The sequence below is a fragment of the Pelodiscus sinensis genome, chromosome 1 (genome assembly GCF_049634645.1).
Source record: "Pelodiscus sinensis isolate JC-2024 chromosome 1, ASM4963464v1, whole genome shotgun sequence".
In the NCBI taxonomy this organism is placed as follows: domain Eukaryota; kingdom Metazoa; phylum Chordata; order Testudines; family Trionychidae; genus Pelodiscus; species Pelodiscus sinensis.
In genome coordinates, this window is record NC_134711.1 from 82,849,858 (window position 1) to 82,921,946 (window position 72,089).

General features: G+C 43.9%; 1 long non-coding RNA gene across 1 annotated transcript; it reads left to right on the forward strand.

Moving 5' to 3' along the window:
- Positions 1-20,575: 20,575 nt before the first annotated feature.
- Positions 20,576-36,412, forward strand: LOC142826586 (uncharacterized). The gene is made up of 4 exons (XR_012900803.1): positions 20,576-20,721; positions 29,682-29,853; positions 31,319-31,393; positions 35,908-36,412. It is a non-coding gene; the product is annotated as an uncharacterized LOC142826586 (long non-coding RNA).
- Positions 36,413-72,089: the final 35,677 nt, after the last annotated feature.

Below are 72,089 nucleotides of genomic sequence, written 5' to 3' on the forward strand. Positions count from 1 at the left end.
AAGGACAACTGCCCCAAGCAGGGGCACTGGAACAATTTGTAGTGGGGGTGCCAAGAGCCATTGAACCAAACTGTACACCCTGCATATGATGGCAACCACTTTGAACCAGAGGATGTGGCAGCTCTAGTTCCAGCATCTATGTCCCCAAGACCTTAATGTGGCGTGATGAGAGGAAGTTTAACTAAAACACTGACAAGCGATTAGATTTTAAAACTCATAATGATTTTATTGAGATTTGGAAATGCTGCTGTAACTTAACAGTTTCTTTCATTAATCACTGGATGGCTAAGCCATGCATTCCTGGAGAGGAGACAAGGGCTAAGCACTAAGATACAAATAATTTAATTAGATTTAAGTTTCTTAATATTAATTAGCTGGCCAGTTTTAAGACCATTCTTTAAATTGAATCTTCTAATTAACTGATTTAAATATTTTTTCTCTGATTTCAGTGGACTTATTTCTGATAGCTTCCCTTGCTCAACTATAAACAGTCTGGTTATTAATAATAACAAGACAGGGCTCACCTGTGTGACAGGCTGCTGGCTAGGAAGCCTGAGCTAGAGCTCTGCTGTGCCAGCTCTAGCAGGAAATAGTAATTGGAGCTGGCTGAGTAAGCCCAAACCTGAAGAGCAAATGAGGACCAGCTGCTAGTCTCATTAGCCACAGGGCTATATAAGGCGGGCAGGAAGGGCGTAAGGCGGGGGGAAGTGAGAGGCGACGCGACGCGACGCTCCCTTCCCTTCCCTTCCCTTCCCTTCCCTTCCCTTCCCTTCCCTTCCCTTCCCTTCCCTTCCCTTCCCCAGCTAGCTGCAGAAGCTAGCAGGCTTGAGAAGACAAGTCTCAAGCTCTGTACATAGACGATGGTGGGAACTGAAAATAAAGAGCATGGGTAATTGCACGAAAGAGAGCTTTCAGGCTGGTTTGTGGGAGCAAAGAGGCCAAAGGTTATAGGGCCTGTGTATGACTCCTGTTACACCTGTCTTTAAACAATTTTTGGCCTATTTATAAACAGTTTTCATTTTCTTTGGCTACGCTGAGACTGCACTCTCAGGCAATTGACAAGAGGTTGTCTCAACTTACTCTGTAAAATGCGCTCCCACCAAAGCCAGGGCTCCTCTTAATGAGGTCATGTCTTCTAAAAGCTCTATGCTGAGAGGCAGGCATCAGAGCTAGCACTGGCGTTAACCAGTTAATCATTTCTGTTCTCTCAATTGTTCTGTTTTGTGCAACATTTTTCCTTTTCATTTCTCTAATTAATAGAATGGCCACAGTTACTGTTTATGGTGCATTGTCTGCTAAGAGAGGTAAAAAAAAAAACAGCGATTAAATAGTGGGAGTAAGAAAGAGAGACAAGTCCATTTGAACTGAACTGCCATTTCTTGGTTCTCTAGACTAAATAAACATTTTTAGTAATTTGGTGGATACAATAACCTGTCCAACAATTTAAAATGGCCTCCTACTGTGCCATACTTGAGTACATAAACAACACTGTATGTAAATACAGATGATTCCCATTTCTACTGATTACTCCAGCAGGTGTAGGAGATGCCTGTTCACATACAAATAGAATTCAGTCAGAAATGCGGGTATCATCATGTTTGCCTGTTGTATTCATCACTATAATTTGTTAAACACCCTTCACTCGCTCTTTAACAGATAGTGGAGTAAGTAAGCTGAGAGCTTTCACAAACACTTATTGTCATCTCTGTAGCTCATGTGAGTACCACTTGCTTTAGGCATGTGAACTGAATGAGAGATCCTCTGTTTACATATTTAGCTAGGGCAACATTATGTGTGCAGATGGATGCTAACATGGCCTGAGGCAAGCAGAATTAAATGCTAGTCTTTTGTGCTATTGAATATAATTGTTTCTTTTAGTTATGGTGATGAGTCACCTTATGGATCAAATCTACAATTCTTGTTATAATGATTTTTTTACTTGAGTGACTTTGGATGACTGAGTTTATGAAGCACTGAAGTGGTGCTCTATTGATGGTAAATTAAAATGTGATTGATGTGTTGAACAGAAAGAAATGCTGCATGCCAATTTTCTTAAATACACAAACATTCATGACAAATGCAATAATGTTGCCGTCAGCCTAAATGAGTACCTATAAAATCTTACGCCATATCACATGGTCATTTAGTCTCATTGTATATAGTATGCGAAACTGTGGCGCATCTCTTGCTCTGATAAAATAAGAAACCCTCCAAATGTTCATCCAACACTGGAAATGAATCAAATCACTCAGAGGGTTTGAAAAAGTTTAGTAATGTGTATTGTCATTATTTGTATACCATGTTGTAGCTGTGTCAGTCATAGGTTATTAGACAGACAAGGTGGGTGAGGTGCTATCTTTTATTGGACTAACTTCAATTAGTGAGAGAGACAAGCTTTCAAGCCACAGAGAGCTGCTTTTAAGTCCAGGAAAGTATCTTTTCCAGAAGAAGAGCTTTCTGTAGCTTGAAAGCTTGTCTCTCTCACCAACAGAAATTAGTCTAATAAAAGATATGACCTCACCCGCTTTGTCATTATTTGTCAGTTTCAAATAGTTCTGTGCTACTTTGGGAACAGGCGACAGAAATACCTGGAATTACACAAATAGGCATGTTTTCACAAGATTTCAGGCCCAAATCAGTAGGTACAGGAGTCATGGATAATTATCTTAAGCATGAACCAGAGAGCCCTCCTAACCATTAGAGGCTGATTCATCACTCTCTATAGTAAAACTAATGGATGTGATCAATGTTCCCTCTAACTTTTTCCATCCATGTGCAGAATACATTTTATTATGTGCACCAAGGCATGTGCAGATGTGCATTACCAAGAGAAACACATGCAACCTGATGTGGGCAGCTGTGAGCACTGTCAATCAGCTAGGCTGAATCTCTTCTGGGCAGCTGCACAAGTGCTCATATTACTGGAAACACTGGATGGGTAAGTCTACACAGCAGCGTTATTTCGGAATAACCGATGTTATTCTGAAATATCATAATGCACATCTACACTACAAGCCTTTATTTCGAAATAATGTCGAGCTTGAAGACTTCTTACTCCGACAACTTTAACCCTCATTTTATGAGGACTAAGGAAATTTGACAGAAAAGTGTTCTTCCTTCGACTTCCTGCTGTGTAGACAGCACCAAAAGCCAAAGTAAGCTAAATGAACTTAAGCTACGCAATTGACTTAATTCGACTTTAGCCGTGTTGTGTAGACATACCCAATGTGATTATATCCTTGACTACAATTAAAAACAGCAACATTTGAACTCGGTGATGCATTTTATACAGTGCCAAGCACAATGGGAAGCCAATACTGCATTTTTAAACCCCTGCTAGGCCTTTTTTCCCCTCTTTTTTTTCAATTGGCTTGGAACCCCCCAATAATAGTTCTATGTGTTTTTCCTAACTTCAGCTTTTAACTCGCTGTTTGTTTATCTGGCTCATCTGGGGAAGCCCTACACGTACCAGGACCAGTTTGTCACATCAGTTACTGCAACAGCTAATGTAATGGACTTCCTATTATAATCTACAAATGCTTCATTACAAATAAATCTCCAAATTCTGTACAAACTTTCCTCCATGAAATAGTCATTCAAAGAACAAATCTTTCTAAAAAGAAAAAAAAAAGGAAATTTCCAGAGGAGAGAAATATTCTATCACACGAGAGAATAAAGAATAAACAGTGTGGTGAACCTCTCACGCCAGATTTAAACTGGCATGGCTCCATTAACTTTAATGGAATTATTTCTGGTCTACACATCTATCAGTGAAAGGAGAATCAGGTTCAATGCTATACTCAGGTGGTTGGACATGACCTCTTAAGATCCCTTCCAGAGCTACATTTCTATGATTCTATATTGGGCCATTCATAGTTGTTACAGTGTCTGCAGATATTGCATATTCTAAGAACAGGAGGAAAGGTTTGTATGTATGAACATAAGAACTTATGAACGACCATCCTGGGGCATGCCAAAGGTCCATCTAGCTCAGTATCCTTTCTGCGGATAGTGGCCAATACCAGATGCCCCAGAGCAGGGGCGGATATAGGGCAGAGCGAACGGGGCGGCTGCCCCGGGCCCCGCGCTTAAAAAAGCCCCGCGCATGCGCTGTAGCGCCACTGTGCATGTGCATGGCGTCACGGCGCATGCGCATGGCGTCACGGCGCATGCGCCAAGGCAAAGGGGGGGCCCCGTAGAGTTATGCTGCCCAGGGCCCCGCAAAACAGTCATCTGCCCCTGCCCCAGAGGGAGGGAACACAACACGCATCACGTGATCCCTCTCCTGTTATCCTCTCATAGCATGATTTGAACTAACTCAATTTGTGAGACCAGAGAGAATATAGAGATTCTTTCTGGGTCAAACACAATCCAGCCAGGATAATCTGTAACTAAAAACAATGCATCACTATTTCTGTCTAGCCAGACTGTGGTGCATTGTTTTGATTTGTTTGCTTTGTGTGATTATATCCTTGATTACAGTTAAAAACAGCAACATCTGAATTCAGTGATTTTCCTGGTTAGCTGTTTGCTGAAATGTAGTGTTAGTATTCTCCTTCAAGTCCAGTTTCAGAGACTGTCTCTGTGCCTCTGTTCTGCAGTGAACAGCACAAATGTGCACTAACTGCATGCAAAAGGAGCCATTTGGATCATATAAAATCTGGAATACAACAACTATTATTAATAATTATGTGTGTTACAGTAGCAGAGCCAACTAAGATTAGGGCCCCACTGTATTTGGCACTATGTTCAATACATAGCATAGGAGGTCAATGAGGAATAAAGTATAGATCTCTTGGGTCCCAGTCCAGTTCCCTGTCCAGTAGACCATGCTGCATCTCCCTTTGGGGTATGCTCTTCCTAGTGTGTACTGGAAAAATCTCCAGTATAACAATAATATGCATTTTAAGATATTCCTTTTTGTGGCAGTCAAGTGCCCTATGTGATATGCTCCAAAAGAGAGGGCTTATGCATATTTATGATTATTATTTCCATATTAACTCCCTTTCTTGGTAGGGGAAGAAGTGCTTAAATATAGTAGGGGCGCAAATGGCAGCATGATAACTAGCTATCTATTCTTTGAGGGGCTGGGTAGAAAGAATTTAGATCTGTCATTAAAACCAGATGGCACATTGAGGTCACATTTCCCATAGATCCTCCAACTTTACAGGGAGTAAAGCAGGGAGAGCTTTTTCCCTACACAAGTTCCAAGTTCTAAACACAATTTTTCATCTTCTATGCATTTTTGCGCAGAACACGACTTGGTCCTTGAAAATGTCTCGATGACTGTTGAGTTTCAGGTTTTTTGGTTATTTATTTTTATTTCTGTAGCATTTTGCATGAAATCTAATTGCCAACTAAACTGCCTCATTATTCCTGGATGTAATTCATTTGAAGGAACCAATGGGTTTTTGATGTGTGGTTCTTTTTAAAAGAGGGGACAGTACAGTAATCTTTTGGCAAAAATTCATCTCATTTGTTTGCATTTCACTCTCTTTTCATCTCATTTGGGTTTTTAAATTAACCAGACGTATACATCTCTTGTTCATCTTCAACAACAAAACTGAAATTTTCAAAAAATAGGAAAGACCTGAAATATTTCACTTTTTTAAATGGCATATTTAGGTGTTCTCTGTCTGAATTGTAATGTAGAGCCACATTATGTTTCGTAATGAAAACGCATTGTCTCCTATATAGCTCATTTATGATTTCATCTGTGAGACAACCTGCTTATGTGTTTTTACCTCCCTTTCCTGTGGATTTTAAATGCTTTTGTTTAGCTTTTAGTTCTTGTCTTGTGCTAATGAAGATGGGATCGGTAGTTAGGGAGACTATGTAACATTTCACTTTCATGTGTTAGCTCAACACTTTGAAATAGATCTTAGACGTTAGTGCTTCATATCCATCTCCATTCGGCTTTTGAACATGAATGGAAAAGTGGCATAGTAATTTAAGTTGTTCTGGCAGTAAGCTCGGTATAGCTCTCATCTCTTTGAAATGTATTTGAAAGTGTGTTGTTTATTGTTTGAAAGTCTGAAATGTCATTTTAGCCATGTGGGTTTTTTTAGTGCATGTTTTGAATTGTTATTTTTCCCCTAGTACACATTTGTGTATTTTTTGTGTGTTTTCTTTTTGAAACTGCCAGCTCTCATTGACCTGAATTGTATTTATTAGGTAATAAATTTCATGTTGTATGGTATGTGTATTTATATGGCCCTGCAGCAGCCTAAGTGTTTCAAATCTGTCCCCAAGAACACCTCCCTTGCCTCCATGGCTGTCACCTCCCTATTTGCCAACATCCCTCAGCATGACAACATCACTGCCTGCCTCAAATACCTAGGAGATAAAGTATAACTCTTGGAAAACCATCCTAAACAAATTGCCAAGATCATCCATTTCATCCTCACCCATAACAACTTCACATTTGACAGCAAACACTTTGTTCAAACTATGGGAACAGCATGAATATTAGGATGGCTCCCCAGTTAGCCAACCTCTGAATAGACTCGTAAAATTGTAGAACTCAAAGGGACCTAAGTTGGTCTTCTTATTCCCTCACCACGCTGAGGCCTGCCTAAGTATTATTTAGCCCAGTGGTGGACAATCTGTGGCCTATGGGCCTGTTGTACCAAATAAAAGCAAGCAGGATCTTATGAGGGGGATAAGGCAAAAAGCCACATTTATTGTAAAGATAATAATAAAAACAAAGAAAAGATAGAAGCAAATAACGTTGTTTAACTACTTATTCCTAACACTACTTAACCCTTATACACTTGTATGTATATTATATATATATATAACCATTCATTCATACATCCATTCATTCAAGTTCTGTGTATAGTTACCAGCCTGGAAGTTGCTTGTGACAGGATACTGGCCAGGTATTCTGTACACAAGTGATGGTAGTGGGGAGCGAAGTCCTGATCAGATGCGCATCTGAAGCTCCTGGTAGGCTGGCAGCAGAACCTTGGACTCTGATTCCATAGTTTTTTAGTCCAGTTCTTATAGGAATTTCTTCCTATGCCAGTCTATGGAAATTGCTGTATCATGCTGATGTCTCCAGGGTGGCTGCCAGGTGCTCATCAGTGATCTCATCGGGTGGACCTCCAGTTTCTCCACTTGACACCTTTTGGTTGCACTGGCACCTGACGCCTTCTTCAGCCCTTTGTTGCTGTATTCTCAGGCTGGCACCTCTCAGAGCCATTCATTCATCATCCAAGCACTCTCTCATACATTCATACAGTATTTTGTATAATAATAAAAGTTGTAGTTACAGAAAGTTTCTGGGTGGTATTGCTTAAAACATTCTCTGAGTGCTGAATAAAGTTACAATGTTTTAAAGAGAACAGGCCTCAATTAAGTAACAATGCCCTTAAGTCAATTACAGGGCTTGGCTCCCATAGCAGAGTTAGTGGCTTGACAATGCATTGTTACAATGTATCTCTGCAATGTCAATTTCAAGCAGCCCCTTGCACAAGCTTGAGTATGCCCTGGAGCGCAGAGAAGGGGGAGGGGGCTGTTTCTGGCTACATAGGATTATATTCTTAACAGTTAGGATTATATTTTTAACAGTTCTAAGTTACATGACCTAATATATTATATTCTAAAGGGACAATAATAATAATAAATCTAAACATTTAACAATCTTAACAAATAATAATAATAATAAGAAGAAGAATTAATAATAAATCTAAACACTAAGTTGTGGGGAACAAATTATGGGGAGTCACTTCCATTTGGAGGAATCATTTTCAATACATTAATATGTTATCCCTACATACTCACCTCCCTGTGCTTTAAGAAAATTGACTTATGAATATGCATAATTCAAAGATGCTTTAGATAAAATACCTCAGGTAACATATCAATTTTAATGTTATAAATATGCTGAATGTATATATCCTATTTTTGTGCATCTATCATTCTTGTGTGTGAAGTTAGAAATATAAAGTGCAGATCTGTTTATAGTTCTAAATGTGCTAATGAGGACTATTAGTGATACTTCAGTCAGTTAATGACTCAGTACTTAAACCAACAATCTGTGAATGGTCGTGTTTGTCCTAGAAGCCCAAACTGTGGTTGGTCCTAGAAAGACATGTGACCTTGTCAAATGGTACTGGAATCCGTCTTGAACCTAGTATTATTTCATAAGGATAGCGGACACCAAACAAAAGGTTCCTGCCCTGGAGGAAAGTCTATATAAACAATGGGAAACCATCAACCATTTCTCTTCAGCTGGCCTTTGAAACTGCCTGGCCCACCCTAAGAGGATACCTGACAACAAAGAACTCTGAAAAAAGCTGTAGACCCAAGCCAGAGTAAAGATCATCTCTGACTTGATAAGATCAACTGTTCAGGGCAGTGTTTCCCAAAGGGTGTTCCGCGAAGTGAAACTAAGAGTTCCGCAAGAAAACTGTACTCCCTCTGCCCGCTGCAGAGCCTGTAGGCAGCTCCCATTGGAGCTGTGCCAGCGGGGGTGGGCTTCTGGCAGTGCACGGCTCTGGCCGCTCCACCACCCACTGTGGCTGCCCCACCACCATGCACGGTGTGGCCTCCTCCTCACCTCGCAGGACTGCCCATGTCCCACAGGGTCTCCAGTGCGGCTGTGTGGCCTCCTCCTTCATGTGTGCAGGCGGCAGCTTGTTACAGTAACCACTGCTGCTGGGAAGTAGCTGCTCCCAGACCTTGGCATTTTTAAACTTCCACCTCGGGCTCTGCCACCCCCCTCAGGGCGTGCTCGGGCTCTGTCCCCTCCTTTGGGACGCGCTTGGGCTCGCTGACCCCCATGCACTGCTGCTCTCTCTCCCCCGTGTCCTTCCCCAGCCTGCTGGGAAAGCAGCCGAGCCTGGGCTGTTTCTAAACACACACATCCTGCCCTGCCAGCAGGAAGCCTGACCTGGTGCTACAGCTGCGCTGGGATCCCTGCTGCATGAGGGAATTCCCTCTCCCAGTCCCCTGCTGGGGGAACAAGAGTGCTATTTTGAAACTGAAACTGCAGTCTAGATCCTGTAAACCTCAAAAAATGAGAGAACCTCAAAAAATAGAAGCCTTTTTCGAAAGATCCTATAAACCTAATTTTTTGAAAGATCCTGTAAACCTCAAAAAATGAGGTTTATAGGATCTTTTGAAAAAGGCTTCTATTTTTGAAAGAACTACGTCTAGACTGCAGTTTCAATTTCAAAATATTGCTTTTTCGAAAGAGCGCCTTGACGCAATTATGCAAATGAAGCACGGGAAATTCAAATTCCAGCTTCATTTGTAATTTTGAAGTGCCTAATTTACATCCCTCTGTCGAAAGAGGGATGTAGTCTAGACAATCCCAAAGTGATCACCTCATATCTGACCTCTCAGGGTATGTCTACACTACAACGTTAATTCGAACTAACTTAGTTCGAATTAGTTAATTTGAACTAAGCTAATTCGAACTAACGGATCCAGACTAAAAAACTAGTTCGAATTAGAGTTTTACTAATTCGAACTAGCATGTCCACATTGAGTGGACCCTGAACCGGGCTTAAGGATGGCTGGAAGCAGTGCCGGCAGGGCATCAGAGGAGGACTTAGAGTGTGGAGATGCTGTCTCAGGCTAGCCGAGGGCTGCGCTCCACCCTGGAGAGACAGTTCTCAGGGGTGCCCCGCTTGCAAAGCAGTCCTGGCTTGGATTGCCCGGACTACCCACACTGGGCACATCACATCACTCCGCCATCAGCCCGGCTGCACTTGCCGCAGGCTGCCATCTGGGGAGAGGGGGCAATTGGGGGGCTGCAGGAGAGCTTCCACCCCCAGAAGCCCACAGAGCCAGCCCAGTCCTCCCCATCGGGGGCTCGTGCCCCATTCCTCCCTCACCTCCTTCCAATTACCCTTCCCTAGCCCTTCTTCTTGATGTACAAAATAAAGATAATGTGTCTTCCAAAATGGAATCTGTCTTTATTGAACAAAACTGGGGGAGACTGGGAAAAGGATGTGGAAGAGGGGAAGAGAGAGGCTGGGAGAGGGGAGGGCAACTAAAATGATCAGGGGTTGGGAACAGGTCCCATATGAAGAGAGGCTAAAGAGACTGGAACTTTTTAGCTTAGAAAAGAGGAGACGGAGGGGGGACAGGATAGAGGTCTCTAACAGCAGGAGTTGGTGCATACAGAAAAGTTCTTCATTAATTCCCATAAAGAAGGACTAGAGGACACCAAAGGAAAGGAATGGGTAGCAGGCTTCGAACTAGTAACAGAAAGTTGTTCTTCACAAAGCAAAGAGTCAACCTATGGAACTCCTTGCTGCAGGAGGCTGTGAAGGCTAGAATTAGAACAGAGTTTAAAGGGAAGTGAGATCAAGTCATGGAGGTTGAGTCCATGGAGTGGTATTAGCCAGGGGGTAGAAGTGGTGTCCCTGCCCAAGGTTTGTGGAAGGCTGGAGAGGGATGGCACGAGACAAATGGCTTGGTCACTGTCTTCGGTCCATCCCCTCCAGGGTCCCTAGGGTTGGCCGCTGTTGGCAGACAGGCTACTGGGCTAGATGGACCTTTGGTCTGACCAAGGACGGCCATTGTAAGCTCAGGGCTCAGGGGTCTCAGTGGACCCCCTTGATTGTCTTGCATACCTGCTCCTGGGTGGCCAGGCTGGCAGCTCTCCTGCCCTAGACGGCCACTTTCCTGTGCCTAGTGTGGAGATCGTGGACGAGGTCAACGATGTCTGCACTAGCCCAGGCGGGTGCCCGCCTCTTGCGGTCCCAGGCAAGCTCCCGGGAGCCGCCAGCCTGGTCCCGGGAAGAGGGGGAGGGCTGGGGGGCATCGGGTGGCTGGCTCGAGCCGTGCCAGGTGCAGGGTCTGCTGGCTGGGTGCTGGCAGGCTTGCACCTGGCACGGGCACCGTAGACAGCCCGTGCCCCTTTAAGGGGTCCGGGGCCGGGAGGGGGGCAGACGAGTTTCCCTGGTGTTGGCCAGAGTGGCCACCAGGGAAACCTGGGGAGGGCTAGCCTCCCACTAGTTCGAATTAAGGGGCTACACAGCCCTTAATTCGGACTAGCTAGTTCGAACTAGGCTTAATCCTTGTAAAATGAGGTTTACCTAGTTCGAACTAAGCGCTCCGCTAGTTCGATTTAAATTCGAACTAGCGGAGCGCTAGTGTAGCACCTATTAAAGTTAATTCGAACTAACGTTTGTTAGTTCGAATTAACTTTGTAGTGTAGACATACCCTCTGATTCCTATGTTAGGAAGGATACTATCTATTGACTTTGATTCTTATCTGCTTCATTTTAACTACCCAGTCTTCAGATACTTACTGACTCCCAGCTCTACCTTCCTGTTTTTCCCTTTGATTTTCCATACCCTCTGCTCCCTGTCTCCTTCCACCCCCCACCCCCCGCTTTCTCCCCCTCCCCTTCTCTCCTATTTATTTTGGGTCTGCACATCCTAAACTCAAAACTCTGGTCATGTGAAGAAGTGGGCTGTGCCCACAAAAGCTCATGATACCATCTACATGTTTTGTTAGTCTATAAAGTGCTACCAAACTTTTGTTGTTTTTTCATTATAGTGATTTTTTTAATGTTTCTCTTGATGTGATTTCAACCTACTCTATGATAGCAGTGAAGGGTGAGCTGTTTGTGACATTGGGGTCTGAATGTTGGAGATTTTTACAAGTTGAAATAATGTCTGTGATCCTACAAATGTGTGAATAATGTTATTTTTACACAACTTGTCTAAAATAATAGCACTCTTTCAAGGTACATCATTGTTAAACATAATTCTGGTTCTGCTATTTCAGAATAACCATCTTGATATGCTTCAATTGTACTGTATGACTGAGATTTTTAAAAGTGACTAGTCATATTGGGTACCTCAGTTTTGGGGGACCCGACTTAAGACACCTTAAAGCAGCTTGGTTTTTCAGACTATAATGCTCAACATTGTCTGAAAATGAAGCCCGCTTATAATATATCAAACTGAATATAGAAAAACTGAGGCTGACAAGAACATGAGCCACTTTTTAAAAGCTTGGCCATATATGAATCTATTTATATGGGTACTGTACATCTCTAAGTTTCCATCTCTGTTTCAACCTTCTGGCTCTGTCATAATTCACCTTCACCCCACCACCAGTGCAAGAAGCTCATGCAAAGTAGACTCTGTGCCATGAAGGGATTGACTATCTCCTGAATGCCTCCTACTCCCTCCATTATCTTCCCTGCCACAGCGGACTTTCACTGGTTCCACTGCCAAGAGGCCCTGGATAGCTATGAATTGGAGGTAGATTTATCTCTTAATAAAAGGCAAATTATGATTTTGTGGGGCCCTGGGCCAAAGCAAATTGAGTCCACTATCCACCCCTTCTGCCTGCAGTTCCCCCAGTTCTTCTCCTAGCACATATGCCAGGGAGCAGGGTTAGAGTACAGGGGCTCCCATTTTTCCGGGCTCTCCCAATTGGCTGAGGCCTATGGGCACAGGCCCAGTTGGCCCAGTAGCTAATCTGCCCCGGATCCTAGTGTATAATAAGCAAATGGCCTGGTCTGCCAAATGATTGCTCTGAGAACGTTGGGGTATGATCACAACTTTCAAAGAGTTAGGTTAGAGGGGATAACCTACCAGATATAACCTTTGGTTTTGCACTGGCACAACTGAGTGACATGATCATATTAATTGTTCTCTTTACTGTGATGTCAGATTGAAAGGGAGGAAAAAAATGAAACCATGGTTGTCTGTACAGGGTCTGTCTGCATTCCACTCTGTGTTACAATAGTATATTATACGACCAATTAGCACAAGCATTTACCTTGACTGCATGTACAAATCAGGCCTGACACGGGATGCCTTACTCTGTGTCTCTTCCCCCACCAGGGATCCCCACCAGCCTAGTCACCATTTGGCAGGCCCAGGGGCCTAGGCCCGGTCCCACAGTCCCTGCGGCCTGATCACTGTCCCGCAGGCCCAGAGGCCTATTCACGGTTCCGCAGCCCCAGAGGTCTAGTTACTTTTCATCAGCTCCGAATCCGGGTGCTAGCAGGAAGGAGGATGAGGAGGGGTCCCAGGCCCTCCCTCTCCTCCGGGCCCCAGCCCAGGGCCCTCTCAGCATTGGGCGGTTCCCAGCATTGGCTCAGCGGGGAGTTCTCCTCAAAATGCGCCGAGCCTGCTGGGACATCTCTGGTTCCGCACCCTGGGCTGCTTCCTACCCCATCCCCCTGGATGACGTAGGCCCCACCTGCGTGTGCAGATCCAGCAGCAGTAGCTGGGTTGGTTGGCATGGCAGCAGCAGTGAGTCCGGTGTTGGGTGTGGCAGGGGCATAGGGCGTGGTGTTTGGCAGCTGGCATGGGAGTGGTAGATGTGGCGTTGGTGGCTAGGTTGGCTGCGAGTTGTGGCTGGCGGGGCGGCAGAGATCGACCTGGGGGCTGTATCGGCAGTGTCGGCTGGTCTGGTGGCTCTGGCTCTCGGCAGCAGCGGCGGCGGCAGCGGCGGCGGCGGCTCCGGTGCTTGGGCACGAGATCCTTCCCCTCCGTAAGTCCACCCAACTGAGCTGTTCTGTGGGCTTTTATACTTGGGCTGCACTGGGAGCATGCCCAGGAGGGTTGTAGGGGAGGGGTATATTCCGCCCAATAGGCGCGCTCTACTCCTCCTTGTTCAGTGCGGGGTTGGCATGCCCCATTACAAGGCCTTTCTGTGTATATTTAGCAAGATTTCATAAATAAGTCTGGTATTTATGTGTAAACTTTGCCCTTTATGTGTCAAACTTTCCATTTCCGTACATAAATACCTAAGGGTATGTCTACACTACAGAGTTAATTCGAAATAACAGACGTTATTTTGAATTAACTGTAATAGCTGTCTATACATGCAAACTGCTTATTTCGAGCCCTTATTTCGAATGAGGTAAACCTCATTCTAAGAGGAATAACACCTAATAGTTAATAATAGTTGATTCAAAATAGTTAATTCAAAATAAATGCTGTGTAGACACTTATTTCGAATTAGGGGGCCTCCAGCCCTTCCCAGTTCCCCCTGGTGGCCACTCTGGACCAAACCAGGAAAACATGTCTGCTCCCCCCTAGCTCCGGAGCCCTTAAAGGGGCAGACTCTGACCACAGCGCCTGTGCCAGTTGCCAGCCTGCCAGCACACAACCAGCAGACTGTGCACCTGGCACACCATGAGCCAGCCACCCGCTGCCACCCAGCCCTCCACCACTCCCCAGGACCAGGCTGGCAGATCCCAGGAGCCTGTCAGGGGCTGTAAAAGGTGGATGCCTTCCTGGTCAAGTGCGGAGATCGTGGGCCTCATTGAGATTTGGGGGGAGGCCTCCAATGCCCATAATCTTTGCACTAGGCACAGGAATGTGGCCATCTACAGCCGCATGGCTGCCAGCCTGGCCACCAGAGGCCACATGCGCAGCCAGGAGCAGGTGTGGACAAAAAATAAAGAACTGTGGCAGGCCTATATGCCAGGGCCTCCCAATCAGGGGCTGACCCGGAGGCCTGTCCCTACTATGAGGCCCTGGACCACATCCTGGGCGATCAGATGGTCCGTGCCCCCCTGGTCATCATTGACCTTGGGGCAGAGGGCCCTGCCCCTGACACAGGGGAAGAGGAGGAGGAGGACGACGGCACCCAGCAGCCTGCAGGGAGCCTGCCCTGCACCCAGGAACCCCAAGCCGACATGGAGAGCACATCAGCAGCCTCATCCGAGGCCGGGGAGGCCTCCACATGTGAGTGACATCACGGTCCCCTTATGCAGGGCAGGGAAGAAGGGGGAGCCCAGGGACCTTACCCCGGGGAGAGACACTGCACACTGCCCTCCCTCCAGATGCAGGGCACATCTCCCCTCTCCCTAACCCCACCACACTTTAGGCAGCAAAGGTGCTGGGGTGCTGTCCTGGGCCAGCTCACACTCCTGTCGATAGCAGGACATGGTGGTGCAGAGACCTGCCGTCCTCACCTTGAAGAGGGGGGCTAGGCTTCACCCACTGTGTCCCCAGGGAGAACTGACCACTTCTCCTGTTTCACCACAGCCACAGCACCTGCGAGTGCAGGGCGCACCACCCCGCCTGGACCCTCCACTCGAACCCGGGCCAGCAGGCGCCCCCGCAACCTGGAGGAGTTCCAGAGGCAGCAGCGTAGTTACAGGGATGGCAGGTCCACAGCCAGGAGCAGTGGGTGCAAGAGGACCTGCAGCTGCGGTGGGAGAGCTTGAGGGAGCTCCGGGAGCAAGGCCGTGCCCTCCGCAAGCACCTGCAGGCCCTGGCAGACCAATTGCTGCCTCCTGCTGCTCCAGCCCCCGTGGCCACCCCAGCTACCGCTCCTCCTCCCACCCCTGCTCCCCCTCCCATTTCTTCCGCACCCCCCATCCCTCCTGCCCCACCCTGCACACCCACTCCCTCCGACACCCCGCACCCGCAGTGCTGTGAGATGAGAGAGCCAGCAAGACCCCCAACTCTGAGCTTCCGCTCCCCCTCCTCCCGTTGCCTCTCCCTTCCAGTTCCCTCCTCCCAGGTTTCCCCCCTCCCCTCTCCCGCCCTCATTTCCCTCTGCCTCCCACCCCAGTTATGTGAAATAAAGACTTTTTTGTGGCAACACAGTTGTTTTTATTGTACATCGGGGAGGGAAAAGAGGGAAGAGGTGGGGAAGGAATGTAAGGCCCCTCCTATGGAGAGCACTTACACCACCTCCCCCCGTTTTCCCTGGGGCAGCCCACATCCTCCTTGCAACCCTCTGTCCTGGCCAAGTGGCCGGTGAGTGCCGTACCTGCATGAGTGCCACTCCGACGGTGGATCTCCCCACACCGAACTGGTTCCCCATGGATCAGTAGCTGTCCGGCATGGAGAGCTTCTAGAGGGCGATGGCCACCCGCTTGTGGAGGGAAATTTCGGACCCCATGTGTGTGTCCCGTCACCGCAGAGCAGGGGCGAGCCACTCGCAGAGGTCAAGGAAGGTGTCCTCCTTCATCCTGAAGTTCTTGGTCCATTGTTGGTCTCCCCAGCGCTCCAGGATGATGTGGTCCCACCAGTCTCTGCTAGTGTCCAGACGCCAGATGCACGGGGCACGCTGGCGTGTGGGCGCCACTCCTCCATGGCCCCCAGGGGGGGGCAGGTGGAAGGCCATGGGGCTGGTTTGCAGCAGAAGGTGCCAGGAAGCCTCCAGCAATTGCTGCCAAGCTTGCAGCAAGACGTTTACCATGAGCACCAGAGTGGCCAGGGGTGAATCTGGCTTCATGGTGTCGAGTGCTGCGGTGTCCCAAACAAGAGCAACCAAAGCAAACGGAGAGGAAAATGCTTTGCTGTCCTTCGGCAAGGTAGGCAAGCAAGCGTGAAAGCTGAGAATCGGCTGTCCAGGGGGGTCCCTTTAAGCATGAGCATCAGATAGCCTCAGACAGCAGCCACACAAAGCAACTACTGACCTGATGCCCTGCTGGAACCGGATTCAGCTGCCCTTAAATGTGACCCAGCGTACAATCAGTGTGGACGCGCTATTTTGAAATAGCAAAACACTATTTCTAATTAGTTTTTGGGTCTAGATGCGTTATTTCAAATTAGCTTATTTCAAATTAACAAATTCGAAATACGTTAATTCGAAATAGGGCTGTAGTGTAGACAATCCCTAATTGTGTGTAACAGCCACTCACAGGTCTCCATTTTTGAAAAATAAATTGATATTATGGGGATTGAGAGTCAACACCCTTTTGGGAGGTATCAGGGCAGGGTTATTTTAGAGCTATTGTTCCTGACTGTCCTATGCACATGGAGAGCTCTAAACAGGTAGGTCTGAGGAAGATTTCCATGATAGCCTTAGTGGTTGCAAATGTTTACATTGCATTTTGCTAAAACTGACAAAACTCTCAGCAGTGATGGTTCTTTGCATGGTTGAGAGCCAGCTCATCTTGCCTTTTTTCTTTACTGCTGTATATTAGGATTTACACAATAAGCTGCGAGGAGTTGGTACTTTTTAACTTGTTGCCCTCAGAGACCTGTAGCAGAGACTTTGATCCCTATGGTTTTATATATTTTTATATATATATATATATGTTTTAGATGATGAAAGGCCACAATTTTACTTTTATGTTTCAGAAATAAATGAGGGTCCCTCTGAACTTTTTAAAATAGCAATTTTTATTAATTGCAGATGAAGGATTAAAGGGAGTTTAAATAAGGGAAGCTAAACTGATTATTTTAGTGGTGGTTCTAACGGCATATTCCTTTTTTTCTTTCTTTTTCTTTTTTCCATTTTCCATTTCTTGTCTCATGACACTTCTCTCTTTGATAGTATCATTTCTGACCTCTTCCCAGGGGTTGTCCTACCAACGCTTGACTATAGTATCCTGGATGTATCCATCCGGGAAATCATGCAGAAAATGAATCTGCAGATTGTTCTCTGGTACCTCGAGAAGATAATACAAGTTAGGGCATTTCTCTTCTAATTCTTTTCAGCCTGAAGTATGTAAACTGAATTATTTTGTTTAAAAGTAATATAAAAGAACTTAAAGCCATCCTAATAAATTAATATTTGAATTGCATGTGTAGTTTTTCTTACAGTGATAGAAAGGGTATTTTGTACCATTTAAACAACATGATGAATGCTTCTAGTGTAAGATCTTTACAAATGAAAATAATTTCCCCCTGGAGGAAAAGAAAACTCCCTGTTTAGGTTTTCTTTATTTAGGGAAACTGTGATCTTTTAGAAGAACTGCTTCCACTTTTTATAATTTATTGCATTTCATAACTTTTTGATTCATACCATAACTCAGAATAATTTTTACAAACCCCTCTTTTTGGGGAGGAAATTCAAATCTTGTCCTTTTAGGGAGAAAAAGGTTAGAATATGCACAGCTACCACTTTTATGGGGAAATGAGCAATCCCTCTGGGTTAAATATTTCATCATTATATATAAATGCATTTTTTTACAAGAGCTACAAAATGATAATGGTACAGCAGGGGGATTTATGTTGGTAGGAAGCCCTCTGGGGGGCAAAACCTTTGCTTTGAAGATGCTTGCTGGTATTCCTGAACAGCTGGAAGCAAAAGGTCTAATGGATGAACATAGAGTGGAGTATGTTTTCACCAGGCCAAAAGCTATCGCTATGGGACAGCTGCATGGCAGATTTGATCCAATTTCACATGAATAGAGTGATGGTGGGTGTTTCAAAAAAAGCAGCACGGAGCTCTTGTATTGAACACTCTAACCATTTTAATTATATTTTTGTGTGTAGACTATTTTGTAGTGCAATTTTCCAGATGGGCTTGCCATCTGATTTCTAAGACTTGGGAGATTTGTTTGGGAGTTGTTTTGTTTAAGTAATAGCTGGTGGAATTTTCACTGTAAAATTAACTCAACTTGTTTAGACCCACTTTTGAATTTGGTACCTGTATGGTAAAAGGACAAATGTAGCAAAGACTTTTTTAATGGGGTTAAGTGGACTATAAATAGTGACTGGTACAGAGAAGACCTCTAGCTACTCCTTTGGGTTAGGAGAGTAGTTATGAAAGTAGCTTTGCAGTGCAGGGAGAAAAATAATAAAAGTAAGAGAGACAATTATGGACAATCCTGTTCTGATTTACAGACCTGTTAGCCTCATGGCTACACTGAAAATTGGGGCAGAATTTGGCCACTGGATTATGATTGAAATTTAAGCCCAGCTTTTTTACAGTTTTTAAATATTGATAGGGAGAAAACTTATGAACTCAGTCCATCTAAAGAATGTACATGCTGCTTTCCTGTAATATGTCCTCTTTGTAACACTGCAATGAGTTAGGTACCATACGAAGATTTTTCTGCGCTCTAGTTTAATCGGTTTCTAAACGGAATAGTCACAAGGGAGCAAGAGGAGGAAGCAGTCCAGAGAGGATGGCAAATGAATGTCAGGAAGCAAAGACTAACAAACAAGAATTTCCAAAATGAAAACTAGCATGTGGCCTGAATCAGTAGTGCCCAGTCATGAGAGTGCTCATTTTCATAATGTCCTACAAGCAAGTATGCCATTTGAGAGTAGGGCTGTTAAAATTCATTTAATACGGTAACCATGTATAGTGGTTTCATGTTTACACAAGCTACAGGCTCTGCAGTTTAAAGCTTATCTTGTGGAGCCCTAAGCAAAGCCTCCATGGGAGCAGGGCCATAAGCCCCTGCCGGTCTGTCATCTGGTTGGAGGCTTCGCTGTGAAACCGCCTTCCTGGGAGCCAGCTGAGTGTAACTGATACCATTAACCAATAAGCCTCAGCTTATCGGTTAAACAGTTATTTGGCTACACTCTAACATCCCTGTATGAGAGAGAAGCATAGTACATGACTCAATTACAGAGGCAAGACAAAAAGCTCCCTTCATACAAACTGGACCCAACCGTGCAAGGCAGCATTCAGGAATTATGCTACAACATTATAACACAGGGTGATGGCACAGGAAGAGAGGCAAATTAAGAAGCAAGGGACAGGGTGAGTGACTGTATTGCTAGCAGTGATTTGCAATGATGTGGTAAGTCCGTCAGACAGAGCGATTCAGGAAGGCTGTTGCAGGTGATTAGAGTTTGGTAGGGGAGCGTCTTCTAATAAGAATAGCAGGATTTTACAAAGGAACAGAGAGGAGGAGACAGGACTAGGTTAGTGGAAGGAGGAGAGCAGAGATAATAACTGAAAACTTTTGCAGTCATGCCGGCAGAAAGGCAAAGCTTGGAAGAGTGAGGTTTAAGGAGCTTGTGACTATATATAATAACATTACTAACTAATCTGAGAACTATCTGGGAATAACCCATTCAGTTCAGGCCATCTCTCCGTCCCTAATCTGCTCACTTGGCGGAGGCTGACTGTCAGCCTGACCTGCCTGGGGGCTAGCCCATGCTGGAACCCCATTGCCCTTCTCTAGGATGAGGGTTAAGGGACTAGGGCAAGTATCAAAGTGCCATATGTGAGGAGCCCGCATCATGTGCCATAGTTTTTTTTGTCCACACCCAGCTGCAGTTTCTCAGGGAATTAAACCCTTGTGGGACAAGTATCTGCACTGGACACCTACCAAATTGTGACAACTTGAATTGTAGCTCCTGGCCCACCCACTGCTTCCTTAGGCTGTATGAGGAATGCAAGAAAACCCAACTTATCTGTCAGTGAGGAAAAAATTCCTTCCACAGCAGACAAAAATCGCAGCCAAAATCCCAGGGGTGGGAACAGCTGGCACACAATGGCATCTCACTGCAGGCAGAAGGTTTATATGACCTCTACTTGGGCGCACAGGAGCCAAAGGGCTTCTGATGAGTCTTCCTCCAACCAGCCAATCTGCTCAGCCAATGCTAGCCCCACTCCCTGCTGCTCCTCCTTCAGCCCACAAGGGAGCTGATTTTTAGAAGCCAGGGGGAGGAGGAAGAGATCCCTTAAATGAGCCATAACCTTCCCCTTCTTGTTGTTACTCCATACAAACTCCCCACCCTTGAGGCTGTATAGATGCATTTGTACTCCCTTTGGACAGTTGGTTCAACTCTTTGCCCTTCCACACAGACTACATCCATGTTCAAAATAATGCTCTGATACATTGGCAGGTCAATATGATCATTAATGTAACAGATGTGGCTATCAATAGAGATGTATTCCCTGTTCTGAGCACTTCTCACCAAGCATAATGCAAACTACAGTGATACAGACTGGGCTACAAGTAAAGTGAGTGGGGAAAGTAACAAATCAGAAAAAAGAAGAGATAAAGATAAAAAAAAGGAGACTGATCATTTTTTGGACTGTTTAGCTTTAATGGGACTACTTGGATTGCATAAAGTTAAGTAAGTATTTAAGTCTTATTGGGGCATTTTTGTTTATGCAGGAGCACATCTTGCCATCCATACTTTTTAATGTATTTAATGAATTTGACACAGATGGATTTCACAGGAGAAGGCAGAACCTAGGGTTTGTTGCCAGTTGAGTCAGGTTTTAGCTTTCCTCAGTATTTTAGGAGAGAATAAATGTAAAGACTATCCTTTTTAAAATATTTTACATATTTAAAAAAAACCAAGAACATACCAGGATGCAAAAATCTACAGAGACACTCACGGAGAGATGAACTGTTATTGTGCTAACTTGACTTTTTCCTATGTGTGAAAATGTTTTAGATCAGATATCAGTTTTTGCTTTAGGAAAGTGGTAAAATTAAATTACACATACTATGTTGATGGTAAAAGTTAATAGAAATTTTAATGAAAGTGCAAACTACATAGGGTTTGAACTCAATATGCTTGAAATATAAGGACTTTATCCCCCAGGCTATACAGTTTTTAGTAACAGCCCAAAACATGAAATGTGTTTTCAAGGGATCAGGAAGAGCAGAGTTAATACTCCGTATAAGATGTTCCTTCTTATTAAAAATAACATTAATTAAATGCAATTTAAATTAAGAGTTGAAAATGTAGTGATCCATTTATTATTGTTTTTTATAGTGTGGGCTACATTTTAATAGAATAATCACCTTCTCTCTGAATCTCTCAGTTTTGATTGCACAACATCCTTAAAGCAATGGCAATAAATGTGTACATAGAAAAGTAATTTCAGGAAAGTATTTACATATTTTAATACACTAAGATTTTTATGTTTTCTGTCACTGTCACACTTTTAAGCTTTATAAAGTAATAAATGGTGCAACTATAATAACAGATCAAATGGTGTCTGCAGTATGTTCTGTATTCAGTATATTTGCAACCACCATGTATTGAAGGTTTCGCTTCCATGAGCGACTGACAGCAAAGAGTAGGGGAACTGGGCCAGTGTGTAGGCACAAATCTTGTCCCTTCCCCAGCAGAATCATCATGGGGTAAATCTGTGGAGCAGAACCTCACCTGGTGAAATTGTGTAACTCCAATTATGTAGCTGATGGCTCTTTCCCTGAATCCAAATCTGTGTTTCCCACATGCTAGATAGAAATAATCCCTGCTGCAGGCAATTTGGACCTATAGGCCTGCATAACCTGAAATACAGCTTGGACATATGGCTCAGATGCCTGCAGCTAAATATCAAAATAGAATTGTATTATGTCTTGTTTAGATGACAGGGATCCTGTTAACATGTTGCAAGAATAATAATAGCTTAGTACTGTGTTCTGAAGCGACAGGAGACATTTCTTCTCATGTTCAATTCATAGCCTTTTTATTTAAATTTAAAAGTACCACATTTCAAATTCAGTTCTTCCAATCTGTGCAGGATGGCTACCTTTCAAGGACTAATTACTTGTTTAGATTTATTAAAGCCCTGATTCATAAAATAGTTAAGCATAGATGTAAGTCCTATAGGCTCCAATGGTATGTAAGCATATGCTTAACATTGAGCACACTGAAATGCTTTGATGAATAGGGATGCATTTATGTAAGTGCTTAATGTGAAGCATGCACCTAAATGTTTTTCAGTCCCAAATGCTCTATCTAATATTCTAGATACAAATATGGTTTCTTAAAGCTCATGAAAAGCTTTCAATTGGAGCAGTATCCACAAAAAAATCCCTCTTCTCCCCACCAAGAATTGTGCATAGACGTTGCATAAAGAAGATGCAGATGATGATTAAAAATTGGAAACTAAATGTCATCCATTCCCAACCTGTTTTTTGAATAGCCTACCTTGGAAGTTCAATTCTTACACACAAATTTGTCAATGAGCATTGCAACAAATTCTTTAGTGTGGTTTTAAAAGCATTGGTTTTTTGTGGGGAGAAGGGAAATAATTGTTTCAATGCAGCAATGTAATTCAGCAGGATGCAGAGGGCCAACACAAGAGAGTTCGTAGAGTTTAAAATCTACAGTAGGAGGATAGACTGTGGAGCAGCAATGGAGGGGAAGTCTCTGCATCCCTGTACATTGTGAAAGTAATCTCCTACCTATCCTTGTACAAGTCAGTGTGGTCACTGACACTGGGGATAGGCTCGAGGTTGGCCATGAGATCCAGAATTGTGAATTTGTGCAGAGGGGCTGAAACCAATATTCCACCCAGATTGGTCCCAGAGTTACTTCTAGTGCCCCACCTGTTTGTATGCACCCTTCACATGTCTCAAGACTGATTGTGCAAGCTCTGCACAAGTGAAAGGAACGTCCTCGTAGCTGCACAGTTGCCAATTTCTTTCACAGGAAACAGAGACGGATTAAACTAATTCATAAGAGTCCCAGTCCCTCTGAATGTGATGAGAGAGCAGGGTGCTCTCACCACCTACAGGATGATTTTGAGAGATGTTGAGTACCAACAACTCCCAGCAAAATCACTGGGGATTGTGGATGCCCATTACCTTTCAGGATTTGGACTTCCCATCTGCAGGCGAAAGCTATAATGTGTTGCTCTTTGCACTGCCTGTTCACATTAACTGTAAGTGAGGTAATTGTAAAGGCTTTCCCTCATGCCCAAACCCCCTTGTTCTGTCCTGTTATCACTGTGACTTTCCAGAATTGCCAGCAGCAATTTCAGTTTATCACACACTGTGAGTAAACCAACATTGCATGTTGGGCATCAGTTGAAATAAACAACATGAAAATCTTTCATTGACACTGCTATTCAACAACGGTTCTCATTTTTTAAAAAATCAGTTGAGAGATAGCTGGAGTAGGAATAGTGGAGTGTCTCTCCCGACATCTGTCCCACCATCCCCCGAAAGCACTGAAAGTAAAGTCAAAATTAGAGCTGTGCAAAGAACAGATTTTTTTGGTTCACTGGAAATTCTGAAAAATGGGGGGCGGGAATTTTAACTCAATAATTTTTCAAAGAAAGTTAAAGGCAATAGCAAAATGTAAAGTTGTTTTGATTAGAAAAACTGAGATTTCATTCTGAAAATGTTAAGGATTTTTTTTAATCTTATCTTTGACTGAAACAATTTAATGAAATCAACACAAGTTCACAAACATTTCAGTTGAAACAAATCTTTGTTTTTCTCTGAAAGGATCAGGGGACTTGTGGCCATGGCTGTCCCTAAGGAGACATGGGCCCTGGGACAATCCCTCTCCAGTGGCCCAGGCTCAAGGCCCAAGGCAACAGCCCCCTGCCACAGGTTCTATCCCTACCCTGCTCCTTCGTGCCCAGGCTCCACTCCTTTCTGCCCCCTTGTCCAAAGCTCCCTCTCCCAAGCAGAGTATTACCAGGAGGGGAGGCAGTAGCAGAGGTATCCCAGACTTAACACGGTGGCAGGAGCTGGAGACACCTGGCAGCCTGCTCCACTCTCTCCAGCTGCCCATCTCCCAGTCCACTGTGTTTGCTGTGATTAAAGCATGAGGGATGGCTCTGCTTGTAGCTAGACACTGAATGACATAAAGGCCTGATGCAGGGATGCTTTCTCAGTTTGCTCTGGGTACTATTGCCTCAGAATGGAGAGGTGTGTAACCTCAGAATTTGACCAAGTTTAATTGCAACCATATTCTGTGCACTAAGTCACAGAGAATTAATAAAATATGTTGCCACATAGCTAAGGGTTAATTTGAACAAGCAGGGCTTCTGGTGGCAAAGTCAAATGCAGAAACTGCACGCCTGCAGTTTCTGCTAATTAGAAAGGAAGGAGGAGAGCAAAGAGTCAAAAAAATAAGACTGAAAGAAAGTAAGTGGAAGGATACCTTGAGTTTGGGCTCCTTTGATCTTGAAACTTACTATGACTAAGACTATTAGGAATGTTTTGTTGCTAAGAAGTTTATTGAAGTTAGGAAAGGGGATGACCCAGTAGGGATCACTATGAGCAGTGTGTTTTATAAAAATTAGTTATAAATAGACTATATAAGAGAGTGTACTTTGGAGCAATTCTCTGAAGCTATTCTGAGAGACTTTTCCCTGACACCAGACTTCCAGGTAGAGAAGCAACCAGACATTGCTGAACTGCTTATTATTACTCAATACAATCTCAGATTCTCGGTCATTATCTGGGATGTGCTAAACCTATTGCTTATGTCTGATTGTGCTGAAATCTAATAACTAGCTGTTTTAGGTAAGAATGCACTTACTTGCATTAATCTTTCATCAGCCAGAAATGCTGTATGCCCTTTAATTTATTCCTGACACTGCACAGAGTGAAACAATTAAGTTACCACTGTCTAGGGTTCTGAAAACCGTGGGTAAAAATGTGCTGATCCAGTTGCTTAGCATAGAGAAGAGGATGACTGATACAAATAGTTTATTTGCAGTAGGGGAGGGGACAGTGGAACAGGGTATCAACCTGAAACTTTTCGTGTTGTAGACCAGTGAGGGGCAACCTAGGCTAGTGAGTGGGTTGCAGTGGCACCCTCCTCCCCGCCCCCCCCCCCCCCCGCACCTGTAGTTTGCATGTCTATGGATATCAGACATTAAAATTTTAATAGTACGTGCATAAAAGCTATTTGGGTAGCTTCCCAAGAGTTCTAAAATGTGCGAGGTAAAATGTTTCCCACTCTTCACGGTCTATACAGTGGCATTTGTGCTGCTAAAATCATGACCTGGTTTTGTAGCCAAAGGGATAAGAAGAATGGTACCTTTAAAATAAAATGAACCACAATACTTCTAAACTAGATTTTCTGCAAAATTGTGATAGATACAGAATCAATTATTCAGGAATATGTGGCTATTCAGAAACTTGAACTGGCTGCCTGGATTGGAGACTAGAACTGGCTGGCTGGTCAAGGAGACTGGGACTTGGAATGGGAGGGCAGGGAATACAGGAGTAGGGACTGGGAACCAGTCTTGAGGATTCAGATGTGTGTGAGACTGAAACTTATTCAACAAGGAAGTTGGTGGCAGGGAGGGACTGAAAAGAGGAATCTAGGAAAGTGGGGCAAGGGACAGGTACTTAGAGGGTGAGGGCTGGGACTGGAATGAGAAGCCAGAGGAATGGAAGGGACAGGACTGAGAGAGAATATGCTCAAGGGAAAGATAGGTAGCCTAAAGCAGAAAATAACCACAAAGGGGTAAAATTGCTTGATTAGAAGAAAAAGGGGAGGACTTAGAGAAAAAAATGTTTAAAATTGTAAAAAAAAAACCAAACAAACAAAAAAAAACCCTTTCTCTGTGAAAATGCAAACACCAAAAAGCATTTGAGAACAGAAGAAAGCCAGCGGCAAGTAAAAAGAAAGAGTGGAATAAATAAAGGGGGGTTGGAAAAAAAACAAAGTGTACATAGTTTATTCAATAGATGATTTACTGTCAAAATGTTGTGATGAAACATACACATAATTAAGCAATAAGGCATGAGAGGGTGTACATTAAAATCTCATACAACTTGGTGTTTGTTAGATACGAAGACAAAGTCTGCAACAGTTTTTATTTGGTTTACAGATTTCTGCAGTTGCTCTGCTCTTTTTCCAGCATTATTCTCTTCCCCGTTTCTGCACCCTCTATGCAGCTCTCTGCATGTACACCTGCTTCCCTATTAAATCATATGTGTGCAGTGACTTTAGCTTCAGCCCATTGCACTGCAGCCATTATCCCTTGTATATGACACACTCATATAGGTCTTTGTCACCATATAGATATTGCACAGATAAAAACTATCTTAAGAGAAAATTATTAAAGTTGCGAAGTTGAGCACTCTAAAGTTAGGAAATGTCCAATGTTTCAGAATAGGGGTGTGTCTAAACTACATGCCTCCGTCGACGGAGGCATGTAGATTAGACAGATCGGCAAAGGGAAATGAAGCCGCGATTTAAATAATCGCGGCTTCATTTAAATTTACATGGCTGCCGCGCTGAGCCGACAAACAGCTGATCAGCTGATCAGCTGTTTGTCGGCTCAGCGCGGCAGCCATGTAAATTTAAATGAAGCCGCGATTATTTAAATCGCGGCTTCATTTCCCTTTTTCGAATAAACTAATCTACATGCATCCGTCGACGGAGGCATGTAGTTTAAACGTACCCTAGGTGACTTTCTGTTTGGGAATCACTAATGGTACATCTACCCAGCAGTGTTATTTCAGAATAACTGATGTCATTCCGAAAAGACATCATCCCCATCTACACTGCAAGTAGTTATTTCAACATAATATTGAAATAACGTTGAGCTGGAAGACTTCTTACTCCAACTCCTGTAACCCTCATTTTACGAGGAGTAAGGAAAGTCAGAGGAAGAGTGCTCTTCCTCGGACTTCCTGCTATGTAGATAGTTTGTTTTGGCTTTTGGTGCTATTTCAACTTAAGCTACGCAATTGATGTAGATGAAGTTGCATGGCTTATTTTGGCTTTAGCCCTGCTGTGTAGACATGCTTTAACTGGACATGGTGAAAATGATGGAAGAAAAAAATCAAGATGTGTGAAGATGGAAGAATAGAATATTTGAAAATAAGGCTTAATTAGTAACTTATTCTGACTCTGTAGCTGAATCTGTTTGCACAAGTTCAGCTGTCATCCAGTGGAAAAACAGACAAGTTTGGGATAAAAAAGAGAATTAGTAATGTGAAAAATGCTGGAGCACCCTAAACAAGGAACAGCTATTTATTTATTCTCAATTGGAGCTATCAGTTTCAAGAGTAAATTGAACCTTTATTGTCTGAACCCAATGGCTTCCCTCAAAAAATCCTCACTTTGGAGGCACGGTACAGGGTAAACCTCTCTGGTCTGGGCCTCTCTGGTCCAAAACATCTGTGGTTTGGCAAGACCGTGGATGTTGCTGAAGAGTCCTGGGGCTCCAGGGCAGCCTCAGAGCAGCAGAGCCGCAGCGGCCTGAAACAGCAGAGCTCCCTCAGCCCAGAGCAGCGGAGTCCTGGAGACCCAGCACACCTTGGGGCAATGGAGACCCAGCAGCCCTGGGGCTGGCTGAGGAGCTGGGAGTCTGATGGCTCATGGACAGGAGAGGCTGGCAATTTCCTGACAGATCCTGGGAGAGCCTGGAGTCTTTCAGCAGAGGGGCCAGCCTCCCTTGGTCTGGCAAATTCCCTCATTCGGGACCAGTCAGGTCCCAAAGGTGCCATACCAGGGAGGTCCAACCTGTACTAGTATTATAACAATGGCGGGGACATAGAAGTATCAAACATAGATTGAACAATAGATTTGATTCCTTCAAAATTGAGACACTCAGTTTAGAATCTATGAACTTGGGAAATACGATTCTGAAGTGCATACTGACGGTTTTCTGACCTTAAATTTTCCATATATTGACATTTTAGCCTTATTATAAATTGAATGTACTGAAAGGAAAAGATAGACCGGAGCTGGAAAGAGGAAGGTATATGTTAAAGGGGGAAGTGGGACCATTACCCCTTGATGGAAGGTGCTTTACCAGCCACACTCCACAGCAGTGTTTCTTAAACTGTGTTCCACAGCCGCGAGGCAGTTGGAGGTGTGCCGGGGAGAACAACAGAATTCAAAATAGCCACCCCTAAAGGGGCAGGCGACCTTTTTTTTTTCTTTTTTGCTCAATAACTTTTCCCAGCCCTTTTTTTCCCCTCAATAACTTTCCCCCGACCCTCCCCCCCCCCACCTTTTTTTTTTCTCAACAAAAAATTCTTGGTGTTCCTCAAAAAAATATATATTGTTTGGCGTTCCTCAGTCTTAAAAAGTTTAATAAACACTGCTCCACAGTGAGTTAGCTACCCTACTTACACCAGATGCATTACATGCAACGTACTTGCCAGTTTTGGGATACTGTAAGGGAGTGTCTGCAGGGAGACTTAGGATACATCTACACTGCAATCAGATGCCTGTGGCTGACCCATGTCTGTTGACTTGGGCTCATGGATCTCAGGGTCTTGGGGTTATTTAATTGCAGCATACACGTTCAAGCGTGTCTTTGAAACGCACCCGTTATTTCGAAATATTTTTCAAAATAACAGACACACTTTTCCAGCATCCCTGTAACCCTCATTCCATCAGGGTTAAGGGATGTCTTGAAATAGCATGCTATTTCGAAATACAATCGAAATAAGATACAACATTTGCATACCAATTTGCCCCTCAGAGGGTGCGATGGGTCTGTCTGAGTCTGATGGTACTAGAAGATATTCCTAGAAGACTCCTTTTCTACTCACAAGTGAGGGGTGGTCTCTGCACTCATTTTACTTCACAGTGGGTAGTTCTGATAACAGATCCCTCAGTATTTTACTAAATGAGTGACAAGGAGAACACACTAGTTTAAATGGAAGGAGGAAAGAACCCGGTCTGTGTACATCACCTTTCCCTGGGGTATGCTCAAAGTTACCTGAAAAATCCAACAAGTTCAACCTCAATTATTTTCCTATGGTGCCTCTCTCCCTGCCCAGTTATTGGTGCCACATGGCAGAGTGCCAAAAAATCCATCAGTTTGGCAGCTATGGGCTTTTTTACACTGATCCAGTAAATATTTGCTGGGCCATTTGCACCATCTGCCACACAAATGTCAGTCAAGGGGAAATTAGCCAACAGAAGGGAATATTCATGTTGAAGCACCATTTAAAATGGAAATACAAGTTCTGATAACAAGAGGTTGTAAGAACAAAGATGCTGAGTCAAGAAGTGGGGAGGAGTTGAAATCAGAACTGATATAATTCCTGACTCCTGGAGGATCTTCTGAATTCATTTTTCCATCATTCTTGCCCTCCTTCCTGTTTTATAACTCCTCTGAAGATGAACAAGAGGGTGTAAAATAGCTCCAAACTTACACAGACATCCAAGAATACAGACAATCAAGAACAAAGGATCATGGCTCTGCACTGAGGATGGACAAAGTAGTTTGGATAATGAGGGGGAAAGAATCTTTGTCCAAAACTACCAACAAAAAGACATTCTTCTGTGGTTTGAGAAGGTTCTTTGGTTATCACTTTTATTATCTTTTTGTTTTCTCTTTCAAATATGTTCAGATTCAGCTACATTTCCTGTCACAACCAGGAGGAGCTGATAAACTACACAATGAGCTATTACTGTGATGTGAGTGGTACGGCCAAAAATAAGAATCTGTAAAGGGGATGTCAGAGAGACTCCTATTTTGCTTTTCAGACCAAAGAGAGTCTGATAAATTGAAACATGCTGAAGGTAAATCTCTGCGATCTGATGTTCCTCTGATTTATGCTGATTTTTAACCCCTGTGCATCTCCTTGGATTTTATTCATGCTTGTATAAAATGCAGACAGATCAAATCTCAGAACTTTAGAATGCTTACCTTCCTAATGAAACCAGCCTATTTTGGAATTTGTTAAATACATAGCAGATTAATTTTAACAAGAGTTTACAGATTATATATGCCCTAGGGAATAGTGGTGAACGGAAATCCCATAGAGGTTGGAGGAATACAATGTGGTAGGGTGCAAGGAAACAAGAAGCTATTATATCTTTAAAGGAGCCTTTATCTCAGAGTGGTGGGTGCAGTATAAAAACCTAGTCAGAGTAATTTTGTGATGGATTATGTTTTCTGTTTCTGTAAAACACAAGGCAAACCAGTGAAGTGAAGGATAAACTTAAAAAACAACAAATGGTCTGGTAGCACTTTATAGACTAACAAAACATGTAGATGGTATCATGAGCTTTCGTGGGCACAGCCCACTGCAGTATCTTAGGCACTGTTATTGCTACTTCTATGCCATCCCGTGCTATGCATGTATGTGCATGCTGCTTGGCTTAGAATTGTTGAAGTGATTGAGAAATTGCTGAATTTCACTTTGCCCCACTGAAGCATTCTTATGAAATTTGCTACATTAGCAAAACATGTTACAAAAAATAAGGCATTTATGTCAAGACAGTGGAACAAAGACCTATAGATGCTGGCAGCAACTCAAAATCAAATATTCACTATTGGGAGCAGTGTTTGTTAGTGGAAGACTGGCTCTTCCCATAGAAAAACTCTGAGAAAAGTTGGCTTTCCCTTGATGAAATGATAAAGTAAGCTGCTACCAATAACTATCTTGAACAAGAAGTATTAAATCAAGAAGTATCATTCTTCATATTAAGAAAATCCTTTTTATATATTTCATATTAATATTTAGTAAAGGAATTTAATGATTATAGATTACAGCTCAAACCTTTATATAATAAAAAGTTAAAAACAATAAAAGGCTTTAAGGTGAACTCAATTGATAGGTGCTACTTTGCTGACAAAGAGAAACATCTCAGCTATATTTTTTGCTAGCATGATGGGGAAGTTAAAAAAAACGTACTATTGGAGGAAAATTATAAATAAGTCAGGCATTTGGTAAGAGATAATTGAATATAATTCAGGAAACCTACTTTACTTGTTCATGTTTTTCAGGGATGGTGGTGGTAGGTAACACAATTAACATTTATTCTGCTTACTGTTCCAGATAGATCTTTTTCATTTTGTTAGGGAAGAGAAGTAAGAGAAGTGTTGTTTTTTTCTTTCCTGTTTGTAGTGGAATAATGAATTAATTCACTTCCCTAAGACATGTAAAAGCCCAAAAAATAAGCTAACTACAATTGAACGAATGTTGAGAGGCAAATCAATGGCCCACTTTTTTCCTTCCATGCTTCCTTTGCTGCTGTTTAGGCTATCATGTGTGTGAAAAGCAATTGCTGTACCAGAGGTGAAGTCATGCTCATGGATTAGGAAGAGGATATGAAGGTGAGTGAATCTGAGACTGTCATCTTTCTATTGTTGACAAGACAAAAGGTAATTTTTAACTCAAGCCCGTCTGTCATTCATATGTATTCTGCATCCTCTGCAGCCCAGACCATCTGTCACCCTCAGTCAACCTGAGAATTCTGATGCCCATCTCTAGAAAATGGAAAGCATATATTAAAAATAATGAGCATTGCTTTTTTGCAGAATGCTTTTGCAAAAGCTTCCATTGACGGGTGGTGTCTTATTTATTTGTTCAGGTTGCTTCTTCTCTCTATTATGTAACAATACTAAAAGGCTTTCCCGCTATCAGCCATTAATTGATTAATCATAAGTGAGAGGGAGAAGGTCAGTGTCTGATTCTTTCAAATATTGTTTTCAGACAATTCATTTATCTTCTTTATGAAATAGGCTCACTCTCCATTCATTCCTTTACTCTTTGCTTTTACAAGGAGGCAATTTTCCTTCCTTCAGGATGATCAACACCCAGATCTAGCAAGAAGTTGAAAGTCACAGTTCCCCTATATGCTTATCTGCCCTGACTACCCACAGTGGTACCAGACTAACTAATAGGCTCATATCCTTCAGGATTGCTAACACTGGGACATGAGAGAGTGTTCTGATGTGCTCCTTTACCATTACCACAGTGGACTAGCCATATGAAAAATGCAGAGAACAAGAAATGTACAGTGCAGTCTATGAAAGACAAATGAAATTTGCTAATTTGTGTCTACCTAATGACCAACTCGGGGAGATGGTTCACCAGATACGTGTTATTTCTTAGGCTCCTCTCTGTTAATGCTGCACAGTCAGAGCAAACAGACACAGTGCCTCAGTAATTTTGCTTTAGAAGGGGTATCATACACTTTGGCATTGATCAGTCTGTTTACACTGTTAGAGCCTGCATGGACACAAAATTTGTATCCACACCCATATACACAAAAATGAGCTGCAGATATTCTCATCCACATCTGTGAATGTGGATATCTGCGGATATAACGCAGATATCTGCACATTTGCAGGCCTCTGTATAGTGTACTTCTTTTGGTGATTGACTACAGTTTGGGGACAAGGGCATAATTACTGGATTAATCTTAATTTGCTTCTTTGTGGTTCATTTTGTCCACCATGTCGTTGTCCATAGGAGGACACCCTAAAGACGGTGATTTCCTTAAAATTGCAGTCAGATCCCACTTGTCGTGTCCATGAAGTTCCAATACAGTCACTGATTTATAAACTTGGCCACCTGAAATGCCTATAAATGCCATGTTTTCCTTATCTCCCTCAGTCTGGTAGCCTAGCCTTGGCACAATTTTAACAACAGGTGCAATCAAGTGTAAAGAGGTCATTGGTGCCAGGACTTTAGTTCTTGTTCATCAGGAGGATCTAAGGCAGAAAAGATGGCACTTGCACGGTTAGGCAGAGAGCCACATAAAGTCTTCATTGCTTGGCACAAATCTTCCATGCAAAGGTTCTGGGCAACTTTTGAACGGGCACTGTGCCTTCCAAACAGATGGCTATGAACATAGGCAGGCAAGAGACCATTTATTTGTATCAGCTTTGTTTGCTGAGGAAATTATTCCAAATTGGGGACATCAAAATTTCATTCTGTCCAAAGCTTCTGCAGCTATGACTGAGAGCTGGTACCTTTGTGAATCCAGCTAGATTAATTTTGAAAAATAAGAACAATATATCTGCAGCACTCAGGGACGTCTTGTTGGCCCTGTATAATTACTTGTGCACAGGAGGGTAAAAGTTAATGAGCTCCACCTCCTGTCCCCTCTTTGGCTCTTCATAGGAATGAGCCAAATGAGCTTTCATGGCCAGTTAAAATTTAGCCAGAAATAGGCCAGCCAGGTGTAGATACCTACTCTGTGGTTATGCATTTTTCAATGGAAATAGAGGTCTTAGTAAATGGCTTATTTTTCCATACGAAAATTAACTTCTGAAAGGAACCCACCACCCCTTTAGTACTTAGTTAATTTCTACCTAGACAAATGGTTCGTCAAGTTCACATCCAGAACAATAATTCCCAGACTGCTTCTTGCTCTCTATAGTTTAAATCTCTTGGCCTGAAAAACATCTCTCAGTGCCACACACTGCCATGTTCATCCAAAAGCAGTCTCAGACTCTGTCCCCTTTTCCAAGTGGACTTGGAAACTAGAAATCATCATCAGGAGGCTGAAGCAGAAATTCTTGGTCTTCTGCATATGAATGATGGGATTCTCAGTCTCTTGACAACATCTGGATTGTTCAGTATTATTCCTGGAATCTTCAGCCATTATTACTGCCACCTCTTTAGTCAATGAAAGAGGACCTGAAGTCTAGAGACTCCCGTTCTATCAAGATAAAAACTCCTTGACCTGTGGCAGTAGGACACATCCTGAGAGTGTGGTTTTAGGCACTATATCAATAAATAGTTGAGCATAAGAGAGAAGCACATGGGAAACAAGGTAACTGAGGCTATGTCTATGCAGGCTATACAGGCTTCTTTCAGAAGAGCTTTTCAGAGATCTTCTGAAAAAACTTCTTCTGAAAGAGAGCGTCCACACTGCCAAAGCGCATTGAAAAAGCATCTATTTTTTCGAAAGATAGCGTCCAGACTGAATGGCTGCTATCTTGCATATAAGTTGTGATTACTATGGGCGGAATGGCCACCAGGGCACCTGTGTTTTTTCCTCTTTCCTCTTCTTGTGAAAGAACTCCCTCATCCCAGTCCATACACGCCTTTTTCCAAAAGAGCTCTTTCGGAAAAAGGCTTCTTCCTCATAGAAAGAGATTTACCAATGTCGGAAAAACCACTCTGTTCTTTCAATTTTCTTTCAAAAGAACGCGATTTCAGTGTGGACATAACTGAAGTTTTTTCGGAAAACAGCTGTTTTTCCGAAAAAACTTTGCAGTGTAGACATACCCTGAGTCAAGCTAAATTACATCAAATTGTTTTCTTTTTACTACTCAGTATAATTATGTTCTAGGTAGGTGGCATAGTTATGTAACTACATAAGTAAAAATCATTTTCCATTTTACTAAGTCAACATCAAATATGCTTGGTTTTTTGTCCAAATTCATTTTTAATGAAAAAGGCCTTTTGATTTAATGAACATTTCAGCAAGAGAATACATTTTCTTCAAATTTTGGAGTGGGGAGGGGTTGGTCAATGTTATTTTTTTATTTATTGACCAACTCTAGCAACTATGGATTATTTAAATGTTTATTGTGTGAAAAATTAGGACCTGATTCCTCTAAGTCAATTACAATCCTCTGAGCACACTTACTTATGGACAAAGAATCCATTCAAAGAGAGAGAATCCTCATGTGTGTACACTTACATGCAAAAAATCTTCACAGAACTGGGCCTTCAGTAAGTCAAATGTTACAAGTGTTAGGGTGGATCAGTTAATTAATAACTCAATTAGTTAAATTGGAGCAACTCATTTTATTATATAAATATTGGCAGCTTTGTGACATCAAATATCTTGGTTTTATGCTAAGCATGATCAAATCAAATAGGGACTGGTTATAAACTTGAAACAATATTTTCCTGGCAAAAATAAAGTATTCTGTGAGAAAAGTGTGTCCATTTTTGGAGGAACTCATTGTAATGAATTATTAATGCACAGAGGATAGCTAAAAACTGAACTTGGCTAACTATCAAATAAAAAATGCAGAGAGATTAAAAAATTTATAAAACACTACTGAGTTACTACAATTCAGTTATAGATACCAGTAATCATTTTTGCTGAAACATACTCCCTAGATTATTTTATTGCGGAGTCATTAGGTTCCTCTTTTCCTTTTACCCTTTCTTTTTGAATAACATAAAATTAAAAATGTTAATTTTTACACAGTGGATGATTTAGCCTCAGTTCAAACTTGGTTTGAATAAAAACAATAGAGTTAAAAATAATGGCAGTATTTTCCTTTATGGACTGTATTTTGCTGACTTACATGAAAAATGACTGCTATTATATTCAAGCTGAATGAATTGCTTACAGAATCTGTAAACTTAATTTGTTCACACACTCAAGAGCTAGCAGAACACATGTGTGCACCATTACGGTCTCCTTATGCAGGGCGCGGAGGGGGGGGTGAAGGGGGAGCCCAGGGACTATGAGCGTGGGCCTTGCCGATCACAGAGCAGGCGGCAACCTGTGCATCTGCTGTGCCAGCCAGGACATTTGGCCCCAGCTGGGTGTTATGCAGGGGTCTTGGCCTGTTCCCCACACACGTCTACACGTGAAGGCATGTGACAGGCTCCTGACCCTGGGGAGAGACACTGCACACTGCCCTCCCTCCAGATGCCCCCTCTACACAGAGGCAGGGCACATCTTCCCCCCCACACACACAACACTATAGGCAGCACAGGGGCTGGGGTGCAGTCCTGGGCCATCTCACACTCCTGGGGATAGGAGGACGTGATGGTGCAGAGACCTGCCATCCTCGCCTTGCAGAGTGGAGCTGGGTTTCACCCACTGTGTCCCCAGGGAGAACTGACCATGTCTCTTGTTTCACCACAGCCACAGAACCTGCGAGTGCAGGGCGCACCACCCCGCCTGGAACATCACCCGCACCCAGGCCAGCAGGTGCACCCACAACCAGGAGGCAGCAACTGCAGTTACAGGGAAGGCAGGTCCACAGCCAAGAGCAGTGGGTGCAGGAAGACCTGCAGCTGTGGCGGGAGAACTTGCGGGAGCTGTGGGAGCAGGGCCGTGGCCTCCCCTAGCACCTGCAGGCCATGGTGGACCGATTGCTGCCTCCTGTTGCTCCAACCCCTGCAGCCACCCCAGCTATCACTCCTCCTCCCACTCCTGCTTCCTTCACACACACCCATCCCTCCTGCCCCATCCTCCATACCCACTCCCCCCGGGAACACCGAGGCCCCCGCATCCGCAGTGCTGTGAGACGGGAGGGCCGGCAAGAACCCCAACCCTAAGCTTCCCCTCCCCCTTCCTCCCCTCACCTCCCCCTTCCAGCTCCCTCCTCCCAGGCTTCTCCCCTCCCCTCCCCTCTCCCACCCTCATTTCCCCCCACCCCAGTTATGTGAAATAAAGACATTTTTTGTGGCAACACAGGTATTTTTATTGTACATCAGGAAGGGGGGTTAGGGAAGGGAAAGAGGAAGGAGGTGGGTGTGGAATGTAAGGCCCAAAGCCCCAGTGGGGCATGCCAGGGGGACTTTAGTCCTCGTCCACCTGGAAGCTCTCCCTCAGGGCTTCCTGGATGCGGACAGCCCCCCAAAGGGCCTCCCGGCTGGCAGCCATGTAGGGCTGTATATACTGGCCAGCCAAGCGGTGAGCCTCTGCCATCCAGGCTGGCAGGAAAGCCTTCCCCTTCCTCTCACATAAATTGTGGAGCACACGGCATGCTGCCACCACGTGCAGAATATTGTACTGGGAGAGGTACATGTGGCATGTGAGGAGGTATCTAAATTGGGCTTTCAGTCGGCCGAAGGCCCCCTCGACCACAAAGTGGCCCCTGCTGAGCCTGGCATTGAAGGCCTGCCAGGAGGAGTTGAGGTGTCCCGTGTAGGGCTTCATCAGCCAGGGCTGCACGGGGTAGGCCGCATCCCCCAGCAGACACACTGGCATGTCCACGTCCCCGATCCTGATGTGGCAGTCGGAGAAGAAAGTCCCAGCGTGCAGCCTCTGTCACACGGAGGAGTTGCGGTACACCCATGCGTCATATGCCTTGCTGGACCAGCCCACATTGATGTCCGTGAACTGGCCCCGGTGGTCAGACACGGCCTGCAGGATCACAAAGAAGTACCCCTTCTTGTTGATGTAGAGGGAGGCCTGGAGGTCCAGGGCATGAATGGGGATGTGCATCCCGTCGATTGCTCCCCCCCCCCCCGCAGTTGGGGAAGCCCAGGGCACCGAACCCCTGGATGTCCGCGTCCAGGTCGGTGAAGCGGACAACTCTGCAGAGCAGCACCCTGTTGATGGCCTTGACCACCTGCATAGAGACACACAAAACCGAGGGTCACTGGAGTGCCTGGGTGGTTGGGAGTGTTCGTTCCCCGCCACTGCCTCGCGCCCCACTCCCAGGAGCAACCCCCGCTGCAATCCTGGCCACCGCAGGCGGTCTGTAGCGCGGCTGGGACAGACCAAACCCTCCTGGGGAGGGCACTTACACCACCTCTCCCCCGTTTTCCTTGGGGCAGCCCATGTCCTCCTTACAACCCTTCCTTCTGGCCCAGTGTCCGGTGAGTGCTGTACCTGCATGAGCACCATTCCGAGGGTGGCTCTCCCCATGCCAAACTGGTTCTCCACGGATTGGTAGCTATCTGGAGTAGAGAGCTTCCAGAGGGCAATGGCCACCCGTTTGTGGAGGGGAATGGTGGGCCTCATGCGTGTGTCCCGTTGCCGCAGAGCAGGGGCAAGCCACTCGCAGAGCTTGAGGAAGGTGTCCTTCTTCATCCTGAAGTTCTGGGTCAACTGTTGGTCTCACCAGCACTCCAGGACGATGTGGTCCCACCAATCACTGCTGGTGTCCAAACGCCAGATGCGGCAGGGCACGCTGGCGTCTGGGCACTGCTCCTCCATGGCCTCGAGGGGGAAAAGAGGGAGGGCCAGGGAGCTGGCCTACAGCAGAAGGTGCCAGGCAGCCTCCAGCAATTGCTGCTAGGCTTGCAGAAAGACATTCAACATGAGCACCAGAGTGGCCAGGGGCAGCTCTGGCTGCATGGTGCCGAATGCTGTGGTGTCCCAAATGAGAGTGACCAAAGCGCGCAGAGAGGAAAACTCTTTGCTGTCCCTCAACGAGATAGGCAAGCAAGCAGGTAAGCTGAGAACTGGCTGTCTAGGGGGGACCCTTTAAGCACGAGCCTCAGCTGCCACACAAAGCAACTACTGACCTGATGCCTTGCTGGAACCGGTTTCAGCTGCCCTTAAATGCGATCTAGCATCCAATCAGTGTGGATGCGCTATTTCGAAATAGCAAAACGCTATTTCGAATTGGATTTTGTGTCTAGATGCGGTATTTCAATTTAGCTTAATTTGAAATAACCATTTTGAATAAAGTTAATAGCGCTGTAGTGTAGACATACCCTTATGCTTCAGGCTCCCACATATTGGACAGTGATATGTGTCTTTTTGGAGGCTGACCAGAATATTTCCAGGCTGCACTGCTCCCTTAGCCCTCCTCAACAATCTTGCTTCACCTCTCTTCCTCAGACTCTATAAATAATGTAGTGGCTACTGTTAAGCTATTACACAGCTCTTTCTAAGCAAGCACATTTATTTTTAAAGCACAGTATCAGTAGTGACAGTACAGAAAAAAAAATAAAACAATAAAAGAGCCTACATAGATACTAATAAGCTTACCACAACTTACCCCAAAAGGGCTCTGGCTAGTGAACTGCCCTTCAGATCCCACTGAGGCTGTCTACACTACCATGTCCAGGAACACATCTGCTCTTCCAAACAAATTTTCAGAACAGCAGATGCGCTTTTTCGGCATCCTTGTAAACCTCATTTTACAAGGAAGAAGGGATGTTCCGAAAAAGGTTTTTTTTCCCAACATTTGGCCCAGCGTAGACGGGACAAATGTTGGAAAAACCTCTTCCAAAAAAGAAGCAGAGAAAGCTTTTTCCGGAAGAACAGTGCAGTGTAGATATAGCCTAAGAGTTTTCCTGTAGTTACAAGATCATAACCACTTGACTCACCTCCAAGAATCAGTGAACCACATCTTTAAAAGGTTCCTACCTTAGAGTGTAGCTTCAAAAGGCTGAATCTAGAGATGGGAAATTTGCATTCCCTTGCCCTCTAGAAAATGCACTGAACTTTAAAGGTGCACTTTGTTTCAAATAGTGCTTTGAGGATCATAATTCTTCCCTGGAGTTATATGAGTCAGTCAGATCTATTACATACAATCACACAGTACTACATAAAACATTTGCATTTTTAATACAATGAACTCCTAAAATATTTAATCTTAATTCAATAATGTTTAATTAAATTCCATAAGGTTTGCCCAGGAAATTGAAGGAAATTGCCATATCTGCCATAATAATTGTGACAGTATGCCCCCATGTTTTTTGGAAATGTGCTTTCGAATATGAATATGCATAGCGTGTATATGCTTTATGCAAAACTGGGCAAGTAACTTATCATTCAAGAGCTTGTAATCCCTTGAATGTGTATATTCTGTTTGTATATAAATATCTTTCTTGTATGTGAAGTTAGAAATATAAAGTATAAACCTATTTATTAATCTAGGTCTTCTAGTAAAAGCCATTAGTGGTACTTAAGGAACTTAATGGCTTGTTGTCCTTAACGGTCCAACAAAGACATGGGACCATGCCATCTGATGCTAGAAGCCATCTTGAATTTGGTATTTTACCACAGAGATCTGGGGAATGGGACAAAGACTTCCTTCCCTGGGGGAAATCTATTTAAGGAATAGGGAGAAAACAATGGTTGTCTTCAGCTGGCTTCACAGACTGCTCCCCACATTGAAAGAATACATTAAAGCATCTGAATGAAGATGAACTGTTGGACCCAGGTCAGAAAGAACAACTCTGGCCAAAAAGGTTTCACCTGAAATGAGATCTAGGATGAGAAACAATAATTTGTAACAACTTCTCTTAGTGTTATAAATCAATAATGGCTTAGCTGCCATGTTTTGTTTTATTTTAGCTTAGTAACTTACTTTGATTTGTCTGTCATCACTGGCAACCACTTAAATTCTACTTTTTATCTTCTTATAAATATTTCTGAAATATTTCTGTTTGTTTGTTTGTTTGATTGATTGATTGATTGATTGATTGATTGATTGTCCCTAAAGATCTCTGAAACGGAAGATCTCCAAAACGGTAAGAGCTAGAAACACCAAATTTTGCATGGATACTACTGATTTCCTAACTTAAATAACTGGAGTGGTTATATCTCAAAATCAGTTCCCCAGTTCCCCCAGAACTCCAATTGGGCCACTGATAATTCCGAAAGATCTCCAAAACGGAAGATCTCCAAAATGGTAAGAGCTAGAAATATCAAATTTTTCACAGATACTCCTGATTTCCTAACTTAAACCACTAGAAAGCCCATGGGGGAGAGGCTGCAGTGGGGAAGAGAATCAGCAACCTCCCCTATACCCGGGCAACAGCAGGTCTCCAGGACAGACCCAAAAGTGGCTGATGCTGGCTGGGGTCTAGCCTTGCTAACTGTGACTGGGAGAAGCCTCCAGCTATCACAGATTCTCAGCATCTTCATGCAGCTGGGCTCTGACTGAACCCCTTCTGGAAATTAAAGTTGCTGCCCTCCCCCCACACCCTCCTTTGGGCTGTGCGCATTCTCCTGACAGGGCTGTGTGCGTTATCAACAAGCGCCATGGGTATTAGGCACTTTGCAGGATTCAGCTCACAGTACAAAGAGGAGGTGGGTAGGAGGACAAGGTTTTGAGCACCGTGGAGCCTGAGGGGACACGGTACACTCAGAACAGCCTATTCTCATTAGGACAGGTACGTTCAGGTGCTGCATGTTCTGATCATCTAGATATCACAAATTGTACCTGGTCTGAAGGTGTTTCGCTTTTTCTAATCAATGCAACTGGTTCAGCTGCCACTAGGACATCCATTCAGGTTGCCCGATGGACCATGCACTGAAGGCACTCAGGGAGTGGCTACTTGGAGAGCAGTGATTTGTTGCTGCTGTAGAGCCCAGGAGACATCCCTTCCATTTCTGAGGGCTTCTGGCAAAGAGGCTGCAGGCATTGGTTTGCATAGAGTCTTTAAGGGAAGATGGGTCTTCCTGATTTGTGGGGATTGAGAAAAGAGACCCTATGGGATTTCTCGTTTTGTAAGCACATCACTAGCTATGTTAATTTCTTAAAGTTATACATAAGAGAAAAGTATTTCCAATAAAATATGCTATGTTAATGTAATTGACGTAGTTCATTCATCACACCTTTTACTATATTTTTCCCAGGTGATGCTGGGTATTTCTGCTAGTACTTAATAAAATCACTTTTGTGTATTACCTCTGATAAGACAAGAAGCAATGGGCTTAAATTGCAGCAAAGGAGGTTTAAGTTGGACATTAGGAAAAACTTCCTTACTGGCAGGGTGGTTAAACACTGGAATAAGTTGCCTAGGGAGGTTCTGGAATCTCCATCACTGCAGATATTTAAGAGCAGGTTAGATAAACATCTATCAGGGATTATCTAGACAGTGCTTGGTCCTTCTGTGAGGGCCGGGGACTAGACTCAGTGACCTCTCGAGGTCCATTCCAGTTTTAGTATTCTGTGATTCTGTGACTATCAAATCCAGTGTAACTAGTTGTCACCTGGTGAGGAGCAACAATTGTGCATATTTCACTTTCATTGATAAAGGGAGTGAAAGTTATGAGCTTCCTCTGCATAAAACTTTTATACTGAATAAGATGGATTTATTTGGGGCTTCAGTCCCTTTGGGGTTGTGCTACTGTGTGCTGTCAAGTCCCTGTAACTGAGTCCTCCTGGTCTGCAGGGAGATGGGGAACAAAGCCGCGGAGCACGCCCGCAGGGGGACAGCTCAAGCGCACCCGGTCTGTCCCGCTGCGGGCATGCTCCAAGGCTTTGCTCCCCATCTCCCTGCAGACCATGGAGACGGGGAGCAGCTTTTCTTGCCCCGGAAGACGGGGGCGGCGGACCGCGGCGCATCTGGGTGTCCCACCGCTCCCGTCCTCCGGGGCGAGAAAAGCCCCGTTCGTAACTGCGGATCCGACATAAGTCGGATTCGCGTAACTCGGGGACTGCCTGTATCTCAAAATACCCATTCTTCTCCTAGGGTATGTCTAGACTGCATCCCTCTGTCGGCAGAGGGATTCGGATTAGGCAGGTCGACATTGCAAATGAGGCAGGGATTTAACTATCCCACACCTAATTTGCATCAAAATGGCTGCCGTATTTTGCCGACTCAGCACTTTGTGGGCAAATAGCGGCATTCTAGAGGGGGATCTGTCGAGAAAGAAAGCCTTTTTCAACAGATCCTGTAAACCTCCTTGCAGGAGGCATAAGGGATCTGTTGAAAAAGGCTTTTTAACTTAGGTTAGCTAACCCAAGTTAGAAAATGCAGATTGAAATAGCAGTGAAGGTGCAGTGAATCTCTTTGCAATTTAGATTAGGAGTTTTAGTTGATTTGAGTAGTTAATTTGAGTCAAGGTGTTAATCTGAGTTAAAAGCTGCATTGCAGTGTAGACCGAACCACTCTAAGACTGGAGGCCTTAATTTTTCAGTTTCCTTGTTTTGTAATTGTCAGCCTCTGCCTTTATTTTCATGTTGATTTTCTAATTAATTTTAATTAAATAATAGTCATCTGCCTTTTAATTATTTTTCATTTATGAGACAAATGGAAAAAAATATGCTATCTAGAAAAGGGATCTTAAAACCACCTACTCCTGCCATGATGAATTTAAATTATATATTTGGGAAGGATTTATGGAGAATCTTTTTGTGTGTATTGACAGATGAAAACCTTAAGATAATGTACAAACTTATTTTCAGAATTCATCTTTTTATATATCTTCTAATTCACCTAAAGTATGAATGCAAGAAAACCAGGAGCATTCATCCATTCACAAGCATAAAATATCACAATGAACCCACACTTGCTATCATGACCCATGAATTGTTATCTTTATCTTGACATTTCTTTCACGTCACCAAAGATTTTTTTCAGAAATGGGAAAGAAATAAAATTACTAGGTACTTTTGAGAAAACAGTCTGCTGTCAAGTTCATAATTTTACAACGGTATCAGCAGTTGCCTTAAGTGACTTTTAATAGATAACAATACACATCAAGTTGTGATCTTGTCAGATCTCAAAACTAAGCAGGGTCCAGATTATTTAATAGTTGACTGGAGCACTGAAGAAAAATTAGGGGAGCTGCAAGAAACTCTGAGAACAATAGGTTATATATATATTTAATAATAGCATATTTAATTAAAATTAACAGACTGTCCTAAGTGTTCTCACAAATCTCTTCGATTGCAGCTACTTAAGCAAAAAATAGACCCAAGATTACTTTTTAATTTAAAAAGAAAACAAAGTTGATGATGCAATCAAAATTATTGTTCGTGTGTGAGGAACTTTGTATTCATCCTTCTGGTATCTGGTATGTGAAGATGCTAAGACTTTAATTCTAGGACTGCAGTGGCTATTAAGGGCCAGATTTCCTACTATGTAGGAAAAAGCTCCCCAAATATGATTGTTAGTGCTAGCAGAATATAGGTATATTATGATAGTAGTACCCAAATTCCCCAACTGCAGTTGGGGGTCCCACAGTGTAGGGCACTGTAGGGGATAGAGACATACCATACAAGCAAGTGAATATAGTGGTGAATTAACACAGCTTTCTTAGATTTCCTGTTTTACTGTTCTTTCTTTTAATTGAGGTCAAAAGAAAGATGAAAGGGAGCAGGAACAGCTGAAAAGGAGAAGAGAAACATTCAGAGATTGTCAGTGCTTAGCCATGACCAGCAGGTTTGGTTCACAGGGACTATGGAAGAGGTGAGTCTAAGGCTGTGTCTAGACTACATCTCTCTTTTGACAGAGAGATGTAAATTAGACACTTCAAAATTGCATCATTTGCATAATTGCGTAATGGCGCTATTTCAAAAGTAAAACCGCAATCTAAACGCGGTTCTGTCAAAAATGACAGGTTCTTTCGAAAGGAGTACAGGATCTTTATCAGGGCTTTTTCCCCCACGCATAAGGGGCAGTGTAGATGAAAGCATGGAGGTATCTAATAGAGAAAATGACAGTTAGGTAATAAAGGCAGGGAATGCTGAAGAGTGAATGTGGAGGTCTCCATCACAATCATCATTGTGACATGATCAGCTTGGGAGGGTGGGGCTAAATTTTGAAGGCTTTAGCATTAAGGACAAAATACATGTGTTTGATACAGAAATGAAGGATGCCTATTAGAGAGAGCCTCAGAAAAAACTGATGTCATCAGAGTGACAAGCAAAAAGGATGATCTTAGCAGGAGCATTTTTGGGGAAGTGAGGTTGCAGCAGTCAAGGCCAGAGGAGGATGCTCTGATGTCATCAGGACTGGTCATAGGGTAAGGTGCTATTCAAAATGGATGCTGGTAGTGGAGTCTGTCTCTGTATTATTATATAATACAGTGCTGAATACAGTGAGAGTTGAGACTGTGTGTTGCAGTGTGATTTCTGCTATTGGGTGTATGCCTGGAACAGGAGAAAGTATTGTTGAACTGAAAATTAGAGCATAGAAAATAGTTTGCTGTGCACTAATACTAGAAGATTGGTAAGACTGGTATTGTGCTGGGTATGGATGTTACATTCATGTTTTATTTTCTTGATTTTTAATATTTGCTGTAGTAATAAGAACTACATTTGATTAACTTTAACTCCTATCCAAGAAAATATTTTTGAATTGGGATAATGATAATCCTGCTCTGGTTTCATTCTAGAAATGGAAAGGGATACAATTAATAGATACTGCTGTGTGATAGATCCTTCAGTATTACCAGCAGGATGAAATGCATATGCCAAATTTTTAATTTCTGTTTGAATGCAACTTTTCGTTATTCTTTATCTCATATTCTTTGTGTGTGTTTTGGAGTATTCAATGTGTGTATTTTTAACCATAAATTTGGTATTAACTAGCTCTGTGGTTACCATTTTTTTGTAAAACTCCCATTTTACTTTGGTTGGACCTGAAATTTAGTATATTGCATGGCCTTTTCTAACTTATTAGTTAAATGGCATAAATCAACATTTTCCAACGTATGAACTTAAATATTTCATCTGATCTCTAATATATACATGCATAAAAGCACTGATATATCTATTACCTGTTACTATTGTAACAAATAAATCACAGTTAACTCATTCATTAATTTATTGTAGCAAATATTACTATTTGACCTTGTGGCGATGTTTCCCTAGATAGAAGATTAGTATTAAACTAACACTTGCCATTTCAGGGACTCTTTGTTCTAAGCTTTCAAAACAGTTTTAACTCTAGAGAGAATTAACTTAATCAGTTTTCCCTTATGTTAATTATATTAATTATTGTAAATGAGGTAGTTATTCTTCTCTGTAGGTAGCAGCTTAACCATTGATTCAGATTTATGTAACGATTTGGTTGTCTGCATTTCCACTGATAAAGTATTTCTCTAAAGAGTAGCACCTTGGTCCTTCAAATTCCCTTTCTTTTATATTTTTCAGTTTATTAATAAAGCTTGCTTATTTAAAGTCTCTTTTTAATCTGCTGAACAATCATATCATAATTAACTTTCAATTATTTTATCCTCTTTTTAAAAACTCACTGTATGTGATTAGCTAGTTTTAGTTTGAACAAGCTTAAAGTCCTATATGTCATTCTTGGGCAACAACTACACCAGCATTTCTGAATTTTAGGCTAAATCCCTATAATTCAATAACTAATTAAGTAAACTTTTGAATGTCTTATATGTGCACTTAATATAATATTTCTTAAGCACTATGATATGCAGGGCTTTACAAACCCTGGCGAGAGCTACTCACCAGCCCCGCACTGCACATGCGCCAGACCGGCACTGCGCATGCGCAAAGCACTGGTAAATGGGGCGCACGGAGCAACCAGCTGAAATCTACTTGTCATGGGCGAGTAGATTCAGCAGTTTGTCGAGCCCTGATGATATGTAATATTTAGGTGGTTCAGATAACATGATTTATATTTATAGAATATCATTATTTTATAATAGCACCTTTGAAATATATTATTTAATTTCTGATTAATATTTTGAGATCTACTTCTTATGTCTTTATTCTCTGAGTCATTACTGAGCTAGTGTCATAGCACAGTATTGGGGGATTGTTGTTACATTATATTATCCAAAGGCCCTGTGCCACATTCTGCCAGTGCTATGTAAACACATTGTAAGTGTCACAGTCTCTGCCTTGAAGATCTTACAGTCTAACTTGCCAAGACAAAGAATGGGAGAAACTAAGCATTATCATCACCATGGATACATGGAGATTAATCAACTTCCCCAAATCATAGCGGAGGTCTGAGCCAGCAATTGAACTTTGATCTCCCGATTCCTATCAATTTCTTAGCCCCAGGACCAGAGGTGGGTAATAAGTGTCCCATGGGCCAGACAAGATTCATCAGGGTGCACCGCTGGTGGACTGCCAGATACTTTGTACCACCCATCCAGAGGTACAGCTGCTCATAACTTTTGTTGTTCGGAGTTTGCTGTTCTCAGCCAATGGGAACTGTAGGAAGTGGCATGGGCTAAGTCCTGCAGCACTTCAGAGTCTAACAAAACATGTAGATGATCTTATGAGCTTTCATGGGCACAACCCACTTCTTCAGCTGATAATGTGAAACCATCTATATTTTTTGTAAGTCTTTAAGGTGCTGCAGGACCATTCATTGTTTTTAAAGTGTTTTTCAGTTACCGACTAACACGACTATCCCTCTGGATCAGTCAGAGTACTGGAGCTTTTGCAAATTCTGTTAAATAGTCAAAGAACAACAAAATGCAAGATACACCCCTTTGTTTGTTCTTAAGTTACCAGCAAATGCCCCAGGCTGGGTACATCTCTGTTTTTTTCAATCTAGGAAAGAGATAAACCTTATCATGGATCAGGGCATTTAAGAGTATCTTGCAGCCCTGATAAACTTCCAGGCTGCAGGCCAGGTTAATGGAACATAAGAGATTGTAGGGGGGGAGATCTTTAGAAGCTTGTAGCTATTTCTGTTATACTGTTATATTCAAAAATTGGATTGTTTGATTGTGTGTTTTAATCTTAGAGTCTTTTCCTCCTGTGTGCTGTTGAGCCTAACTAGGTATTATACATCCTTCAAGTTGCTGTCAGTTGTAACAATGGAGGCTGTGTTTGCTATTTTTCGTCTCTGTGGAATGTGCTTTGTTTAAAATGCTAGGGATGATTTTGACCCTCTGTGCTGAATAATGGTAGCAGTTCAATTTCAGCATAACACTTCATCTACACAGATACTGTTTATAGCATGTCCTCCTAGATTTACCAAAGAATAATTATTTACCTTTCTCAATCCATCTGAAATAATTTGTGTTGACAACAGAAACACCTATTGGAGGGAAATCAACTTGAATCATTGCAGCACTCCATGTTATCCACTAGCTACAAACTTGTTTCTAAGATACTTGAATGCCTCCTGGTACGGATCCTTTTTCTCTCTGGAAGAACAATGCTAACATAGTTCAAATTTGACTCCAGAATCTTAGTAACAGGAGCTGACCTCACCAGAGATGTCAGGATTGCAAAGTCTCAAGAGTTTAGTTACTAACATAATGAATCATTACTCTAGTGAACCAACCCTTTTGCTTGCTGTTTGCAGCCACATTAAATATAAATAACTGAACTAAATACAAACCATTGAATAATGGTCTAATTAAATTCCGCAATGAGATAGTCACTTGGCTTTTAATGGTTTTAATTCCCTGTGAAACAAAATATTGCACAATCTCTTTCCATCTTGCTCATGACTGGTATTGTGATAATTGTTCACATATAGAAAGACTAAAAGCATCTGGCATTGTGTGGTAACTAATTAAAATACCTGATCCTGGGAACACACACATATGAGTAAGCTTACTCACAAGTAAAGTTACTCATGTGCCTAAGTATTTGCAAGGTCAGGCTCCAGAAGAACCATATATTTGTTTAAACACAATTATGTAGTCCTTAATCTCATTTGCAGAGCCCTGTGCACTGGAATGGCACCTTGCAGTCCAGCCCAAGAAAAGGGCAGAACATATTTGCACTACACAAGAGTAAGGTAGGTACTAAATTGTGACTCTGAGTCTCTGTTTCCCCCTGGCTTTGTGGGGGAGGTTGTTCCAGTCCTTCCCAGCTAGTGTGGGAGAGAGGGATGAAAGTAAGGCTTTGCCCACTTCCTGCTGCTGTCTCCTCACTTCTCATTCACTTATACGTGAGTGGGAATAGCAACCTGACACCAATTTCACTCCTCGCCTCCCATGCAGGATCTGATGATGTGGGCAGCCTAGTGTGACATAATATTCTATGTGCTCAATAAAAATATGCCTATGATATGAATATGTCATAACTGAGATGTGCTTTATGCAAGATAGCTGACATAAGGAATCATTGGAAAGGCTATGTATAACTCAATACGATTATCCTATTTGTATGCATGCATCATTTTTGTAGAGGAAGTTAAGAATATTGACCTGTGTATCAGTACTGCATATTTGCTGCTTTAGGTCACTCCTATTGCTTACACTTGATGGACAATTAAAAAAGCCAGTGCTGATGGCTCATTAGCAACAGAGAATGGACTGTAAAAGAGGAGTCTTCCTGCAAGCCCCAGCCCCAGCAGGCCATTCTCTTGGTGGTGCAGCTGCCTCCAGTGGTCACTCTTCAGTATACTCTCCCCTGCACTCACTGCCCTTAGTGGTGACTGGGAGTATTGCATCTCTTCTCTCTGTCCCCTCCCTTTCCGTGTTATGGAAAACAGTCCCACTCTCAGGACTTCCCATTTTCATGGCACAACCAACCCCTGACCTTGGTTTAAGTTAAGATAAAAGGAAGCTTCATATCAAATTTGGTGGCCCTAGCTCTTAACATATAGGAGGAGTTCTTGAACAAATGTACTCGCAAACAGACAGATGGACTCCAGACAGATGCACACATAGATAGATAGATAGATAGATAGATAGATAGATAGATAGATAGATAGATAGATAGATTAGATTAGATTAGATTAGATTAGATAGATTTCTTCTCACATTATATTCGATTATAGCTGTACAAAGGAAATCAGAGGTCTATACTGTGTGTCTGAATTTCTCTACTCTGACCATTACCTCCTGGAATTTTCTGTTACTATTGCCTGTTAAATGGTTTACCTCTTAAAGTTTATGTAATTTCTAAGAGTCTTGACATCGCTGAAGTATGGTGATTTCACAATGCAAGAGGTGTACCATTAGCCTACTTACTAAGCATACTGTGTTGTAGATGATTGATAAGAGCAGAAATAAGAGAAACCAGAAGGTATCTCTATTCTTTTCAGCATTCATTGCTTATTGATTTATTTATCTAACTTTTCTATTTATTTAAGATTTTATTTGAACCCTCTTCCTCTCCCCCAGAAACCCGCCTGTCTTATCAGCTGCAGTATATGGTCCAACTGCATCTTTCAGCTCGTGTTCTATCTTACTAAGACTCTAATCCTGCAGACAGACCCTTGAACCTGTGCAGAAGCCTGTAAAAATCAGTGGGGTTCCATACTGCTTTAAAGGCATCCCCACATAAATCAGATTGCAGGAATGGGTGTAAGGCCTATGTGACAGGGTCTGTCAGGCCTTCTTTTCCCTCTGCTGCATGCATCAGAACCCTGACCCTTTGCTCAAGTCAAAATCCGCTCAGACAGAATTATCAGTAAGACTTACAGAGCCTTACAGAGATTTAGAATGGTCTGGAGGAATACTGACCATTCAACACCTAGCAGGTGTTAAAAAACTTGCCTGCTTCTTCTTAGTGACACAGCTGATTGAGACTGGGACAACACTAGATGAGAACCCCAGGCCAGGTCATGCCTTTCTTTTAAATGCTTGCATTGGGGATTCTGCTTCTTTTTTTTTTAAAAAAAAAAAGGTGCAGACAGTCAAACACTGAGTTTATTTTGTTATTTAATTTGTAACCCTTCTGCCAGGTAGTGGCGGCAGCAGGTAGGGCCGGGTTCAATATCTAGGAGTCCCTATTCATCCACCTCACACAGAACTGGCTTGAGCCCCCGTCCAGTAGGATGGGAAATTCATACACCCCTGGGCTCCTGTGATGGACCGGACTGGGTCTGGGCACAGCTGAGGGCATCTGCTCAGGGTGAATTGCTCACACTTGGGGCTCTTCCCAAAGAAGCCACAAACCAGTCACACTGAGCACTTCAGCTGCCGATCTATCCAGTCAGAAGCTTCATGAGCACAACCCCTCTGACACCCCAGCTCTTCCTGTGCCCCAATCTGCCCTGGGCCTAACACACAGGCAAGGGGTTATAGAACTCAATCTCACCTATCTCAAATGGGTTTTTCTGGTCCCAAGAAACCAGCCACAGTTCCCAGGTCAATTAACACTCTGGATCTTACCCGCAAAATCATGCTGAGCCAGTCCTTTAGAATCTAAAATCTAAAGGTTTATTATTAAAGGAAAGAAAAGCATGAGAGTAAGGTTGTTAAAGGATAATACATTACATGCATCGAATCACTCAGTTCTCAATACAGGCTCTTAGCAGAGATGTTATAAGCTGCTATCTTAAAAGTCTCTGGTGTACATCCTATGTCAGGATGGGTTCACAGTTCTTTCTGGCTCGTTGTTCCCTGCAAGGCTGCATCAGGAATCAGGAGCAAAACTGAAAGCAAGATGGAGGGGGCCACATGGCACTTATATCTCTCCCCTGGCATCTCCCTGGCTAGAGAAGGTCACATGGTCCAACGACCTATCCCTGTGTCCCATGCTGGCAGCCCTTCAGCCCTGGCTGGTTTGCAGGTATCAGTCACATTCCTGAGGTGTGTATTTGCACCTAGAGATTCATTGTCCCTGAAGCCGTGCTAATTAGCCCAGTCACTGGCTGAACATTCTTTGACAGAGAATTTTCCAGCATCCCTACAGAGTATGTTTATAACTCCACATACAGATATCATACAAGTACATGAATAGCATATACAGAATCAGTAGAACACAAGCTTTCATGTGACACCTCACATGGCCCCCTTTGTATACACTTTGGGGCAAATACCTCCCCCCTTCAAGGGTGCAGCTCCCCTTAAAATCCAGTAACATGACAGCGCCTCTGAAAGGCAATGCTTCCCCACTCACAAGCACAGAGTCTGAGTGTGGAAAATAAACTTTTAATGAAAGATGAAGAGAAGTTACATGGCATTAGCTCGGAAAAATACTACTAACATTGTTCCTAACCCCCCAGGAGTAACCGTCCCAGCTCAAATGGATTTAGCAATGTCCTTTGTCCCTCAGGCTCACTAGTCCAACAATGTAAGGACTCCATTCATTTACCCAAACTTTCTCTGTACCTCACTTTAACTCCCCACTTACAGTTCTATCCAGTTAATTCGGACCCTGACACATCACCCTGATGACTCCAGTCATTGAGCCTGAAGCCATGCCACCTTTGTGCTGCCCCTGTGGTCTGCTTGTGCCGCCTGCCGCTGCTCCTACCGCCCGCCTACCGGTCATTCCCACCAGCCGCCACCAATCTTGCTAGCGGCAATGGATCTGGCTCCAGGCCAAACCAGTGACTTCAGCTCTTAATGATTTCAACTCTTTAGCCACTACCCAGGCTGGCAAAAGATTCCAGCTTCTACTGGACTAGCAAAAAGACTCCTGCTTTAGGTCTATCCTTAAAACAATGGGGAAAAAGGCAGGTTGAACCAGTTTTACAGCTCATACCTAGCAGGCATGAAGCAGGCTGGCTCAAGCCCCTTCCTCCCTCCCCCACAACTCGGTTCACTCAACTCTGGAAGGGGGGAGGCTTGTTCATCTGAGACCTCTTACAATGATGGTGTCTCTCCTGCAAGCACTGGTGTCATAATTTACAGTTCCCACATTTAGAGGTAGTATGATTTGTGACCCCACAACAGCCCAAATTAGTTACAGTACATCACATTCCATTCTAACAACCGATCCTCCATCAGCCTTGGCTGAATTGGATTTACATAACCACACCCCGGATTCCTTCCCCATGCCAGCATGAGCTGTATTTACATATCAACGGTTACTTATCTTGCAAGACTAAACCATCTGAGTGAGCATACCCACCCCCCGGGCTGCTGGCTGATTGCAAGCAGTAGTTCAGCCCCTGCTTACAAATTGTTGAGAGACTGATGCTGGGCCAACTGAAACTTCTGCAGTACCATGCCCAATCCTTTAGAGGGATGTTACAGATTAGCGCCATCATCCACACTCCAATCCTACAAATGAATTATGCACATGCTTAACTTTAAGCATTTTTTAATGAAACCTGTGGAACTACTCACATGCTTAAAGTTAAGCACGTTTTTAATTCTTTGAAGAGTCACGACCTAAGTTTGCATTTCATATGTCAGTTCTAAAGGTGAATTAGAAGTGGTTGGATTCAGGTCATGAGCTGTAAGACTGGTTCAACCTGCCTCTTTCCCCAGTGGTTGAACATGATGCTTGTTCTCTTCCCTCAGCAGTCCCTTTTCTTTAAAGTGTTCATTTTTTACCTGCATGTAATTCTCCCTAAAAAAGAAGCATCTGTTAAACTTCTTATGGCCACTAGCCAAGTAAAGTTCTGGGAAAATGTCCACTACCCACAAATGTCTGCAAAGTTCTCCCCACACCCAACCACCCAAAAAATAGGATACATTAACATTCCTACTTCTAGTATCAGAGGGGTAGCCGTGTTAGTCTGAATCTGCAAAAGCGACGAGGAGTCCTGTGGCACCTTATAGACTAACTGAAGTGTAGGAGCATAAGCTTTCGTGGGCAAAGACCCACTTCATCAGATTCCTACTTCTAGAATCCCAGTTCTGTGTCTGTGTGTGTGTGCTGAGGGTTTTTTTGACATTTCCCTAAAGTTGCAAGTTGATAAATATGAAAGAATGAAAACCCTTTTGATTTGTGCAGAGGAAAAACAAGGTAACACTCCAATCTCCAGAGCCATGTTGGATAGTTTATTTTATTTAGCGAAGTGATTGATGAAAATTGCACTAAAGATGTCAACACTTTGGTAGCCTGAAAGCATTTTGGCATTCTCAAATTGTATACATTGAATTGAGAGAAACAGTTCTATTCCTAAGTTATCAGCTTGTTTTAACAGGTGTGTTAGTAAATATGTGTCAAAAGCATGCCACCATACAAAAGGCAGAAAAGGGTATGTTTTTCATGTGCCAGTGGATGCCATTTGGGTACAGATTTTGAACACGTCCTAATGATAAGAATATGCAAAAACACAAGCGAAGTATGATCTTACTTACATCTCGCAGTAAAGTGTTATTCATCCAGCTTGTAGCTCCTCTAGGATTAAACAATATACTTTAAATCAAAATCAGGAAATGTTTTCAGAGAATAACATGTTATGTGGGCTTTAAAACTCAACAATCATGAAAGCTTCTCCTGGCCGATATCCAAAATGTACAGACTATTACAATATTCTAATAACAGGGCTTCTAAATATATATATGATTATGCTACTAGGGTAGAATATTCTTTAATCTTTTTAAACATTTGCAAATGACAAAATTGTTCTTATTGTAATTAATGGTGATGACATCTATTGGGATATTGGGGAGACATGCCTAAAGGCTCTGGCAATAATTCTATTACTAATATATTCCCTTGGTTTGCCTTTTGAACTCTGTCATTCCTTGCCTTGCAGCTGTGTTTAATGAGTGGTGAGATTATTCAAATGAGCCCACAGGAAAACATTTTTTTTTTGAGGTCCTAGATTTTGAGCAAGCATTTCCTGCCAGTCAGTAGGTAAGACCTTAGCATTGGATTCAGCTTTATGCTTAAGGGTTTGTAAGTACCTTTGCACCCTATAAATGTAATTGTGTTTAGCCACCATATAGCTGATCTCTACTTAGAGCAGCTGCCAATGAGTGGCAATAAAACAAAGGGGAAAACAGATCAGCCTGTCACTGATGAATGCGAAGCCAAGCATTAGTGAGCTCAAGTTATAGCATTCAAGCTTTTTCACATAGGCAGTGATGTAGCTTATAGGATATCCAAATGCAAGCACAGTTATATATGGGAATTTCTGGCCATAAATTAACTCCTATTCAAAACTGGTGAGTTTAGTCTCAGGGAGATAAAAGAGAGACAAACATTCTGTACAAAAATATACCATATCACATATATTTCCATTAAGGAAAAATTAATAAGATCTAATTTAAAACTAATAAACAGTTCAATATGGTAGGCGTAAGGCTTTTTCTTAAGGACTTTACAAAGAGATAAGCATCTCATGAATAAATAAATTCAGAGTGAGCAGACGAAGGTGTTTATTGATTCACAAGCCATTTTTTGAGTTTGCCCTGGGGGGAGTACCCTATTATTACTGATGATATAAAAGTTATAGTTATAGTCACAGACAACAAAACACATTTAAACGATGTCTCAAGGTTGCAACACAAACCAAGCAAATCCAGGAAATTCAAAGTTAAATCTGACACTATGTCACACTGCTTAGTGTCAGTAAAAATGACAGCTATGTCTATGCATATCCTGGCTCCTGGTGGTTTATATCTCTATTTTAATGGCCTGTAAGTGGCATTATTTTTCTCCGAATTCATTTTTGTTTTACTTTATCATTTAAAAAATACCATGGGTGGATGTGGTGAATAATGCAACAGGCCACAATGGATCTTTTATGGGCAATCCTGTCTGCAGCATAAATACTACTTCCCCAATTGCCAGAATGTGCTTTTGCTGAATTAATGGTTATTATATATTAATTATGGATTTGCATAGCAAAGCAATAGGTAAGGTGCTTTTGCAGGCAGCTAAGAAGATAAGATCCCTGATCCAAAGAGCTCACAACCTAAGCAGAGGACCTGAATACAAAGAAAGGCAAGAAGTAAAGCAACAAAAGCAGTGTTACTGAGTATAGTGCATCTCTTAATCATTCCGTGAGTTATGTTAGGATTTTTTCTAAGGCATAAAGATTTTCAGTCATCTGGTTTATTAACACTTCTCAGGGGGAAGTAGAGAAATGGGTTTTAAATGGGAGTCTGAGAGGAAAAGAATCATTTTTACATAATTTCTTCTCTTCAGTGAACAATGGCAATTGTGGAGCTGCTGGTGAAGGCCAATCTAAATTTGAAGCCCTGACGGTATGCCTACGCAGCAAAGTTATTTCGAAATAACAGCCCTTATTTTAAAATAACTTTCCTAGTGTCTACACAGCCGAACCACTGTTTCGAAATAAATTCAAAATAGCGGAGCACTTATTTCGAATTTGGTAAACCTCATTCTATGAGGAATAACGCCAAATTCGAAGTAGCTATTTTGAAATAAGTGCTGTGTAGACACTTCTATGGAAGTGTCTCCAGCCTTCCCAGGGTGCCCTGGTGGCCACTCCAACCTCAACCAAGAACACTTCTCTTCCTCCCCCCATCCCTGGAGCCCTTAAAGGAGTTGACTCTGGCCACAGTGCCTGAGCCAGCTCCAAGACTGCCAGTCCAGAGCCAGCAGTCACTGCCCCTGACCCAGTGGCCCCAAAACATGAACCAGCAAGCCACTGGCAGCCAGCCCTACACCGATCCCCAGGAGCAGTCTGCCAGCTCCCAGGAGCCTGCCAGGGCCCGGTGAAGGTGGGTGCCTTCCTGGTCCAGGGTGGAGATCATGGACCTTATTCAGGTTTGGGGGGGATGCCCCCAACACCCATGATCTCCGCACTAGACAGAGGAATGTGGCTGTCTATGGCAGGATAGCTGCCAGCCTGGCCACCAAAGGCCACATGCGAACCCAGGAGCAGGTTTGCATGAAAATCAGGTTGGTCCGGTGAGACCCCCAACCCTGAGCCCTGAGCTTCCCTTCCCACTTCTTCCCCTTGCTTCCCCCTTCCAGCTCCCTCCTCCCAGGTTTCTCCCTCCCCTCTACCACTGTCTCTTCTCCCCTCTCCCACTTCCTTTCCCCAGTCTCACCAGAGTTTCATTCCCTCCTCCCCCCAGTTTTGTTAAATAAAGAGAGTTTGTGTTAATGAAAATATGTATATTTTATTTGACATCAGGAAGGAGGGCTGGGAGGGTAAGTGGAAAGATGTGAGGGAGGAATGAGGCACAAGCCCCCAGTGGGGCAGACCAGGGAGGCTCTTAGTGCTCCTCAGGGTGGAAGCTCTCCCACAGGGCCTCCTGGATACTGACAGCCCCCCTAGAGAAGCACCAGTGTGCCCAGGGGGAGCTCTGGCTCTTTGTTGCAGTGTGTTGCAGTGTCCCGAGTGAGGGCAATCAGAGCACGCAGAGACAAAATGCTCTGCTGTCCCTCATTGAGGTAGGCAAGCAAGCAGGGAAACCTGAGAACTGGCTGTCCGGGGGGAGCAGGATGTCCCTTTAAGCACAAACCTCAGATAGCCTCAGTCAGCATCCCTACACAGTAAGACGTGACCTGGTGCCCTGCCGGAACTGGTTCCAGCCAGCCTTAAATGCGATTCATCGTCCACTCAGTGTGGACGCGCTATTTTGAAATAGCAAAATGCTATTTCGAAATGCATTTTGTGTGTAGATGCGTTATTTCAAAATAAGCTATTTTGAAATAACTATTTTGAAATAAGATATTTCAAAATAATACTGTAGTGTAGACATACCCTGATTTACACTGGCTGAGGATCTTGCCCTGTATACGTATAATAAAGGGCAAATGTTCCTCGCGGAGCCACTCTGTGGGTATCAAAAGTGCAAAAATATTTTGCAGTGAAAGATTGCTCAGAAGCTATGACTCAGATCTACATCCCAATATGTGTTATGTTAGTGGATCTCCTAGAGCCGTGGTTCTCAAACTGTGGTCGTCCACAGCTACCTACCAGGTGGTCTGTGGCTCAAGCTCTTCCTCTCTTGTCCCCCCCACTACAGTAGAGAGTGCACGCGTGCGCGCGCACACACACACACACACACACACACACACACACACACACACACACACACACACACCAGCACTTCCCATTGAGGGGGGTGGGGAAAGAAATGGCTCTGCACGCTGCTGCTCCCCTTTCCCTGGCTGGAGGAACAGCAGCATGCGGACATGCTTCCTGGAGCCTTTCCCTGCTGCTCTCATTGGCCAGAATCCAGCCAATGGGAGCAATGGGAGGCCATGCTTGAAACATAGTGCCTGGCAGTGCAAAGGCAAGTAAATACCCCCACAACCCTCATGCCCAGACTATGCACCCGCAGCCCTCTTACACACACACCCTGCATCAACACCCTGCACCTCTAGCCTGCTCCTGCACCCTCCCTCCTACCCAGACACTCTACCCCCACCCTACTCCTGTATCCTCCCTCCTGGCCACACACTGCACCTTCCTTTGCTCTTGTTCCTTCGCCTTAGCCAGGCACCCTACCCTCACCCCCTCCTGTACCCCACATTCTGCCCAGACCTCGCACCATAACCCTCTCCTCCATCCCACCTGCTGCACCCCCATCCCTATCCCACTGACTGGTAGCCCTGTACCATACACTGAAGCCCTCATTTTTGTCCCCACCCCACAGCCTAAGGGGGGTCCACAAAATTCACTAACCCTGGAACCTCAGAAGAGTAAATCTGACTTATGGGAGGTCCTGAACCTCAATCCTCCCTGACCCTCCTCCTCCCCTGTGGGGCTGGAGTGCCTGAGGCATGAGGTGTCTCAGTTGGGGGCTACATCAATGACTGTGGAGGGTTTGGGGTTTTTTTGCTTCTCACTTCTGTGGTCCCCAACTGATTTTTCTATGAGTCAGTGGTTCCCCCAGTCCAAAAAAGGTTCCCTACCCCTGCCATAAATAAAGAAAACATTGAAACTGTTCGTGTTGGACATGAATTAATATTTTACTTTATTTAAAATGAAGTTTTATAAACTAACATGAGAAAGTAAAAGTGCTGAATCTGTTTAATAATTTAAAATAACATTTCCTTTCTTACTAGTTAAATTAAACTGTTTTCCGTAGCTGCAGCACTAGCAAAATGGCTTGGGCATAAGTATGTAATTAACAGCAAGTTTCCATTAGCAACTGGTGGTCTGTGGAAAGGTTTGCATTGAGCCCAGTGGGCAAATAACTACATTTTTTGCTACATTCTGTTCTTTGGGAGACAGAAGTCCAGAGGCAAATCAGTGAACTTAAATCATAAGTGATGGTAATATTGTCTGCCCCTGAGTCTTCTTATTTGTGAAGCTAATAGGGAGCTTTCCAGCTATATAGGCTTTTACCTTTCTATTTTTCAACTTCAGGGTGTGGCTAGACTACAGAGTTTTGTCAACAAAAGTGGACTTTTGTCGACAAAACTATACTGCGTCTACACTACTGCTGAGTTCTGTCGACATAACGTCGACAGAACTCAGCAGTTTTGTCGACGCTGGTAAACCTCATTTTACGAGGCATAACGTCTTTGTCGACAGAGTTCTGTCGACAGAAAGGGCAGTCTGGACGCGGGGGTTTCTTTTGTCGACAGAAAAAGTCCTCCAGGCAAGCCCCCTGCTGGACAGTCCTTCTTCAGGAAAAACCTCTTCTTGGTCCTGTCTGTAGCCATGTTTTAAAGGCACAGACATCCCTGGCAGGCATTGTGACAGGAAGCTGGCCACAGACAGAGCCTGTTAGCCCAGAGCTCTCCCAGCGTCACCTGCACGTGGCCATGTGTGCAGCTCCAGCACCACAAGGCCCCCAAGAACCTTTGAGGGAGCCAGCCTTGGTGCCCACAGGCGACTAAAGAAGAGCCCCAGCCTGGTCAGGGACAGAGGTCCTGACCCTGCTTGAACTGTGGGGGGAGGAGGAAGCAGTCCAGGCCCTGCACACCCGGTGCAGGAACGCCAGCATCTATGGCCGCATGGCTCAGGGGCTGGCCAATAAAGGGCACCACCCCAGGACACTCCAACAGGTCCGGGCCAAAGTGAAGGAACTTCGCCAGGGATACATGAAGGCCCGAGAGCAGAGCTCGGCTTCAGGTGCAGCCCCAGTGCACTGCACCTACTATCAGGAACTGGACCGCATCCTGGGAGGCCAGGAACCTATGTCTGCACCACTGCTCATGCAGACAGGGTTGCACACACCAGTGCAGCAGAGCTGGCAGGAGGTCCCCAGGGAAGATGTGGAGGAGGAGGAGGAGGCAGAGGAGCAGACGGAGGACACCCTGACCCTGACTCTGCAGCCTGTCCCAGAGACGCAGGAAGCCTCACAGGCACCCTCCGACGCTGGAGAAGGAATATCAGGTGAGTGCAGGCAGGGTCACAGACACAGCACAGGGGAGGTGGGAGAAGAGAGGATACAGAGCAGTGTTCACATTTTGGTCCTCCCTCCTGGACAGCTTGCATCTCTCTGTGCATGTACAAGCAGGCGGGCAGGTGGTGGGTATGTGGGTGGGGGGCATGGGAGACCCAAGGTGCAGCAGGCCCCTGTCCTACTGTGGCTGCACACTGATCTGGCCTGGGCGGCCACAGTGGAGGGCGGGAGGATCTAGGGGGTGGAGGTGGACATTGTCCTAGCCACAACGGGTCCCCTGTGCAGCCGAGGCGGCTGGCAAGACCAGACGTGGCCTACCAGTAACAACATTCCCATCCCTTGTTGTATGGACTTGTGTGTGAATTGCTAACACTGATCGGTTCTCCCTCTTCTTCTCCACAGCTGGACCTGCTGCTGCTGTCCGCCGAGCAACTCCTGTGCCACCACCCACCCGGTCCCACAGCACCCACAGGCATTGGAGGACCTACAATGACAACCTGAGGAGGCATGTAGAGCCATGGAAAAAATGGAGGGGACCATGGCCAAAATGCAAGAAACCATGGCTGAAAGAGTGAGGGAGCAGGCTCGGTGGCATACTCGCCTGCTGCAAGACTTCCTCCCAGAGTGGAGCAGAATGTGTGCCACCGTCCGGGAGTCCCTGGCTGTGTCAGGCCCTCTCCCCCTGGGGACTCCTCCTGCCCATCGAGCTCCAGCCCCCTCTGATCCCCCGTCCTCCCCCTCAGCCCCCTCTGACCCTCCTTCTTCTCCCTCAGCCCCTGCCACCCCTCCAGCCCTGCCCCTCCCCCCCTCTGCTAGAGCAGAGTCATTGTCAGCCCCCACTCGAGCCCGAGGACAGCTGGGTCCACGGACCAGGGGTGGCAAAGCCTTGCGGCCCAGGCGAGGCCACCATTACCCTTAAGTTGTCTGCCCTCCCTCCCTCCCTCCCTCACTCCATGTTGGAAATCCCTCCTCCCTCCCTCACTCCCTCCCTCACTCCATGTTGGAAATCCCTCCTCCCTCCCTCCCTCCCTCCCTCCCTCACTCCATGTTGGAAATCCCTCCTCCCTCCCTCACTCCATGTTGGAAATCCCTCCCTTCCTCCAGGTTGAAATCCCCCTCCTACCACAGTTATAAACACAGGTTATTAGTTAAAAAAAGAACTTTATTTTTCACAGTTGTTGAACAATTATATTTTGTATAACAGATCTAATTTCTTATGTTACTCCTTGATAAACATATTTTTACTGTTTAACATGGTGTGTGCGCCTTAACTGTTCAGAGGCTGATGCAGGGATGGATTGTGGGAGGGAAGGTTTTGGGATGGGGGGGAAAGGCCCACAGACCCCATTGGGGATACCTTGGGGAGTCATAGGCCTCCAGCTGAGAAGTGCTCATGCAGAGCCTCCCGGATGCGAACCCCCGCCTGATGGGCTTGGTGCACAGCAGCTGTCCGAGGCTGCGCAAACCGCCTACCCTCCACTTCAGCCATTGGCCCCCAACCTGGGAGGAAGGCCTCCCCTTTGCTCTCCACCAGGTTGTGGAGGATGCAACATGCTGCCACCACCTCTGGGATATTGTGTTCCCCCATGTCAAGGCGAGTTAGCAGGCACCTAAACCTTCCCTTCAACCGGCCAAATGCGCATTCTACCTGTAAACGGGCGTGTGTCAGGTGCGCATTAAACACTTCCTTGCTCGGGGTCAGATGCCCTGTGTATAGCTTCATAAACCAGGGCATGAGGGGGTACGCCGCATCGGCCACAATGCAGACCGGCATCTCTACGTCCCCGATAGCAGAGGTTCACTGGGGGAATAAGGTTCCTGTCTGCAGCCTTTCGTACAGGTGTGAATTGCGGAAGATCCGAGTATCATGTGCCCGGCCCGACCACCCCATACACAGGTCCATAAATAGTCCATGGTGATCCACCAGGGCCTGCAGCACAATGGAAAAGTACCCTTTTCTGTTGATATACCGGGCAGCTTGATGGGGTGGTGCACGGATGGAAATGTGCGTGCCATCGAGCGCTCCTCTGCAGTTTGGGAATCCCAGCCCTGCAAAACCAGCCATGATCATGTCTAGGTCTCCGAGGCAGACAATCCGATTCAGCAGCTGTGAGTTGATGGCCCTCACCACCTGCAAAAATAGACACATACAAACAAACACAGATTATGAAGTTAGAGGGGTTGCCCAAGTCCTTTGGCGACCATCCGCCCCCCCAAGAACCCAGGAGCCCCCCCCCCCCAGTGATTGCTCCCAGTAGTATCATGGTGTAAGACACAGGAGCCCTCCACCACCTCCTCTCCATTAACCCCCACCCACCCTTTTTCGGTTACAGTCCCCTTACAGACTGCCCTCCCCCCATCCCCAAGGGACTTACCTCCATCAACACAGCACCTACAGTAGATCTCCCCACACCAAACTGCTGTCCCACTGACAGTAGCTATCAGGAGTGGCCAGCTTCCAGAGGGCAATAGCTACCCTCTTCTCCAGCGGGATGGCAGGGTGCAAGTGGGTGTCCTGTCGTTGCAGGGTGGGGGCAAGCCAGTTGCAAAGCTCCAGGAAGGTGGACTTCCACATCCTGAAGTTTTGGAGCCAAGCCTGATCATCCCACTGCTCCATTACGAGCCGGTCCTACTTGTTTCCATCCTCCAACATCGCCTGTCCAGGAGCAAGTTCGGAGGCAGGAACAGTGCTGCTGCATCCTGAAGGAGGGGCTCCAGTCTGGGCTCAGGTTCCGGACCAGGCATTAACAGCATGATAGTCTCATGCAGTTGCAGCGGCATTTGAAGCACCGTGGAGTGGGGCCAGCGCCTGGCCAGGGGAAGCTCTTGCTCCATGGCAAACAAAGGTTTGGAAAAACCTTCAAAAAAAAAAACCCCCACACTGCTGTGCTGTGCCAGGAAGCAGGGCACTCCAAACAGGCACTGCCGAACCTTTGCTATCCCTCTAGGCAGCTGCAGCAGCAGAGCAATAGCTAGTCGGGGGGTTGGCCCTTTTAGCATTCATCTCTGCAAAATGCAGGCAGCAGCACCAGGAAGTACATGCTGCCCCTGTGACCTGGCAAAGCAGTTCCGGGTACTTTCTTCTGTCGACAGAGCGCCCTGCAGTCTGGACGCTCTCTGTCGACAAAGCAAATAGTTTTGTCTATGGCTTGATGTAGTCTAGACGCGCTTTGTCAACAGAAGTTTTGTCGACATAATCTGTCGACAAAACTTCTGTCGACAAAACCCTGTAGTCTAGACGTACCCTCAGTGAGGGTACATCTACACAGCAGCACTATTTTGAAATAAGCTATTTCAGAGTCTCTCTTCTGGAATAGCTTATTCCAAAATAATCGTGCAGTGTAGACATAGCCAAAGTCAGAGCCAAATGCAAATCTTAGTACTTGGTGGCACATGTAGATGTGCTGGACTCATATTCAACTATACTCATAGGCAGGGCTTGACAAGTGGCGACAAGCCCTGCTCGCCAGCCACGCGGTTTGGCACACTGCGCATGTGCAGATCGTGTTGCGCATGTGCTGATCACACTGCAGTGCCATTCCGGGCTAAAATCTACTCGCCGTAGGTGAGTAGATTGCCCTAATTGTCAAGCCCTGCTCATAGGAATGAGTGAGATGCTTCTGTATTAGAATCCAGAAGGCATGCAACAAATCAGAAGGTGGGAAGGTTCCGAAAACCTGCACTAAAAGGGGTAACAATGTGTTTCAAGTTTCAAAGGAGTGTTTAATAAAACAGCTCAGCTGGAGAATTCAATCAGCAATGCAGACTCCTCTTTTGCACATCTAAGTGTTAGTTTTCGTGTGAAAAGGCTGGAGATAGGTGCCATATTGTGGAGGCCACGTTTGAACATCAAGACCAGTGTTTATTGTTTGCTTGCCCATATCCCAACAGAGACTTACTGTAAAATGAATCTAATGTTCCCATCCTGTGCTTTTTGGGACACAGCAAATGTGGAAATATATTTGCAGTTAGCGATTTTTAGTTTTCTTATTTTTCCAGGTGCAAGGAGGATCACTTTGATTGTTTGATGCAGGTGGGGAATGATGGCTATAGAAGCTGTGGTTTTTGCATGGTCCTGATTAGTTCAGATTTGGCCAAGAACAAAATATCCAGAAAAGCTCGTATAAGAACAGAGGCAGACAGGGCAGAGCAGCTCTGCATGACCCATATATCATTTGGAACAAGGAAAATAATTTTTTAAGACAATTTTACAAATAATTTGTATTGGGCGAGACATGATCAGCATTTCAGAATGTGGTAAATAGTAAGGTTCATAGACAAGATTTTTGTTATTTTGATGCCCATACAGCAGTAATCATGTTCCTTGTCAGTATTATAATGATAAAAGCTTACCAGAGCAATACTGCCAATGTATTTAAATATGAACACACACAAAAAGCACACCTATTACATAGGTGGACTACACTATTTATCTTGTCGTTGCTACAGAATGAGTAGTATCCTGAACTAAAAGTCTCTGCAGTCCAGGAAATATTGAAATCTTTATATTTTGCTGTTTTCAGTTCTGCTGTGGCTTTTTTGCATCTTCAGGAAGAATGCCAATGGATCAATTGATGTGTCCTGGTATTCCTACCACCCTTTTTCTACTTGCGTGACATTGATAACATCCTCATTATATGGACCTATGGGAAGGAGACCCTTGAAGAATACCCACGTGGAATTCAACTATTTCCACCCCACCATCAATCTCAGTCTGGATGAGTCCACACAAATGCTCCACTCCCTGGATACTACTGTGCAAATAGGTGATGGACACCACCCTATACCAGAAACCTACTGACTGTTACTCTTACCTGAATGCCTCTAGCTTCCAGCCAGAACACATTACATGTTCTATTGTCTACAGCCAAGCCCTAAAATAAGAGCATATCTGCTCCAATCCCATAGACAGAGACAAACACCTACAAGATCTTTATCAGGCATTCTTGAACTTTAAATACCCACGTGGCAAGTGAAGAAACAAATTGACAGAGCCAGATGAGTACCCAGATGTCATCTACTACAGGACAGTCACCACAAGGAAAATGTCAAACTGGTTATCATCTACTGTCCCCAGCTAAAACCCCTTAGCACAACATTGACCATCAACAACCTACCCTGAAAAATGATCTCCCACTGGCTTTGGGAGACAGGCAAGTCCCCACCTACAGACAGTCCCCCCAACCTGAAGCAAATACTTAGCAGCAGCCACCCACCACATCACAGAAACACTAACCCAGGAACATATCTCTGTAACAAACCCTGTTGCTAAATCTGTCTACATCTCTCTCTATATAAAAAAAAATATCCTGCAAGATAACAGTGACATCATCATGTCACTCTGCATCCCACCTGACTCCTACTTCCCTCCTCCCTTCTCTGTCCCCAGTGCTCAACTGCCACACTAAGACCTCCCTTCTCCCCCTTCTCTGGTGGCCAGGGAGAGAGCGTGGGGCCTGTTGAGGCCTGGAAGCAGTACCTCCCCCCCCCCCCACACCCAGCACAGGGGAAGAGCATGAGGCCTGGTGAGGCCCAGAAGTGACCCTCCTCCCCCTGGAAGCTGGAAGGAGAGCATGGATCCTGGCAAGGCCTCAAAGCATCCCCACCCAGCAGCTGGGGAACAGCTGGGAGTGACCTCACCCCAGCCCCCCTCCCCAGCAGCTAGGGTGGAAAGAGCCAGGGCTAGGTGGAGGGAGAAGAGGCAGAGCAGGGGAAGTGCCAGGGAGGCAAGAGCTGGGATGGCCTCAGGGCTGGGGGCAAGGGGGAAGAGCCAGGGCCAGGGTGGCCTCGGACCCTTCCTGGTGGGGGGAAGGGAAAGAACCTCAGCCCGGCCAATCCCAGCAGCTGAGGAGAGAGCCAGCCAACACCCTGCTCCCCCAATGGAGAGACAGCCAGGCCAGCTGTGGCCTCAGTCCAGCTCAACTTCCCAGCAGATGGAGGGGGAGAGCCAGACCAGCTGCAGCCTCAGCCCAGGTACCCTTCCTCCCTCCCCAGCAGCCAAAAGGAGAGAGCCGGGCCAGCTGCAGCCCAGCCCAGCCCAGACCCCTCCCCCCAGTGGCTGGAGGGAGAGAGCTAGGGCAGCTGTGGTTTCAGCCTGGCCCAACTCCCCAGCTCCCAGAGGGAGAAAGCCAGGCCTGCCATGGCCTTGGCCCAGCCCAACCCTCCAGCAGCCAGGGATGGGGAGAGCTGGAGCTGGTCTGGCCTCTGGGGTGCCCAACGGCTGTGGGGAGAGAACAGGGCAGTCCAGGGCTACCACACCTCGGCCTGGCCCTCCCCAGCAGCCAGGAGAAGAGGCAGGGCTGCCTACTCCCAGAGAGGGGGATTAGTGATCATAGCAAGCAGGAGGCACAGCCCCGTAGTATCTATATAAGGGTACATCTATACTGCATCCCTAGTTCGGACTAGGGATGCAAATGGAGACGATCGAAGTAGTTAATGAAGCGGGGTTTTAAATATCCCGCGCTTCATTAACATGATCTCGCCGGCGCGCTAGTTCGAATCACAGCTGATTCTAACCAGGAAGTGCACGCCGGGACACGTTAGTTTGGACTAAAGCCCTTAGTCCGACCTAACGTTACTCCTCAAAAATGTTACTCCTCCTACATTTTTTGAGGAGTAACGTTAGGTCGGACTAAGGGCTTTAGTCCAAACTAACACATCCCAGCACACACTTCCTGGTTCGAATCAGCTGTGATTCGAACTAGCGCGCCGGCGAGATCATGTTAATGAAGCACGGGATATTTAAAACCCCGCTTCATTAACTACTTCGGTCGTCTGTATTTGCATCCGTAGTCCAAACTAGGGATGCAGTGTAGACGTACCCGAAGTGACACCATCACAAGACCTAACCACAGAAGCCAAAACATTAGAGGCTCATACAACTGCACATCTGCTAATATGGTATGTACCAGCAGTGACCCTTTGCCATGTATATTGGCCAAACTGGACCATCTTTGTGCCAAAGGATAAATAGACACAAACCAGATATCAAGAAAGGTAATCTACAAAAAACACTTTAATCTCTCTGCACTCTCAGCAATGGAGTTAAAAGTAATCATCCTTCTACAAAAAACAAAAAACCCCACAACAACAAACCTTCAAAACCAGACGACAAAGAGAAACTTTCATTTGCAAATTTAACGTGATCAAATTCGGACTGAGTAAGGATTTAGAATGGTTATCTCACTACAAAGGCAATTTTCTCTCCCTTGGTATTCACCCCCATTGGCTACTGGGAGTCAGCCACATCACTCTGAGTGAATTGGCCTTGTTAACACTGGTCCTACAGTTGAAAAGTAACTGCCTTCTTTTGATATAGTAGTGTACACAGACTCAGATGCGCGCACACATAGCCCTGCCTCCGTAATTTGCACTCAAATGCATCTGATGAAGTGGGTTTTTTTACCCACAAAAGCTGATGCTCAAATAAATCTGTGCTGCAAGACTCCTTGTTCTTTTTGCAGATACAGACAAACGTGGCTACCTATCTGCGACTTTATAGTTTGAGTTATCCACAAACTCTTAAGATCCTTTAGTGAGATAGAAATTAGGTTCTTCTCTCAACATCAATTTTAGCACTAGAAAAAAAATGTTTTTTTTAATCCAAAAGACTTTGTATAGATGGCCACTGGTACATTCAATAGTGAATCTGATCAATTCCATATGTGCTGATTCCAAATACTGAAAACATTAATCATTGTCAGATGTCTGGCATTCAAAACATGCTCACAGAAACTCAGTTATACTGGTCTGGACGTCTTGTTCATCCAGTCAAATTGAGAATACCCAAGACCATATTTAATGGTCAGCTAAAGCAAGGGACCTTATTTCATGCTGGCCAGTAAAGATAATATGAAGACACACTAACGTCAAACTTGAAAGAAAGTCAGGTTGACTCTAGCAACTGGAAAGCAACAACCTAAAACATAGCATGTGACAGCAAATTTTTTCATTTCATGTTAACTACTTTAAAACAAGGCACATTAACACCTTAGGTGAAAATGTTAAGAGTGCAAAACAAGGATACAACAATATGTAAGGGCCCTGGACAGTGTTTTCTGTCCCACTTGTAACTGTATTTGCAGTTCTCAGATTGATTTGGCCTGGCATATACATGTTCTCCTATAGTGTTTTATTGAATTGATTCCATCAATACTGAACATGTATAATGTGATTTCCGGAGATAATGGTTCATGCCCATGAACTTTGTTTTATTATGTTTTCCTTCTGAAGAAACAGATGGGATTCAACTTAATTGTTAAAATAATCTATCATATGGAAGAAAACACAGCTGATTATTATATTAACACTAATTGCAATGTTTCATCATATTATTTCAGTTACATTTACCATGATGCTCTGTTGAGTATATTTATTCAAGAAGTTTAATGCTATATCTTACAAACTGAGATCCTAGTACTAACATATGGTGTGTAAATAGATTTTACCACCTGGTGCCCGTTAATAATCTGTAAGGAAGAGATTGCCACAATGTTAACTCCTCACCACGAGAAATCAATTTGCCAATACTAGACATTTTAAAGCAACTCTTAGCAGTGGAAACTCCTGATCTGCTGCTGTGACAAATGGGTTAATGATGGTAATTGCATTGGAATACCTGTTCAACTAAATCTTTCCATTTTCTGATTGTCTTGTGAGTCAAATTGTTTTTAAATGGGTTTGTCACTTGAATGCTGTTGTAACTTGGTGGTTCTAGTAGTGGAAAGCAAGATAATGTCTAAGTTATATAGCAGTTCTTTCCCCCACTCAATCTCTGCCTTGTCTTAGACCTACCTAGGAAATGTTCACTATTGCATGGGAATAAACAGATTTAGAATAGAACATACATCAGAGAAAACTCTCTGCTTGTAATACAGTAGTCCCCAACGCGGTGCCTGCCGGGCCATTTATGTGCACCCGCAGAACAATTTGGGCTGGCCCTGTCCCCGGGCACGTGGCACATGCCGGTGCCAGCCCCGGGCATATGAGCGGCCCTTGCCCTGGGGTCACGGCACATGCCAGTGCCAGCCTGGGCAGCCCCTGCCTGGGGTCGCAGCACATGCCGGTGCCGGCCCCAGGCGCACAGTGCATGGGCAGCCCCTGCCCGGGGTCGCAGCACATGCCAATGCTGCCCCCGGGTGCACGGCGCATGCGTGGCCCTGCCCCCAGGCACGTGGCCCGTGAGCGGCACCGCCCCCGGGCGCCCAGCAGTCCCAAAAGGTTGGGGACCACTGTTGCAGTAGATGTGTGTATTTCTTTCTAGAGACTGATAGCATCTATTAACTTTGTGTTTGTTAGGGACAGTCTCACAATCACAGTGAATCTTCATGCACCAGCTGAGTACCGCACTCAAAATGCATACACTAGACCAGTGGCTCTACTGATACTTAAATGGGTGATATGAGGTGCTGATTTTGTTTCATGCTGTCCTTTCCTGTAAGTTTCCTGTTTTTTGTTGATCTGTGTAGAATTCTCATTTGTTTCTTGGTGTCATACTAACAACATGAATTTATCTCTACAGTAGACAGAGAAAGAAGTATGTATAGCAGTAAGAATCTCACAGTCATTGATAATTTTAAGGAAGAGTCTCCTGGTAAGTAGTGATTTAGAGGGAGGTAGCAGTACCTACATTCTGTAAAGACTGGAGCATTATAAATGCTTAAGATAGATGGCTAAATCTGACAGGAACTCAGTTACTCCAACAGGGGACAAGAAAAGGGCAAGTAATTTCCTAGGGAAGAAAGTGATAAAAAGCAAGGTGGGTGGCTGGAATTTATTGTGGGATGGGGAAAAGCTTACTATGGGTGGAGTGAGAATAAAATGAGGTTTGAGTGGTAGTAACAGTCAAATAGAAATATTGGACAGGGATAAAGAAGCGATAAAGGGACTGAAGATGTGATAGGAAAAAAAGAGAGAGCAGAAGGTTTAGAAATAGGAACTGGATTAAATGGATGAAGGAGTGGACATGGAATATTAGAGGTTAGGAAAAATATAGTAAGGTATATACAGAGAGTAGGAAGGTGGAGAGAAAATGATGCAAATACAGAAATGGAAGAGATGGCATAGAAAGTAGCAAAGAAAGGAACAATGAAAATTAGTCCTGCAAACAGGATGAGAATGGAGAAGAGATTGTGATAGAGAATGAGAACGTAAGCTGAAACCATACCACAATCTATATGATAAGATTTCAAGATTGTCACTCTATGTGATCTAGAACATCTGTTGAGTAAATGTGAAGTGATGGAAATAGCTGAAAGCATGGTTGACAGTTCTTTCTATTTGGACAATCTCTAGATCTAGAGTTGGTATACAGATACAAAAAAAACCAAAAGTATCTATGCTATGCAAGAGTTTTAGATCATTGTTGTAATGGGGAATCTGTGCTCAATTTGATTGACATCTGTAGATATATATCTTCTTTTAACTGTTGTACAATTGCACACTTTCACTTGAATTGGACCATATCCATATTCAACCTTTATGTATTTATGAATGTTTATAGAATGATATCAGATTTTAAGTAAGAAAATAATATATAAAACTGCAATACATCACATACGACATAACATGAATTATTTGGGAACTGGTAAGATAGTGGAAAAATCTTTTCTAATATACATTATTTGTGAGATATATGATTTTCTGTGCCTCATAGAATACAAATGGTTAGAGAAATCAAAATGTAATATTGTATTTAATCTCTCTTTTTGTTGTTTCTAAATGGATTTTAATCACATCATGTTCAATAATTACTAATGATCCATTAAGGATTCGAAATGCAATTTATTAGGAACTCCCCAAAGTCATCTTTAAGCTGTCAAATCTGTGTTTTGTGAAAACTTTACATAAAATCAATACAGAATTATAACAGCACAAATACATAAACAGTTTTCAGTTAGCATTACATTTAAATCTGTGTTGCTATCAATACTTTTTAAAATGTACAGTGCAGAGGAGAAGTAATCAAGGTATCAGATGCACCAGTTTTCATACTCTTAGTAATCAAATGCAACAAGACATCACCCATCTATTGTAGATCTAGAGCATCATTGTATTGTGGGTGGGAATCCACTGAAATTGTAGAGAAATACTAGATGTATTTTTGAAACTGGGGCAAGTGACATTTTTCATTGTATTAAAGGTAACTAGCAAAATGCTTAGACCTTAATGCTTTCTGTGAAAAGAAATTTTGATTCTTGTGTTAACTAAGGTCCAAACCATCTCTTTTACCTGGAGACTGACAGGGCTGGCCTTACCATGAGGTGAACTGAGGAGGCCGCCTCAGGTGCCAAACTGTGGTGGGGGCTCCACTAGGATCCAGAGTGTAGAAAATTGTGTCTGCTTCTGGTGCAGCGAGGGGGTGTGGGGCCATCATTTGAGCTCGCTGCCTCAAGTGCCAAAATGTTGTGGGTTGGCCCTAGAGACTGAGGAAAAGTGGACAGAAGCAATTGCTGAATTTGCATAATAAAAACACACAAATTAAAATAAATCCGAGTATATGTTGTATTCAAGAAAATTACTCTCACCTCCAGTTCCACCCACAACATTGATTTATTTACTGAGACAGCCTCTATATAAAGCATTATAAATCTAAACAGAAATATTTTATCAGGCTTATATGTACGTTCAGCTGTTTTATTATGAATCCAATATTTGTTCTATTTATTGAACTAAAGTAATGGATTAGTCAGAGCTGGTATTAAAAAATCATTTTTCTTTACAGGTTGGCTGTAGCCTGTATATCTAAAGATAGATCCCAAATGTCATGTTGGTACCATAAACAAATAGTTCATCCTAAGCTGGAAACATACATATTAATTTCTTTCGTTGACAAGTAATATAAAAAAACTCATCTCAAAAGTCAGCTCAGAGCACATTTGCAGTTAACAGCCATACAAAGACAAAAATGGACAAAGGGCAGGTTTTTATCATGTTGATTTCCATTTTATTATTTAGGCATAGCAGCATTTTCTATGTTTAGCTTGTTTAGGGACACACGGTAACCTATCTACAAAGGATTTTAACAGCCCTGTTTCTCACATGTTCCATTTGTAGATTTGGTGAGTTTTTTAATACACCTCTGCTGTCAGGTTTTTGAGATCTCAAGACCAAAAGAATTTCAATTCCTGAGAGCTTTGCATACTCCTGAAAAGAGAAACAATCTTTGATTTTTGTCTGTCTCAAAAATAAGTTTTTCTCGTTGTCTTTATGCATGATCTCCTCTCACACATCAAAATAGAAGAGAATAGGAAAGACATGCAATATTATGCCAAAGAAAGATAGACAATATGGGTCACAGCACTGTTACTTTGATAAAGCAGATTGAAACACATTAATGCAACCAACCTGTTTTGCTTCCCACAGGTCCACATAAAGAAGAATCTATGTTTTGGATTTATGAAAACATTGACAGTCCTTTGCCACCCAAACATCCTACTTTCTTTGGAGGTATAAAATCTGATTTTTAATGAGGTAATGCATAGGTCTTATCAAACTGCAGTTCATGATAAAAGCAAATCTTATAAACAGGCAGACTTTAAATAACATATTAAGCTTATCACTGATGATATCTTTAATTATACGAAAGCAAAATGTAAGACAGTCTAATGGGAAATACAAATTACTTGTTAAAATTATTAACAGAGTTAATGTGTTTACATTTGTTTATGTGTACAGGAATCATCTCAAATATTTGACTGCAATGACAATATGTGTAAAGATCAATTAAAAGTCATGGAGATGAGATATTGGATTTTCAGACCTTAATAAGATTTCATCTGCACTTGTTATATTATGTTATTCACTTATAATTGAGCTTCCATCAT